The following is a 72089-nucleotide window of genomic DNA, read 5'->3' on the forward strand; positions in this document are numbered from 1 at the left end:
TCATCTGAAATCTTCCCCATTGCCAGGTACAGTCGAAGAGGTGAGAAGAGGAAAGGGAAAATGGGGAAGAAACATTGGATTAAAAAAAAATAGAAATAGGGGGCGGCTAGGTGGTGCAGTGAATAGAGCACCGGCCTTGGAGTCAGGAGGACCTAGGTTCAGATCTAGCCTCAAATACCTAACACATTCACACACACACACACACACACACACACACACACACACACACACACAAAAACTAGCCATGTGACCTTGGGCAAGTCACTTAACCCCAATTGCCTTACCCTCCCCCCTTCAAAAAGCAAAAAAAATGAAACAGAAAAAATAGAGAAATATTGGATTCATAAATAAAGAAAAAAAATACCTTACCTAAAAGAAAATTATATTCTGGGTTCCTTCTCCCTTGCCCCCCTATTTTTGACATTAAAACTCATTATCAATGAAAAGGAAGAAACATTCTACTATTATATCATTATTGCCTCCATGTCACCTCCCAGCTATTTGACCATCATCAGTCTTAACACTGAATAATTACAAAATAGAAGAAAAAGGTACATAATAGAAAATTTCCTGTAATAGATTTCCCTGTAATAGAGTAGCTGCTTAATAAAGACCTGCTGAATTGAATTCACTCTATTCCACTAACACACTCTGTTTTTCTAGCTTGAAAAAGAAAAAAAGGCTTACCTGGTTTATGATGAAGACATGCAATCTATAAGAGTCTGTGTGTATTAATTTGAGGGAAGCTGGTACTTACCATTCAGTTTGGGGTAGCCTTTTCTGTCAGGGAACCTTATTAGTGGAGTATGTGGCTTGACTACCTAAAAAAAAGAAAGAAGAAAATAATATGAGAAAGAAGAAAAAGATAAATACTACCTGTAAACTCAGAAGTCATTACAAAAGTATACCATGATTAAGGAATTACCTGTCAAACCTTGTAATTTGTTGCCTTGCCCATGATACACATTATTGTTTCTAACTGCTGAATTTGCACATGTCAAAGATCAACTAACCTTGAAGGCTATTTACTTTCCATTTAATTCTCTCATTACTCCATCCTGCCCTCCCCAAACCTCTAAAACAAAAGTAACAATGGTATGGACATATTTCCTTTGCAAGACCATTTACATTTCCATGATCACAGGATATGATTTACTTTCTCAACAGAAACAGTATTTGAAATATCAACATTTTAGAAATTTCAGGAATGATATATCACGTAACATACTTCTATAAAAAATACAAATTTCTATAATGTTATACTTTAAAAAAAAGCATTTTCACATCATTTGAACCTTATAAAATCCTTGTTAAACTGAATTCTATTATTTATATGCAAATAATTTTCTGAAGGAAAATGTGTCAGAGGAGCTAAATGGGTTGTCTAGATTCACTAAACTAGTTGATAAAGAGAATTATGATTAGTATTCAAGTCTCTTGAATTCTTGTCTGATGCTTTTCTCTACTATACTAGACTATACTTAGTTTAGTACGAAAAATTAAAAAAACTGGTAAAAGATTTGAAAAAATAAACATCTTTAGAGAACATTATTTCCTTTGGGCATAATGCTACAGCTGTTTACTTAGGGTGTGAAATCTTAGGAGTAGGCATCAATAAAATTCTAATTAATAAAAGTTTCATTTAAAAAAATTTAAAAAATTTTTTAAAACATCAAAATCATTATCTAGTGATCTCATTCACCATACAACACTCCCCAATAGCAACAAAAGTGGTTAAGAAAAGCCTCCCAATCAGCAAATTTGCAGCATTCGTCACCTGCAATTCATACTTTATTGAAAAGAAAAAAGTGTGTTACACTTATCTAAAACCAGTATTGGTCACTGCATTTGAGATGATTATGTGTGCCTCTAGTACTGTTTTCCGTCACATTATCATAATTACTGCATATGCTGTTCTGGGTCTTCTTTCTTCATGCTGTATCAGTTCATGCAAGTTTTCTCATAATACTAATTAATTTTTTTTTTTAAAGCAATCGGGGTTAAGTAACTTGCTCAAGGTTACACGGCCAGTTATTTCTGGGTGCGGTGCTGAGTATCTGAGCCCGGACTTGATCCAGGTCATCCCGACACTGGAGCCGGTGCTCTTACTCGCTGAGCCACCTGGCCGCCCCTAAGCAATTGGGGTTAAGTAACTTGCTCAAGGTTACACGGCCAGGTGTTTCTGGGTGGGTGCTAAGTGTCTGAGCCCGGGATTCGATCTCCAGGTGTTCTCAACACTGGAGCCGGTGCTCTTACTCGCTGTGCTACCTGGCCACCCCACTAATTTCTTATGAAACTAACATTCCATTACCTTCATACAAGTTCGTTTAGCCACCACCTAAAAGGGATGGGTATCTACTTTGTGCACTATGAAATGTGCACTACTATGAAAAATGTCTTCGTGACTCTTTTGGCATGTATGAAACTGTCACTGACATCTTTGGGTGATAAGCCCAGTAGTGGGTTCAAAGTATCGAAGAGCATGAAGTTTAATATTTCCCACATAATCCCAAATTGATTTCCTGAATGGTTTGACCATTCAGAAATCTGCCAACAGTGTATATATATGCCTGTGTTCTTGCAACTCTTTTAACCTTTTAATCTTTGCCAGTTTGATGGGCAATTCCTCAAAGTTGTTTTAATTTTGCATTTCTCTTAGTGTCTGGGGGAATTTTTTTCCCCTTATGGTTGTGGACAACTTTCATTTCTTATATTGAAAATTTTCTTCATATCTTTAAACCACTAACAAATCTATCGGGGAATGATGGCTATCATATATTTGAATGAACTCAATAGACATGTCAGATAAAATTTTATCTGTTTTGTCAGAAGGAAGGAATTTTTCCTAAGTTATAGCTTCTCCTATTCTATCTGCATTGACTAGATCCCTAAATCCATTTGGAGCTTCTTTTGGTATATAAGATACTAATCCAAACCTATTATCTGCCAAATAACTACCTGGTTTTCCCAGCAGGTCTTGTCACATAACAGGAAGTCTTACCAGTAGTTTGTGTTCTTGGTTATAACAAATACTGGGCTACCAGTGTTCCTTTGTTCTGGGTCTTGCTTATCTAATCTGTTTTTCTGACTTGCATTTTTGTTTTTTAATCAGTGCCAAATAATCGTGAGGATTAATACTTTGATACAGTTTGAAACCTGGAAAAACTAGGCATCCTTCATTCCTACTTTTCCTCATTATTTTCCTTGAAATTCTTGACATTTTATTCCTCAAAATAAATTTTATTAGTTTGGTAATATTATCAGTATTACACTAAATCTGTAAATTAGCAGTGTCATATTATATTGGCAGTCTTACTATGAACAGTAATTCCCTTTTCAAGATCTTTTAAATTCTATCCAGAAAGCTCTATTTTTTAAACTAAAGGAGTCAATATTTACTTATAACGTATTTCAATTGGCCAGTGATCTCATCAATGAAATCCTTTCAAGAGTGAAGATGGAAATGCACCCATACCTTTTTATTCTATGCCATTACTGTCCATGTCTTCTCATAAATCCTTCAAAGGGAGTCCACAAAAGGTACAGGACTTTCTCTAGATTTCTCAACATAATCTAGTACCAGGGTGGTCAGCAGGCTACATATTCACCATGTGACTGATCACCTCTTTATATGGTCACACATTTCTTTGACAGTCTTTTATGCTGCATCTTACAGAGACTGTTACTGGTAACATGATATTACTGTTTCTATTCACTATGCTCCATGGCCCTAAAAATGAACCACAAATTGATTCTTGTAGTACTGTAGTATTTTTTTTTTGGAGGGCAATTGGGGTTAAGTGACTTGTTCAAGGTCACATGGCTAGTTTTTATGTTAAGTGTGTGAGGCCAGATTTGAATTCAGGTTCTCCTGACTCCAGGGCCAGTGCTCTATTTACTGTACCACCTAGCTGCCTAGTACTGTAGTATTTTATAATCCACAGGAATTTGTTGCCAGAAGAATACTGGTGAAACAGGGGGTTTTATTTCTGCGAGAAACCTAAGTTTTTATTGAACATGTTGGGAAATAATGCATATGCAATCCACTCTGCTCACTTCTTTCATTCATTTTAATTCTGGACCCAGCTTCACTGTCCATCTGAGGATGAGGATGCTGTTTAAGAGATATACTGATGGAGCTCAATGAACTGTATCATAGTTTATAAGCAGATGTCAAACTCCTGGCCAGTGGGCCCAAGGCTCCTGAACCAGATTAAAATATAACTGGGAAATTTTTAACAAAATAAAAAAATACAACATAGACAATGTTGATTTGTGGTTTTCTAAGTCAATATGTGCCCAGCAAGGATTTCTTTTTATGAAAAATATTTTTATTTATTTTGTTAAACATTTCCCAATTACATGAAAAAAAAATTTTAATCATTTAAAAAAACTGAGTTCCAAATTCTTTCCCTCCCTTGCATTCCTCCCCCTCTCCTTGAGAAGACAAGCACTTTGATTGTGAGGTCATGCCATTTCCATATTAGCCATGCTGCAAAAGAAAACTATAAAAATAAAGTTTAAAAAATGCTTCAATCTGTTGAATTCATCAGTTCTGTCTTTGAAAAGGGTTGTTATGAGGATTAAGTGACATAAGAATTGTAAAGTGCTTGGTATATAACAAGTATTATCTAAATATTAGCTAATATTATTAAAACAAAATAGGTACCCATCCATTTTAGATGATGGCAAAACAAATGTGTATGACTTTAATGGAATGTTACAGTTCCTTAAGGAATGAAAAATATAATATGAGAAAACCTGTATGAACTCTTACAGCATGAAGAAAGAACTAAAAGAACAACATACACAATGACCAAGATAATGTGATTGAAGACAATACTATAGGGCAACATAATCAGTTCAGGACTATTTAGAAGAGTAGATTCAAAAAATGGTGTGGAATGGGACTCTGGTTTACATCTAGCAGAGGTGGGAAAGGGTTTAGTGTCCTGGAGGTATTACCTTCAATGTCCTAGACCAGTGGTGTCAAACTCAAAATAGAAACAAGGCCACTAATCAGTACAAAAAGATCCCTGCAGGCCCTTACTAAGTTTTAAAATGTTATCCTGGTCCAACCATTTCAGAAAGTAATTTGGAACTTGGCCCAAAGGGTTATAAAACTTTATATACCCTTTGATCCAATAATACCACTTACTAGGTTTGTATTCCAAAGAGATTTTTTTTTTAAGCAATTGGGGTTAAGTAACTTGCTCAGGGTTACACGGCCAGTTATTTCTGGATGTGGTGCTAAGTATCTGAGCCCAGATTTGATCCCCAGGTCATCCCGACACTGGGGTTGGTGCTCTTACTCGCTGAGCCACCTGGCCACCCCGAGATTTTTTTAAAAAGGGAAAAAGACCTATTTGTACAAAAATATTTATAGCAGTTCTTTTTGTGGTAGCAAAGAATTGAAAATTGAGGGGATTCCAGCAACTGTGGAATGGCTGAACAAGCTATGGTACATGAGGAATGGAATGGAATAGAATACTATTTTGCTATTAGAAGGGGGGGGGAGGGAGGAGGAACTGCTTTCAGAAAAACCCAGGAAGATTTATATGACCCAATGCAAAGTGAAGTATACAAAATCAGGAGTACACTGTACAAAGAACTAGCAATACTGTATGATGATCAACTATGAAAGATTTGCCTAGTCTTATTAATGATCCAAGATAATTCCAAGGACTTATGATGAAAAATGCTATCTACCTCAAAAGAGAGAATTAATGATGAATTCTGAGTGCAGATTGAAGCATACTTTTTTTTTTTTTGGCTAATATGGAAATTTGGTTTGTGATTTCACATGTATAACTGATATCACATTGCTTACCTTCTCTATAGGTGGGGGAGGGGCTAGGAGGGAGAGAATATGGAACTCAAAATTTCAAAAAATAAAATTTAAAAATAAACAAAAAGTGATTTCAAAATCTGAAAAATATAATGTTATATATGTTTTATTGTATCATTTATTTTGTTAACTATTCCCAGTAACATTTTAATCTGGTTGGACTTGGAAGTGTGGCACCCCTAGATCAGGGGTGGGGAACATTTGGCCTTGAGGCTACATGTGGTCTTCTAGGTCCTTGGGTGCAGCCTTTTGGCTGAATTCAAGTTTTACAGAACAAATCCTTCTATTAAGGGGATTTATTCTGTGAAATTTGGATTTAGTCAAAGGGCCACACTTGAGAACCTAGAGGGCCACATGTGGCCTCAAGGCTGCAGGCTCCCCAGACCTAACCTGTACTATCCATCCATTATCCCTAAGATTCTACTTTCTTCAAGGTTGTAGAAACTTAGAACAAATCCTATAATTGTAGTATTTATACCATCCCATCAATGGAAAACATTTAAAATAACACTAATTTCTTCACATCCCTCTCAGTCTGCTCACTCACACAATCCTTAAGGAGACTAGATTTTCCTTTACTCTTAGGTATTTAGGAAAGCTCCAAAGTAGTCATTTCGAGAAAAATGTGAGGAACAAAGGCAAAGAAATAGTCACTAATCACGCATCCCTAAATATCTAGCTATACTTTAAGGATCTATAGTTTCATCAGTGTAAATACTTTCTCTACCAACCCAGATTACAATCTTCCCCGCTCTGTTAAATATTCTTTGGGAGTTGCTGTGGCCACATAAAGACTAAAAAGGCTCCCACAATAAAATCATTTGTTCACTAATTTCCTTGCGATGACCCCTTCTCTGAATTCAACAAAGCTGGTCTGAAGTTAGCAAGTAATCATTTTAAAGGCTTTAGCCTCTACATATTGTTAGAACAAGAGCTCTTCTTCTGCCATTAGTCTCCGGGAACTCTGAGTAGCCATGTTAAGTTTCTTGAGAGCAGGGCCTATTTCATTTCTGTCTTTGTATTCCCAGTACCTGGGACACTGTTTAGAACATAAAAGGTGCTTAATAAGTAGATGGAAATAATTAATGCTAGAAGGGCTGTTGGAAAACAAGCATACCACTACACTAGTGGTGGAACTGTGTGTTGGTCTAACTGTTCTAGAAAACAATCTGGAAGTAAGCTAGAAAAGTAACTCAACTGTTCACACTCATTGACAAAGCGATATCACCACTGGACTAAGTCAAAGCTACAAGGAAACGTCCTGAATAAATAAAAATATTCATAGTAGTATTAATAATAAACTGGAATCAAGTTAGATGTCCAATGATTGGAAATGCTGAACAAATTGTGATACATATATATATATATGATATTGTTGCAATAAAAACTGAAAAATGTGAAGAATTTAAAGTAACTTTAGAGACTTAAGTGAACTGATACAGAGTGAAGCAAAATCAACATAATATATAAACTAATCACAATATAAAGGAAAACATGAAAAGACATTAAGACATGGATCAATGTATTCACCAGTCTTGACTCCAGAAAATTGATTATGAGGTATATCTGTCCTCCTCACTCTGTAGAAATGTGGTAGACTACATACTGGTAGACAACAAAGCATGTTATGAGATATAACCAACATGTTGGTTTGTTTTGCTTAACTGTATTTCTTGTTATGAGAGAGTTATATTGAGGGGTGTTACTGGGAAATCAATAAAACTTTTTTTAAAAAAAGAAAAATTATGGCAGAATAGAAATGCCAAAGAACTGAAAAGAGGCAAGTATCCTTTAAAAAAAAAAGGGCAGGGAGGGAAATAGACTATTCTAGAAATTATAGGGCTAATGAACTTCTTCAGTTCCTGGCAAAATTTTAGAATATGTCATTAATGAGAAGATTTGTGTTATTTTAAGATCACAGATTTAGAGTTGGAGACTTTAGAGATTATCTAGCACTCAATCCTTCATTTTACAGCTGAGGAAAGTAAGGCCCAGAAAGGTTATACCACTAAGGTTAAAAATGGAGGTGGCAGGGGGAGGCTAGGTGGCGCAGTGAGTAAAGCGCTGGCCCAGGAGTCAGAAGGACTGGAGTACAGTTCCGGCCTCAGACGCTCAACACTACACAAAAAAAACTAACCGTGTAATCTTGGGCAAGTTACTTAACCCCAATTGCCCTCCAAAAGCGGAAAAAAAAATGGAGGTGGCAGAATACAAGATAAACCCATGTCCTGATTCTAAGCCTGGAACATTCCTCAATATACAGCACTGCTTAATGTCAACCATGACAAATGGAGTGCCCTATGGATATGTATTCTTGGCCTTGTGATACTAAACATTTTTATCAGTGGCTTTGATCAAAATATGCATGGTTTACTTATCAAATTACCTAATGACAACAAGGCTCAGAGAGATAACCAGCAAGTCAGGTGAGAGATTCAGGGTCCAAAAAGGTCTTAAGAGGCTAAAAAGTACAGTCTTCAGGACCCTATCTGTGGTTTTCTTGGCAGAGATATCAAAGTGGTTTGCCATTTCCTTCTCCAGCTCATTTTGCAGATGATAGAACTGAGGCAAACAGGGGTGACCTGTCCAGTGTCACACAGCTAGCAAGCGTCTAAGGCCAGATTTGAAAGGTCTTCCTAACTCCAGACTCAAGGCTCTATTCCTTGTGCCATCTGGCTGCCCCAAAATATGCAATTCTATTTTGGGTTAATAAAAAAAGATGACTTCACAAGTATAGGATGGAAGAGATGTAGCTAGAAAACAGTTCTTGTGATCCAGACTGCAAGCTCAAAATGGGTTAACAGTGTGACCTGGCAGTCAAAAAAGCATTAGCTTCCAGAATGAACTCAGAAAAAAGGGGGGGAAAGAGCAACCCTGAGGCATTAAAAAAATGAAGACAAGAAACAGCGCAATTCTGAAAGTTACTTATCAAATTTATTATATACTTTAAAAAAAACAAAGCTCTACATAAAAGAGATTCAGTTAGATGTACAATCCTCTTCTATTATGTACATGGAGATGCTGATTTTATTTGGTGTTTTAAATCCAGAATATAAAAAAAAAAACCTGACACAATAGAAAGTTATTTCAAGTGACATAAAAGCAGGTACAGTATCCATAGTGAAGGAGGTGAGAGTCCTGTCCTACTCTCCCCTGGTAAGACAACAGCTGGAATATGTTTTGAACACATTTTAGGAAGGGCATTGACTAGCTGTAACACATTCTTCACAACATGACTGATGGGGAAATATGTTCACATAATTGCATGTGTACAACCTATGTCAGACTGCTTACAGTCTTGGAGAGGAAGGCTGCGAGGGAAGGAAGGAGAAAAAATTTGAAATTCAAAAATATTATGAAAAATGAATATTTAAAACTATCTTTATATGTAATTAGAAAAAAATAAAATGCTATTTACAAAAAAAAACCATGATAGCTATGTTCAGATATCTAAAGGTCTATTGTGTGAAAGAGATTAGATTTGTAACAAAAGATTTGTTTCAAATTAGTTAAGAGAATTAGGAGCAATAAATCAGAGTCTCATAGGATCAGATTTCAGCTTTATGTTTTAAAAAAAAAAACCTTTTTAATCATTACAGGTCAGATCATATATTTAGAGCTAAAAGAAATCTAATCAAAAGCTATCTAATTCAACCTCCTCATTTTGCAGATAAGAAAGTTGATAACCAAGGAGATTAAGTGATTGCAAAGTCATAGAGTAGTATAATAGTAGTAAAATAGTAAAGGGGTAAGTTAGGTGGTACAGTGGATAGACTGGGGTCAGGAAGACTCATCTTTCTAAGTTCAAGTCTGGACTCTTGTTACTTCCTAGCTATGTGACCCTGGGCAAGTCACTTAACCCTGTTTGCCTCAGTTTCCTCATCTGTAAAATGAGCTGGAGAATGAAATGGCAAACCACTACAGGATCTCTGTGAAAAAAAATACAACACAAGTGGAGTCACAAAGAGTCGGTTTGGGGCTATGAATGAATGGTCCGACCACACTGGAAAACTTATAGAAAATTATGAAAGAGGGGCAGCTAGGTGGTACAGTGAATAGAGCACTAGCCTTGGAGTCAGGAGGACCTGTATTCAAATCTGGACTCAGACACTTAACACTTACTAGCTGTGTGACCTTGGGCAAGTCACTTAACCCCAACTGCCCTGCCCTCTCTCCTCCAAAAAGCAAAACAAAAAACAAAAACCCGAAATTGTGAAAGAAAAAGTCACTATACTATTTATATCCCCTGGGCCAGAGATCCTACAGCTGAGCATATATCCCAAGGAGGTAAAAGACAGACGGGCAATACATAGACACATACATATTTATAAATGTATGTGTGCATGTATCTATATATGTATGTAGGTAGATAGATATAAACAAAATATTCATAGTGGGGCTTTCTATGGTAACAAAAACACTGGAAAAGAAGTGGGTGTCCACAGTTTGGGGAACAACTGAACTATGTGAACATAATGACATACTGTTATTACCCCAAGAAAGAATAGCTATTAAATTCTGAAAAACATGAGAATTGTATGAAATGATACAGAATAAAGTTAAGAAGGACCAGGAAAAATTTACACAATGACTGAAATCTCATAAAGAAAAACACTATAACAAAAGGCAACTGAACTCAATGACCAATCTTGGTTATAGTGGGAAATGTTAACACATATACTTTCCCCAAAGCAGTTGTATACAGTGCTAGATCCAGTCATTGTGGGAGAGCTTTATTTAACTATTTTTATTTACTTTCAGTGAAGCTATAAATTTCATTACGCCTCAGTGTCATCACCTAAAAAAATTCAGAAAATGCCTTTACTACCTACCTTAGAGGTAGGCACTATTATCAATGATCAAATAAGAGCATGAATCAAGAAATCAGCCTTTAAGATTAAATTTTAGAAAGCAAGTCCAAGAAAAATGTTACAGAAGTTATTTTATGATACAGCTGCTATAGGTGACATATACTTTTTATCAAAATTAAAGGCCAAAGAGCAAAAGGATGGATGAAAGAAGAACACAGAAATGTGGCTAACAAAATTTAGCAACTGATAAGTAGAAGGAAATACTAGTTACTGAATGAAACCCCCAAATCACAGGAAGTATACCATTCCTTCTTCCACAAATGCCCTTCCTTCTATATAGCTTAGCCAGATGAAATTCTAAGCTTTCAAGGCTCAGCTCCAACACTTACTTACCTTTTCCCTGACACTCTCTTCTCCTCCAAATGTTCATAGTATTTTTTCCTCCTTTATGTACTTTTCATGGTCTACTCAGTATTAGGTTTGAATGCATGTTCTCCTTTAGTAGATTATAAACTATTTGAGTAGTATCAATGAATCAGCAGCATTTTATTAAGTGCCTGATAGAAACCAGACACTGTATTAGGTGCTAGTAATACAAAGACAACACAATCACTGCTTTCAAGAAGCTTCCACTCTGTTGTGGGAAACAACATATATAAATATAAAAATAAAGTATATACAAAATAAATAATTGCAAGGTCGTTTCAAGGGGAAAACAAGAAACTAGGAGAGGTAGCCCAAAGAAGGTGACACTTGAGTTCAACTTTAAAGGGAGCTAGAGATTTTAAAAGGCAGAATGGAGGAGGAAGCACATTCCAAGCCTGAAGGACAGCCTGTGCAGTGTCATTAAAGTGAAGACCAAACATCATGTGTTAGGCATGGTAATCAGGGCACACTTGTTGATAAGAATACAGTGTGTGCAAAGAGCAATAATGTAAAAATCTAGACAGGCAGACTGGAGCCAGGTTGGGAAGATCTTTAAATGCTAAGTCAAAAAGTTTACATTTTGGCCAAGAGGCAATAACATAGGAAGCAAGTGGAGTTTCATGAGCAGAGAGTATCATGTTCAAACTTGTATTTTAAGAATAACTGTGTGCGTGGCGGCTAGGTGGCACAGTGAGTAGAGTACTGGCCCTGCAGTCGGGAGGACCTGAGTTCAAATCCAATCTCAGACATTTAACACTCACTAGGTGTCTGACCTTGGGCAAGTCCCTTAACCCCAATTGCCTTCCAAAAAAAAAAAAGCAAAAAAAAAAGAATAATTGTGGAGGATGAATTAGAGAGAGTAGAAACTTGAGGCAGGGAGAACAATTAGGAATTGGTTGCCAATAATCTGGATGAGAAGGCAGGGCCAACTGAACTATATAGTGGTGACTATACAAGTGGACTGAAGGGGATAGATTCAAGAGCTGTTGTAGAGGTAAGCTGATGAGATTTGGCAATAGAGTGTTATAAGGACTGAGGATGATTCTAAGATTGGGAATTTGAGTGACTGAAAGGATGATGGTATCATCTGTTCAGAAATAGGGAAGTTCAAAAGAGGGGGTGAGTTTAGGAGAAAAAAATAACAAGTTATGCTTTAGATATGTAAAGTCTGAAATGCATATGGGAAATCCAATAGGCAATGTCTAAGCATTAAATTAAGGATCTGATACAGAAGCTCAGGAGACTAGGGCTGGATATAGACTGGAAAATCATCTACATAGATGACTTTAATAATAGCTTTAAGGTCTGAAAAGTGCATTATATTATCTCACTTGATTCTGTGATGTGAATGCTATTATCATCCCCATTTTAGAGATCAAGGAACTGGCTTGACTGGATTCACACAGTTAATAAATGTCTGAAGCAAGATTAGAACTCGGGTCTTCCTGACTCCAAGTCCACCACAATATCCACTGCACCATCCAGCTGCCTTAATTATAACCTCATACAATCTATATGAGATAATTATTATTATCTCTAATATAATAGGGTAGTTAGGTGGCTTTATTATCTTATAGAATCTATAAGAGATAACAATTATTATCTCTAATATAATAGGGCTGCTAGATGGTACAGCAGATAACATAACTGAACCTTTAGGAAATGAGATCATCCCTTCCAAGAAAGGAAAAGAAGGGATCAAAAAGAGAACTTTCAGTTGGGGAGGAATTGAAGATCAGCAAAGGAGAATGAGGAGGTTCAAGACAGACAGGAAAAGAAACCAAGAGAAAGAACAGATATTAAGTGTTACAAACCCATAGGATACACAGCCACTTAAGGTTTACAAACCACTTTTTTCACAACCACTATGGGAGTATAAGAGGAAAATGAGACTGAGGTGCAAAATCCAGTCAATATTATAATAAAAGAAGTGTTTTAAAGGATTGTAAGCCAGTTTTCCTTTCTTCTTTTAGAAATATTATCAAGTTGCCTTGAGTTCAGGAACTGAATTCTCACTTCACCTTTGGATACTCTTCAGTACACAGCAAAGTTCACAACGAATCAAAAACTTCAGGGAACATCAGTGTCATACACAGCAATAATAATGGCATTTACATAGCACTTTACAAATATCTCATTTGATCCTCACATCTGCCCTATGAGGTAGACTCCACATTTCACAGATGAGGAAACTGAGGCAGAGGGAAGTTATATGACTTTCCTCAGGGCCACTTGGCTGGGGATGTGCAAGTGGGTCTATCTAAATGCAGGTTCCACCGTGCCACCTAGCTGCCTCGAGCACAGCTGACGAAGTCTGAGAGAGACATCAATCTCTCGTTCATCTTTCCCCCTCAGGTAAGGTTATCACATTTAGTCGTTTGCATGTTGTTTCCACCATCAAACTTCGAGCTCCTGGAGAACAGGAGCTGTCTTTCGCCCTTCTTTGTATCCTCAGAGCTTAGCAAGTGTCCGGCATATAGTAGGTACTTAATGTTTCCAGACTGACATTCGGTCCTAGGCCGGACATGTTGGTAGGGGGTCCCTCCAGGACGCTCACCAGGAGGCATTCCCGGAGTCCTTGACAGCCCGCACAGTGTCCTCCCGGATCGGCCCCTCGTTTCTTTCCCGCCCCTCCTTACTCTCTATTGGCTGTGAAGGGGCATCACCTGCACTGTGATTGGCTATGCGAGCATTGGGAAAGCGGCCTCTCCCCGCCAACACCCGGGGGTAAAGCTCCGAGCCACAGAGATGGAATAGTAATGGGAGGCCGGGTCGGGTGGGGCAGCGCTATCAAGCAAAGACCAACCAACCCACTGCCCCCTCCCACAGGGGCCACACGCCCGCACACTCCCCGTACCGCCGCAAGGGCAACCGGGCACAGGGTCCAACGTCCACATCCACATGCTCCCCGGCACGGCTTCCTCACCCCTTCAGGAGACGGTACCGGCGACGCCACCAGCCCCTTTCCCTCCCCGGAAGTGGCAGCCATTGACCAGAGTCTGTCCAGCCCCGCGTGGGGGCCAAGAAAAGCAACCCCGACCGTTTTACCTGCACGACCCGGGTGGCCGCCGCCATCTTGCTGCCCATGGCGACCCACAGGAAAGTACTGTTTCCGGGGCAGACCGAACGGGACCCCGCCGGGCAAGGTTTTCTGTGGCGTCACTGAGCATAAGGGGCGTGGTAAGGACACCCCGCCCACCTGGAAGGCTGTGCTCGCTTAGCCCCGCCCGCCACCCCCTCCTAGGGCTGCTTCGGTCTAGTGGCTGTGCCTTTGATTCTTCTGGCGGACACTTAGAGAAGTCTATTTTAAGCTTTACTTGTTTCGCTCTTTGCCCTTTGTGCACCAATTATGATCAGTCCCTTCCAAAGTACATTTTTCGAGGAAAAGACTCACATGTACAAAAATATACAAACTTTCTGTAGTGGCAGAGAACTGGAAGTAAAGGGGGTCATCACAAATTAGAGAATGGCTTTAAATTATGATACAAGGTTGATTTTTATTTTCCTCTTTTAAAAATACCATTTCTCGTACGGAACGGCTTTTTGGGAAGGGGAGGAGGAAGGATACATGGGATATGATCTTATCAGAAACAAAATAATAAACCTTAAAATTATGGCACATTGTTTTGAAATGGACAAATAAAATGGACATGACAGCCCGGCCAATTATAATTTGATAGCAGTGTTTATTAACCGCGGTGACTGCCTCCCCAATAGGGAAGACAGCACTGAGTCTTCTGTAAGATGCATTTTTATAGACCTAGGTGTTGCTAGCAAACAGAGTGTGGTTCCAAGGGGGGCGGGGGGCGGGTACCATTTCTAGTAAAGTCTTGGGTACCTAACAAGAACAGACTTCTATCTGGGGTATGTTTCTAGCAACACAGGTGAAACAGTTCCCTCACTATTATGGCCTATTAGGTGGTTTCCAGGGACCCTGGTAGGGGCCCCTTCTGGCAGGTTTTAGGGGGCTTTGGTGTATAATTTCTGATGGGCACTTCAGTTTTTAATGAAAAATTTATGTTTTCAAATTACAAATAAAAAGATTTTTAGCATTTGTTTTTTAAAATATTGAATTTCAAATTCTCTCCCCTATTTCTGATATGGCAAGCAATTAATTATAAGCTATATGCAGTCACGCAAAGCATTTCCTTATTAGCCATGTTGCAAAAGTAAACAGACAAAAAAAAGGAATTTAATAAAGCTTTGGGGTTTTTTTAAGTACTTTTTGATTTGCATTCAGAATCCATCAGTTCTTTCTCTGAAGGTGAATGACATTTTTTCTTCATATGTCCTTTAGAATTGTGCTTGGACCATTGTATAACTGAAAATAGTTGTCACAGTTGATCATCATATAATATTGCTATGTACAATGTTACTACTATGTACACTTTGCATCAGTTTATGTCCTAACAGATTTTTCTAAAAGCATCCTACCTGTCATTTCTTATAACAATAGGATTCCATCACAAGCCATCATGATACCACAACTTGTTAAGCCATTTCCCAATTGATGGGGATCCCCTCAATTTCCAATTCTTTGCTACCACAAAAAAAAAAAACTGCTGTAAATATTTTTGTATATATAGGGCCTTTTCCTTTTTTTAAAATCTCATTGGGATCCTGACTTGGTAGTGGTATTACTGGTTCAAATGATATGCAAGGTTATATAGCTCTTTGGGCATCGTTCCAAATTGCTCTCTAGAATGTTTAGATCACCAACTCCACTAACAGAGAATTATTAGCATCCCAATTTTCCCACATTCCCTCCCAACATTTGTCATTTTCCTTTTCTGTCTCATTAACCAATGTGAGAGGTGTAAGAGTTGTTTTAATTTTCATTTATCTAATCAATAGTGATTTAGAACATTTTTCTATATAATTATGGATAACTGATTTCTTCATCTGAAAATTGCCTGTTCATATCCTTTGCCCATTTATCAATTGGGAAATGACTCCTATTCTTATAAATTTGACTCAGTTTTCTATATATTTGAGAAATTAGGCCTTTATCAGAGATATTTGCTGTAAAAATCAACTCCCCCTTCTACATCCCCTCACCCCTGCTTTTGTCCTTTCCTTCTAATCTTGGCTACATTAGTTTTCTATTTGTGCAAAACCTTTTTAATTTAATGTAATCAAAACGATCCATTTTACATCTCTCTATCCATTTTACATGCATTCTGTCTCTTGTTTGGCCATAAATTTTTCCCTTATCCATAGAACTGACAGGTAAACTGTTTCATACTCCCATAGTTTGCTTATGATATCAATACATAATTGTTTAAAAAAAATACAGTTCAGGAATGTAATGGAATACTATTGTGCACCTAAGTAATGCAGTGCAGTAAGCAATGAGTGTAGAGTCAGGAAGACCTTGGTTTAAATTTAACCTCAGACATTCATTGGCCGTGTAACCCTGAGCAAATCATGTAACTTCCCTAAGCCTCAGTTTCCTCCACTGTAAAATGGGGATAATAATAGCACCTACTCCCCAGAGCTGTTGTGAGGATCAAATGAGACAATATTTATTTGTAAAGCATTTAGCACTTAGTAAGTTGATGCTTAATAAATGCTTGTTCTCTTCCATGTAAGAAATGATGGAAATGGTTTCAGAGAAATATGGGAAGACCTGTATGAACTGATGCCTCAGTTTACTCATGAGGTTCCCACCTATTCCTGAGTCTAGCTATGAGATGGAACAGATGCTGCATGAGATGGAATATCTGTAACTGTACCTGAATTTATACAGAGCCAAGGATGTTTTCTCCTGGCACATTTGGAATGTCACATGTCCCTGCTTTTTCCTTCTATAACAGGTCCCTATGCTCAGAGCAAGTAATCAGTAAAAGATATGAGCTCTTTCATGTTAGCTTATTGGAAAATCTAATATTATTTTTCATCTAGAATTAAAATATGTACAGAAAGTTATGCAAAATGCTTAAGATCATTTAAAAGTTTTCAATTAAATTCTTTCATAAAAGTTTAGTGATCATTGAAACTGTTTTGAAGAAGGAAAATATTTTTAGAAGAAGTTTTTAAAATTTCTAGTGTGATTCTAAGAGACCCACTAAAACCTCCATTTGCAAGACATGTTTCTTGCTGAATTGATGAAACAAATTGTAAAGCAGAAAAGAACTTGCTGTTTTAATCTGAATTTGTAGTTATTCCATCATCTAAGCAAGTGTTAATATTTGTAACTGAATGCTTATGTGTAAAAATTCATTCCCCTTTTTGAAATTCTGTTCGGCACCCCACCTTCTATTCTATTTTGGGTAACGAATGCTGTTATGTATGACTGTTAATGATTTACTTCTCAAGTCCCTCCAAGGTCTCTGAAACATCCAGGACACAGTCCGAGCGGTGTACCAGACCACTCAGCTGTTAAGGTGGCTGGAAGAAAAGCCTGGATCCACCCCTCACACATCAAGGTGACGGCTCCTCCCAACCCACCAGACCTGTGGGTAACAGAGCCAACGGGTGACTTACAACTGAAGGTTAAGAGACTGTCCTGACGCTCCTGTTCCTGGCATTCCTGCCTTTGGCTGGTTCCAACTCCTATGCTCCCACCTTGCACTTTTGGACTCTTACTAAGACAATTGATAGGAATCTAATTGCAAAAATGTGACTCATGGCCAACCTACCTTCTCCTTTGATCTCTGTGCCCTGCTCAGCCCCAGATTCATGTTGTTTCCCTATACAGGCATATATTCTGTGGGGGCCGATGGTGCTGCTTGTGGAGCAGAAAAGCAGCCTTTGGTTAACCCAGTCGTATGTCTGCCCTGAGGATGGGTCTCCCGATTGTGGGGGGACAGGGGAAATATCACTGTGCCAATTGGGATTGTGTAACCATTGCTGATTAGGTCACCACATTTCATTTCATTGTAATACCCTTAAGTCATGTAACCCAGTTGTCATCGGGGTTTTGGATTGGACCAAACGGGATTGGAAAACTGGGACACCTTGGGGAATCAGGTTTTATGTCACAGGAAGGGACCCCAGGGCCTTGTTCAGTATTCAATGCACTCTGGTGCCAAGGGATCTTACTCCCACCAGTCCCAACCCAGTTCTCAACCCACCTCCTGGTGGCAATAGAACCCCAGATGCCCCCCCCCCCCCGTTTAACCCATTACCATCACTCCTGCAGATTCGGGCAGCACTCTGGTAGACCCCAAGTTCCTCAGATCTGAGCTTAACTTCTGACTGCTTGTATGCAGGAATACCTTTTTGCTGGCAGCCCCCATTTTAGTCCCTATCCTAGTTGGCCTTGGTATGGCAGGATTGGCAAGAATGGGTACCACAATCCTAGTGCAAGAAAACAGTCCCCTGGACTCAGTTGAGTCCGAGTTTCAACTATGAACAAGAAAAGGGAGGAGTGAAGTGCCCATCAGAAATTATACACTAAAGCCCCCTAAACCTGCTAGAAGGGGACCCCTACCAGGGTTCCTGGAAACCACCTAATAGACCATAATAGTGAGGGAATGTTTCACCTGTGTTGCTAGAAATATACCCCAGATACAAGTCTGTTCTTGTTAGCCCAGATACAAGTCTGTTCTTGTTAGGTACCCAAGACTTTACTAGAAATGGTACCCCACCCCACCCCCTTGGAACCACATTTTGTTGATTAGCAACACCTAGCTCTATAAAAGTGTACCTTTCAGAAGACTCAGTGCTGTCTTCCCTATTGGGGAGGCAGTCACCAGCTGGTTAAATAAACACTCCTAAATTATAATTGGTTTTGCTGTCCTGTTATTTCTCGGATGTCCACTACAGTGTGTTCCTTCTTCCTAACATGAGCTGACATGGGATGCATGATCAGATAATGAGGCTCTAATTCTTTTCAGGGTGTTTCAGCTAATATGTATGTAATAGCAATGGAATTTAAAGATCCCCCTGTATTGGCTTGGTTTTCAGATTGAATGTGTTAAAACCCAGAGCTTGTGAATACCACTTATGGGATGGACTTGTTGACATGAAAAGAGAGGGTTGAACTGGGAGGAGCTGGTGCTATGGATTTAGAGAGACACAAGCAGAGGAAGAGAGGCAGAAGAATTTTTGGAAGCAAGAGAGAGAGAGAGAGGATTGCTGAGGGTCAGTTTTAGTTGCCCAGGACTTTTGAGAACTGCCACCTGGAGCTGCCAAGGACTGAGGAGACATGGCTGTGATGCCGGCACTTTGTATGTTTTGATGTTGTTTTGCCAGATTCGTCCGCCGGTGAAGGACAGTGCTGTTGTTGCAGAGGTTCTTGAACCTTGATGTTGGTTCAGAAATCCTGAAGAAGGATTTTCTTGTTGTATGTTTACAGAAATCCTGGAAGAGGGTCTTGCTAATGTTTTCAGGGGTCATAGGACTGTTCTGTAGACAGAATGAATTAATGAGGACACTGGCAATGTATCTTGTGGCCTTGTTAAACTTTGTCTCCCCAGGAACAGAGATTGCTGAGAACTTGCCTCAGGTCAAGATGAAGAAAAGACCTCTCTTTGGGTATTAAATGCTGTGATATCTTAACCTTGTTGTAACTCAGGGGTAGATGGCCTTTGTGCTCTCTACTGCTCCTTTTTATAAGGTACTTGGTGTTAACTGATGATAATTGTAATTCAGTTGTGATGCAGGGGTGGGAAACTTTTGACTTTTTTTGTGCTCTGTGACTGACCAAATGAATGTACTTTGTTTATGATTGGAAACAATCTCCATTTGAGAAGAGGGACTTTGTGATTGACTAAATGAATACTTTCCAGGTGTGGAGTAGTACTTGGAAATTATTGAATTACACTTGGTGAATGCTGTATTTCGATTTTCTCTGTTCTTAATTTGTCACTGAATAAAATGAAGGGCTGCTATGCTGGTATTTTGAACCTTGGAAGTTGCCTTTTCTTGGCATTACAATGTATGAGGCTAGTTAAGCATGCCTGTTAATGAAAAGTTGGTGACCATCCTTTGCCCCTACCTGGTTTGAGCCAGCTTAGCCCAGGCCTCTTCCAAGGGGAAACTTACAGATTTCTTCCAGCTATCAGGTTGGATAGGGTCGCTCTGCTCTTCCTCCCCTCATCCTGATTTACACCTTCCTGCACGTCCTGTGTAACATCTGTTTTTGGAACATCCATTATTCTTATAGAATCTGTGGAAACCAGACTGCTAGCATTTTTCACAATAAGTATATATAAGATAAATTGATGGGAGTAGTTACTAGCAGCTGAGGAAAGGCCTCATAATAGGAGAGGCACTTGAGCTAAGCTTTTAAGGAAGGTAGGATTTTAAGAGGCAGAGGTGTGGAGGGGGCCTATTCCTAGCTTGGGGAACAACTACAATGTAAAGGTTCTTCTGAAAAGCAAGAAGGCCTATATGGTTAAGCATGGTGGGAGAGGAAATAATGCATAGTAGATCTGGAACAAACAATTTAAGCCATTTTGTGAAGAGTTTTAAATGCTCAGAGAGTTTGCATTTTATCATTGAAGCAAAGGGGAACTACTGGAGCATTTTGAAGAATTGAAAACTGTTGATGATCATATGAAAGAATACTCTAAATCATAAGTAAGAATGCAAATCAAGGGGCAGCTAGGAGACACAGTGAATAGAGCATCAGCCCTGCAGTCAGGAGGACCTAAGTTCAAATCCAGCCTCAGACACTTGACACTTAACTAGCTGTGTGACTTTGGGCAAGTCACAACCCCAATTGCCCTGTCTTCCCCCAACTCCAAAAAGCAAAAAAAAAAAAAAAAAGAATGCAAATCAAAACAATCCCTAGGGCTTCCATTTTACACCTAGCAAAATTGACAAAGAATACAAAAGATGAGAAGTCAGTGTTGGAGAGGATGTGAAAAGAGCTGAATCAGTCCAACTATTGTGGAAAACAACAATAATAATAATCTCTTATTCTGGAAAACTCTAATAAAATACATGTTGAAATTAGATGAGATTAAGGTTGCTAAAAAGAGGATGGGAACAGAGGCAGGACCAAGATGGTGGAGTAGAAACAGGACTTCCATACAGCTCCTGCTTCCACCTCCTCCAATACATGTAAAAAATGACTCTAAACAAACTTTAGGGCTACAGAACCCACAGAGTGACAGAAAGAAAATAACCTCCTGCTGAAGACAGCCCAGCAGGCCAGCAGGAAGGGGCAAGAACAGAGCTCTGAGAGCCAAGCCCAGGACCACTTGAGCTGAGGTTTTAGCCTCAAGGAGGCCACCACTAGCCCCGGCTGGAGCGACGTCAGGAGAGTGAATCACCAGCAGCTGTGGCAGTTGCCAGAATTATCAACCCATAAATGCCAAAGACAAAGTAAGAGGTCAGTGGACTTTGGGAATAGGGGGTCCAGGAGTGCAGTCCAGCCTCTGCCCCCAGAGCGAGAAGCGGCTGAGGCGCCAGCCCTGCAGCCACCACCATGTGGCTGCTTCAGAGCTCCTGGCCTGCAGATTGTAGGGGGACCAAGCCACCAGTCTGAGGGGTAATTGCGCTTGCTTTAACCTGCTTGGATCTGGATTGCTGTCTAGGGTGGAGGTCCTGGAGTATGTGACCAAGTGCCAGAGCCTGTGGAGGCTTCAGAGAGGGCAGCCAACTAATAGCTCTGGCAGCTGAGAAAACCCCAGTGATATGGGACAAAGTTCTCCTCTCTGGAAGCAGAGTTCTACTGTGACAAGGAGCTCAAAAGTCAAGTAATTGAGTGGCAACATGAGCAAGCAAAGAAAGCAAAGCAGTCAAACCTTAGATTCCTTTTGCGGGGACAAAAAGGATCAAGGCACGAATGGCAGGAAGACAATAAAGTGAGAACTCCTGCATGAAAAGCTTCCAAGAAAAATATGAGCTGGTTACAGGCCATAGAGGAGCTTAAGAAGGATTTTGAAAACCAAATAAGATAAGTAGAGGAAAAATTGGGAACAGAAATGAGAATGATGCAAGAAAATCATGAAAAGAGAGTCAACAACCTGACTGAAGAAAATAATACCTTAAAAAATGGACTAACTCAGGTGGCTAGGTGGCACAGTGAGTAAAGCACCGGTTCCAGAGTCAGGAGGACCCGAGTTCAGTTCTGGCCTCAGACACTTAACACCCACGTAAAATAACTAGCCGTGTAACCTTGGGCAAGTTACTTAACCCCAAATGCCCTCCAAAAAGCAAAAAAAAAAAAATAGGCTAACTTAAATGGGAAAAGAGGCTCAAAAAGCCAATGAGGAGAAAAATGCCTTAAAAAGCCAAACTTACCAGATGGAAAAAGAATCTCAAAAGCTCACTGAAAAGAATCATTGCTTTGGAATTAGATTGGAGAAAATGGAAGCTAGTGACTTTATGAGAAATCAAAATACTATTAAATAGATCCAAACAAATGAAAAAATGGAAGGCAATGTGAAATATCTTATTGGAAAAACCACTGACCTGGAAAATAGATCCAGGAGAGACAATTTAAATTATTGGACTACCTGAAAACCATGATCAAAATAAGAACCTAGAAATCATCCTTCAAGAAATTCTCAAGAAAAATTGCCCTGATGTTTTAGAACCAGAAGGCAAAATAGAGGTTGAAAGAATCTACCAATCACCTCTTGAAAAAGATCCCAAAAAGAAAACTCCTAGGAATATTATAGCCAGGTTCTGGAATTCCTAGATCAAGAAGAAAATATTGCAAGTAGCCAGGAAGAAACAATTTGAATACGGTGGAAACACAATAAGGATAACTCAGGATCTGGCAGCTTCTACACTGAGGGATTGAAGGGCTTGGAATATGATATTCCGGAGGCCAAAGGAGCTGGGATTAAAACCAAGAATCACCTACCCAGCAAAACTGAGTATCATATTTCAGGAGAAAATATGGTCATTCAATGGAATAGAGGACTTTCAAGCATTCTTGAAGAAAAAACCAGATCTGAATAGAAAATTTGACATTCAGATACAAGAAGCAAGAGAAGCATGAGAAGGTAAACAGGGAAAAGAAATCATAAGAAACTTATCAAAGTTGAACTATTTATATTCCTACATGGAAAAACAATAATTTTAACTGATGAAACTTTTCTCAGTATGAGAATAGTTGAAGGGAATAGAAATGTGTGTGTGTATGTCTATATAGGAGGGTATATGGGTGTATGAATACGTATGTGTGTATATATGTGTACAGCTATACATAGATAGAGGGCACAGGACCAGTTGAATAGGAAGGGATGATAATTAAAAGGTGTAATTGAAAGGTGAGAGAGGAATATAACAAGAGGAGATGGGGTGAGACAGAATGGGGTAAATTATCTCATATAGAAGAGGCAAGGGAAAATTGTTACAATGGAGGGGAAGAACAGGAAGGCAAAAGGGAATGAGAACCTTACTCTCATTGAATTTGGCTTAGGGAGGGAATGACATTATACACACTAAATAGGGTATGTCACCCTACAGGAGAGTAGGGGGGAAGGAGATGAGAGGGGGGATGATGGAGGGGAGAGCAGGTGGTGAGGGAGGGAAGTTGGAAGCACGCACTTTTAAAAAGGGACAGGGTTGAAGTAGAGAATAGAACAAGTGGGGGTCGGGACAGGACCGAGGGAAATATAGTCAGTCTTTCACAATATATCCACTATGGAAATGTTTTACATAGCTACACATGTACAACCTATATCGAATTGCTTATCTTCCCAGTAAGGGTGGGTGATGACGGAGGAAGGGCATCTGGAATCCAAAATTTTAAAATCAAATGTTTAAAATATTACTTTTTTTTAAACCTGCAACTGGGAAATAAGATATACAGGCACTGAGGCATAGAGATCCATCTTGCCCTACTGGAAAGTCAGAGGGTGGAAGGGGTATGGGGGAGGATATAGGAGAGAGTAGTTTGGTGGAGTTGGTATACCTTGGGATCGCTGTTTTGGGGTGGTGGCTGGGGGAGAGACAGGGAGAAAATTTGTAATTCAAAATCTTGTGGAAATGAATGATGTGAATTAAAAATAAACATAAAATTTAATTTAAAAAAGAGGATGGGAACAGGAGTGAAGATGAGGAAGGTAGTAATTGAGCTTCAGTCTTACTCTATTACCATCTCTTCCCTAGGCTGGAGGGTGGGTGAGTTTTTATCAAGGAAATTGAGAGGCTGCAGAAAATTTAAAGACATCGCAGTTAGTCACTGGAACATTGGTGGCTGTGAGGGTGGGGCAACAGAACCGATACAGAATTCCTTGAGGCTGCAGAGTTCCATCAGCTTGCAGCTTACAAACTTGCTTTTGTAAAGTCAGTTAAATCAGTGGGAGGCACTGAATAGGGACCATCTTTTGTCCCTTTTTGGCGACTAAAATGACAACTTTTGCATACCTGACTCCATGCACATGAATTTCACCCATAGATGGTTTCTTGATGGCAAGTAGCAAGAGAAAGGGTAAAATTCTTAATACCGTGTTTCCCCGATAATAAGACACTGTCTTATTAATTTTTTTGGACAGAAAAACACTAGAGGGCTTATTTTCAGGGGAGGGCTTATTTTAATGAACATTGACAGCGATTTTAATAAACAGGTAAATGTGAACAAAAAAATGTACCTTTATTCAATAATGAATTCAATAAAGAACAGGATGACGCGCTCACTGCTGCAGCTCTGATTGGATGCAGCTCGGAGCGCGGCGTGCGTTTCACCCGGGGGGGGGGGAATGGTGCATACAGAGGGTACCGTAATGTAGCGTGTAGTACAGGGGATCATCTTCACTACAGTAGCAATCTCAATAGGGCTTATTTTCGGGGGAGGGCTTATTTTAGAGGAATCTTACACAGTAAGGGGAGGGCTTATTTTCGGGATAGGTCTTATTATCGGGGAAATACGGGTAGTAGTGGGGTTTGGTAGACTGACTCTATCCTACTCTCCCCTCTCCTATGACCAGTTGGCATTGAGGCAATAGACTCCACTTTCTGGATAGAGCCTTGAGTAATGTCCCAGGCTTTAGCTATCAGCTATAAGCCTCCCCTCCCCATTTCCTCACTCCCACCACCCTAGGTAGGGGGGAGCAACCCAATTTGTAAAATATAAGCAGATCAGACCAGCCACAGTGGCTCGTCAGGCAAATTCAAGCATTCTGGGTTGGTGAAAAAAGGCACAGCACTGTATACCTAATAGGTGGTCAGAGGGAAGCAGATATCATAAAGATTTCTGGGTTATACCTGAACCTGAAATATAAGGTTGCTTGAACTGATGGTTGTGATGTCAGTTTTGGTGGAGATGGAACCTCTTAAGAATGCCACAGCAAGGGGGTGCAGCTAGGTGGCACAGTGATTAAAGTGCTGGCCCCAGAGTCAGGAGGACTCGAGTTTGGTTCCAGCCATAGACACAACACTCACACACAAAAAACCTAGCCGTGTAACCTTGGGCAAGTTACTTAACCCCAACTTCCCTCCAAAAAAGGCAAAAAAAAAAAAAAGAATGCCACAGCTACTTCTGTTCAACAGTGTTCTTCATCGAAGTTGCGGTGACCATCTGTGAAAGACTAGTACAGTATCTCCAAAGAACAGCTTTCCATTATGCCTGATTACCAGATCAGAGTGTCAAACACATCTTATAAACCGTATCTTCAATAAATAACACCACCCTAGGAAGGCGAACTCTCCAATCCACTTTTTGGGTTTAACCTCCAGGATGACTTACCTTATAATAGACTGCTTTTAGATATAGTTTTATTTGACTCTATTGTACCCTTCTTTTATTCCATCTCCTTGGAGTTGCCTGGGTCTCAAGGTTTTTGTTCCAACTAGAGGCTCCATACATGCTACAGAAATTAACATTGGCAGTCTTCTTTTCCCCCATGAAAGTCTGGACTTCCTAGAAATAGCTTGGGAAATTATGGAGGCGAAATTGTTAGAAGGTACCTTGCCCCCTAGTGACATCTGGAAGTTCTGAGTATCTATCGTAATGTCTTTACCTGGAAAGGTAACTCTACTGACTGGGACAATCCTAAATAGATGAAGGTGAAGGAGAATCCTTGCCCAGTCTCCAAGGAGGGGAGACCCTTAGCAGAGAATTTTATAAGGGGTAAAGATTTAATGACACCTCATAGGTCTTACAAGGAACAGCATGGTTGGTGGGCCTTGGAACACTCAGCAGGTGTTGGTCCAAGGCAAGTCTTGTATCAATGCTGGCATCAGCAGAGACTGCATAGAAGAGAGTGATGGCCTCTTTGCAACTTTAGTAAAGATGATAGATAATTGTTTGGCAATCTGCACTGTGGCCCTGGCACGGCTCCTGATCGCTATCACTGCTATACTTCAAGAGTATATGGGAGGGGAGGCCAGGTAGCACAGCGAGTAAGAGCACCGGCTCCAGTGTTGAGAAGACCTGGAGATCGAATCCCAGGCTCAGACACTCAGCACCCACCCAGAAACACCTGGTCGTGTAACCTTGAGCAAGTTACTGGGGCGGCCAGGTGGCTCAGCGAGTAAGAGCACCGGCTCCAGTGTCGGGATGACCTGGATCAAATCCTGGCCTCGGATACTCAGCACCACACCCAGAAATGACTGGCCGTGTAACCTTGAGCAGGTTACTTAACCCCGATTGCTTTAAAAAAAAAAAAAGAGTATATCGGACCTCCATCACACACAATGTGAAAGATTTGGTCTTCCATTTATCTGAAGAGGGTGGTGATAGTAAAGCTTGATATTTATGGTCTTTGTCCTGTTCCATATTTACTTACTATATTCCTTCAGGTTATCATCATCCTATAATTTATCTTTGAAAAAAAAACCTTCACCTGTATTAAGCTCCTCTAAGGTTTCTGACATCCAAGAGTTTAAGGTTGTTCAGTAATAGTCTTAAGGCCATTTAAGACCTTCTTACCTAGGGATGGGGTGTGGAGAAGCAGTATTTACTAGGGTTCCTGCCATGTGGACTAGCTTTTCTCTAAAAGCAAGTAAAGTAACCCCAAGACTTATTTAGTCCTGGACCTAGGACTCAAGCTGTTGACATGGCTTCCTGGTTATCTAGAGCATAAAAAAGGTCAGGCCACAAGGAGTTAGTGCCCCTTAGATTTGATGTATGCTCTACTGCCATGAGTCACCACATCCATTGGACCCAACCCATGTTGCTGATCAGACACATTTCCCTATTTAGTGATGTGGGTGGAGAAAGGAAGTCATGTCTACTTAACTAGAACATCTGTGAAAGACTATCTGAATATCCTTGCTGAATATCCTTTTGTTGTTCGTTTGTTCAGTCAAGTCTGACTCTTTCTGACCCATGGACCACAGCATACCAGGCCCTTCTATCCTCCACTATTTCCTGAAGTCTGTCCAAGCTCATGTTCGTTGTTTCCATGAAACTATCTATCCATCTCATACTCTGCTGTCTCCTTTTCTTTTTATCTTCAATCTTTTCCAAAATCAGGCTCTTTTCCAATGAATCCTGTCTTCTCATCGTGTGGTCAAAGCATTTAATTTTCAGCTTCAGTATTTGATCTTATAGTGAATATTCTGCATTAATTTCTTTAAGTATTGACTCATTTGCTGTCTTTGCTGTCCAAGGGACTCTCAAAAGTCTTCTCCAGCATCACAATTCAAAAGCATTCATTCTGCAGGGTTCAACTTTCCTTATATTCCAAATCTCACAGCCATATATTGCTACTGGAAAAACCATAGCTTTGACTATATGTATCTTTGTCAACAAGGTGATGACTGCTTCTTAGTATGCTGTCTAGATTTTTCATAGCTTTCCTTCCAAGGAGTATCTTTTAATTTCATGGCTACAGTCACCATCTACAGTAATCTTTGAGACCGAGAAAATAAAATTTGACACAAATTCCACTTCTTCTCCCTCTATTTGCCAGGAAGTGATGGGACCAGTTGACATGATCTTAGTTTTTTTTTTTTATGTTAAGCTTCAAAACACCTTTTACACTTTCCTCTTTCACCCTCATCAAGGGGCTCCTTAATTACTCTTCACTTTCTGTCATCAGAGTGATATCATTTACATATCTAAGACTGTTGATATTTTTCTCAGCAACCTTAATTCCAGTTTTTGATTAACCCAACCTGACATTTCACATGATATATTCTGCATATAAGTTAAATAAGTAAGGTGACAATATACAGCCTTGTTGTACTCTTTTTTTTTTTTAAGCAATTAGGGTTAAGTAACTTGCTCAAGTTACACGGCCAGTTATTTCTGGGTGTGGTGCTGAGTGTCTGAGCCTGGGATTCGATCTCCAGGTCATCCCGACACTGGAGCCGGTGCTCTTACTCGCTGAGCCACCTGGCTGTCCCTGTCGTACTCTTTTTCTAATGTTAAACCAATCACTTATTCCATGTTCAATTCTAACTGTTGTTTCTTGGCCCACATACAGGTTCTTCAGGAAACAATTAAGATGATATGGTATTCCTATCTCTTTGAGGACTTAGCACTTTTTGTTGGGATCCACACAGGCAAAGGCTTTAGTGCAGTCAATGAAGCAGAAGTTTGTTTTTCTCAAACTCCTTTGCTTTCTCCATAATCCGGTGAATGTTGGCAATTTGATTTCTATTGCCTCTTTGAATACCAGCCTGCTCTTCTGATAATTCTGCTGAAGCCTAGCTTGCAGAATCTTAAGCATAATATTGCTGATCTGTTAAATGAGTGCAGTTGTTCAGTGATTTGAACATTCCTTAACATTGCCCTTTAGGATTGAGATGTAAGCCAATCTTTTTCCAATCCAGTGACTACTGACTTTTTCCAAATTTGCTGGCATATTGAGCGTTCTTTATTTTTTTCTAATATTATTTATTTGTTTTTAGTTGTCAACATTCACTTCCATAAGACTTTGAGTTCTAAATTTTCTCCCCTTTCCTCTACTCCCTCCTCCACAAGACGGCATGCAATCTGATATAGGCTACACATGTACAATCATATTAAACATATTTCCACATTAGTCATGTTGTAAAGAATTAGAACCAAAGGGAAAAAACCATCAAAAAGAAGAAAAAAACAACAACAAAGAAATAGTATGTTTCAATCTTCATTCAGACTCCATAGTTCTTTCTCTGGATTTGGATAGCATTTTCTATTATGAGTCCTGTAGAATTGTCTTAGATCCTTGTATTGCTGAGAAAAGTTAAGTCTATCAAAGTTGGTCATTGCACAATGTTGCTGTTACTGTGTACAATGCTCTCCTGGTTCTGCTCAATTCACTCAGAATCAATTCATCTAAGTCTTTCCAGGTTTTTCTGAAGTCCACCTGCTCATAATTTCTTATGAAACAATAGTATTCCATTATATTCTTATACCACAATTTGTTCAGCCATTTCCCAGTTGATGGACATTCCCTCAATTTTCAATTTTTGACCACCACAAAAAAAGCTACTATAAATATTTTTGTACCTGTGGGTCCTTTTCCCATTTTTATGATCTCTATTGGATACAAATCTAGAAGTGGTATTGCTGAGTCAAAGGATACGTGCAGTTTCATAGCCCTTTAGGTATAAATCCAAATTACTCCAGAATGGTTGAATCAGTTCACAATTGCACCAACAATGCATTAGTGTTCCAATTTCCCCCCATCTTCTCCAACATTTAGCATTTTCCTGTTTTTGTCATGTTAGCCAATCTGATAGGTGTGATGTGGTACCTCAGAGTTGTTTTAATTTGCATTTCTCTAATCAATAGTGATTTAGAACATTTTTTTATATGTTTGAGTACACTTTAAAAATATCATATTTTAGGGTTTTAAATAGCTCAGCTAGAATTCCATTACCTCCAAGAGCCTTATTGTTAGCAATGCTTTCTAGGGCTCACTTGACTTCAAATTCTAGGATGTCCCGCTCTAGGTCAGTAATCGGACCATAGTTATCAGCAATGTTCAGATCTTTCCTGTATAATTCTTTTGTGTATTCTTGCTACCTCTTCTTAATCTCATTTGCTTCTGTTAAATTCCTACTACAAGATTAACTAATTCACATTAAAAAATTGCCAAAGGTAAGACTAAGACAAACTACTTTCAAAAACTTAAGAATTTTTCCCTATTATTTTATGGACATTTTAATTTAAATTGATGTTTGATTTTATCTTTTAAAAGTTACTTATTTAATATTTCATTTTTCCTTAATTACATGTAAAAACAATTTTTAACATGGGTTTTTCATTTTTCAAATGCTTTATTAACTTGTGATTTACATCATTCATTTCCACCAGATTTTGAGTTACAAATTTTCTCCCCATTTTTCCCCTACCCACCGCCTCAAAATAGCAGTCCCACAGGACATCACCTCCTCCAATCTGATCTCTCCCATATCTTCTCCCATACCCCTTCGACTTTTCCAGTAGGGCATGGTGGATCTCTATGTCCCAGTGACTGTATATCTTATTTCCCAATTACATGTAAAATAGTATTAATAATAGTATATATATATTATATACATATTTTAAACATTTTATTTTAAAACTTTGAATTCCAGATTCATTCCCTTCCTCCCTTGTCACCTACCCTTACTGGGAAGATAAGCAGTTCAGTATAGGTTGTACATGTGTAGCTAATGCAAAACATTAACATAGTGGATATAATGTAAAAGACTGACTATATTTCCCTTCCTCCTATCCCACCTCCCACTTGTTCTATTCTCTACATTGATCCCATCCCTTTTCAAAAGTAGGTGCTTCCAACTTCCCTCCGCCCCAGCCTGCCCTTCCTTCCACCATCCCCCCGCCATTCCCTTCCCCCCTACTGTCCTGTAGGGTAAGATACCCTATTTAGCGTGTATTTCATTCCCTCCCCAAGCCAAATACAATGAGAATAAGGTTGACCCATTCCCTTTTGCCTTCCTATTCTTCCCCTCCATTGTAACTATTTTCCCTTGCCTCTTCTATATGAGATAGTTTACCCATGCGGTAAACTGTCTATCTCTCCCTATCTCCTCTAGTTATGTTCCTCTCTCACCTCTTAATTTCACCTTTTAAGTATCATCCCTTCCTATTCAACTGGTTCTGTGCCCTCTATCTATGTATGCCTGTATACACATATACACACATTCACATATGTATTCATATGCCTGTATACCCTCTGATATAGACATATATGTGTGTGTATGTGTGCATATATATATATATGTGTGTGTGTGTGTGTGTGTATATATATATATATATATATTTCTATTCCCTTCAACTATTTTCATACTGAGAAAAGTTTCATCAGTTACAATTATCATTTTTCCATATAGGAATGTTAATAGTTCAACTTTGGTAAGTTCCTTATGATTTCTTTTCCCTGTTTACCTTCTCATGCTTCTCTTGCTTCTTGTATCTGAATGTCAAATTTTCTATTCAACTCTGTTTTTTTCATCAAGAATGCTTGAAAGTCCTCTATTCCACTGAATGACCATATTTTCCCCTGAAACATGATACTCAGTTTTGCTGGGCAGGTGATTCTTGGTTTTAATCCCAACTCCTTTGACCTCCGGAATATCATATTCCAAGCCCTTCGATCCCTCAGTGTAGAAGCTGCCAGATCCTGAGTTATCCTGATTGTGTTTCTACAATATTCAAATTGTTTCTTCCTGGCTGAATGTAATATTCTCTCCTTGATCTGGGAATTTCAGAACCTGGCTATAATATTCCTAGGAGTTTTCTTTTTGGGATCTTTTTCAGGAGGTGATTGGTGGATTCTTTCAACCTCTGTTTTGCCATCTGGTTCTAAAACATCAGGACAGTTTTCCTTGAGAATTTCTTGAAGGATGATTTCTAGGTTCTTTCTTCGATCATGGCTTTCAGGTAGTCCAATAATTTTAAAATTATCTCTCCTGGATCTATTTTCCAGGTCAGTGGTTTTTCCAATGAGATATTTCACATTGCCTTCTATTCTTTCATTTGTTTGGATCTGTTTAACAGCATCTTGATTTCTCATAGTCATTAGCTTCCATTTGCTCCAATCTAATTCTGAAGGAATGATTCTCCTCAGTGAGCTTTTGAGATTCTTTTTCCATCTGGCAAATTTGGCTTTTTAAGGCATTCTTCTCCTCATTGCCTTTTTGACCCTCTTTTGCCATTTGAGTTAGTCTATTTTTTAAGGTATTATTTTCCTCAGTCAGGCTGTTGACTCTCATTTTGTAATTTTCTTGCATCAGTCTCATTTCTCTTCCCAATTTTTCCTTCACTTCTCTTATCTGCTTCTTAGGGTCCTCTTTGGCTTGTAACCAGCTCGTATTTTCCTTTGAAGCTTTTGGTGCAGGAGTTTTGACTTCACTGTCTTCCTCCTGTTCCATGTTTTGATCCTTTTTGTCCCCAAAATAGGAGTGTAACGTTGGAATCTTCTGTCTGCTTTGTTTCCTTTGCCTGCTCATTTTGCCACTCAATTACTTGACTTTTGGGCTTTTTGCCACAGTAGGACTCTGCCACCAGACAGGGGAGCTTTCATCCCAAATGCTGGGGTTTTCTCAGCTGCTGGAGGTATTAGATGGGCGCCCTCTCTGAGGTCTTCACATGCCCTGGCAAGCTGGACACACACACACCCCAGGACCTCCACCCTAGACTGCAATCCAGATTCAAGCAGGTTAAAGCAAGAGCGATTACCCCTCAGACTGGTCGCTTGGTCCCCCTACACTCCGCAGGCCAGGAGCTGAAGCTGCCACGTGGAGGCGTGGGGGTGGCTGCACTGCAGCCCTTAGCAGCTTCTCGCCCCAGAGGAAGAGGCTGATGTGCTCCCAACTACTGGGTCCCAAAGTCCACACTGCATTGACCTCTCACTTTGTCCTTAGCATCTATGTGTTGATAATTCTGGATCGCCACAGCTGCTGGTGATCTGGAGTCCCTCCAGCCAGTGGCTGGTCAGGCCTACCCTGGTGCTAAAACCTTGGTGTGGTGCTGGGCTTGGCTCCCAGAGCGCTGCACTGGCCAATTCCTGCCAGCCTGCTGGGCTGTCCTCAGTGGGAAGTTAACTTCTCTGTGTCATTTTGTGGGTTCTATAGCTCTAAAATTTGTTCAGAGTCCCCTTTTACATGGATTGGAGGTGGTGCAAGCTGGAGCTGGGAGGAGGTCCTGTTTCTACTCCAACATCTTGACTCTGCTCCACCTCCACTCTATATTAACATGGGTTTTAAAAAAGAAATCAAGTTCCAAATTCTCTCCCTTTCTTCCCTTTCCCTTCATTGAGAAGGCAAGTAGTTTGATATAGATTATCATGTGTAGTCATGTAAAACATTTTTTATTAGTCTTGTGAAATAAAACTGACCAAAAATAAAAACCCAAGAAAAGGAAGGAACATTTAAAAAAATAGTATGCTGCAATCTGCATTCAGACTCCATCAGTTCTTTCTTTGGGGATAAATAGTATTTTTATCATAAGTCCTTCAGAATTGTCTTGACCATTGTATTACTGAGAATAGGTAGGTCATTTACAGTTGATCATTGTACAATATTGCTATTACTATGTACAATTTTCTCTTTTCTCATTTCACTTAGCATCAGTTTATGTAAGTCTTTTCAAGTTTTTCTGAGACCATTATGCTTATAATTTCTTATAACACAATAGGATTCCATTACAATATATCACAACTTGTTCAGCCATTCCCCAACTGATGGGCATTCCCTTAATTTCCAATTCTTTTATACATATAGGTCCTTTCCCCTATTTCTTTTCATCTCTTTGGGATATGGATCTAGTAGCAGTATTGTTGGGTCAAAAGGTACACATAACTGTATAGCCCTTTTGGCATAATTCCAATTTGCTCTCCAGAATGGTTAGATCAGTTCACAACTCCACCAACAATGCATTAATGTCTCAATTTTCCCACATACCCTCTAATATTTGTCATTTTCCTTTTCTGTCATATTAGCCAATCAATAGGCATGAGGCAGTACCTCAGAATTGATTAATTTTCATTTCTCTAATCAATAATGTTTTGGAACATTTTTTCACATGGCTATAGATAGCTTTGATTTCTTCTTCTGAAAACTGCCTATTCATAGCCTTTCACCATTTATCAACTGAATTGGTAATTTTTGCAAATTTGACTTAATTCTCTATATTTTTGAGAAATGAGGCCTTTAAGAGAGAAACTTGCTGTAAAAATTTTTTCAGTTATGATTACTAAATGTATTTTCCTTCATCCTGTTTTCCTCATTGTCCTATTAAGGAGGTTCAGGATTTGCATGAATGGAACATTCAACACTTAAAAAGATCCAGTATAGTTTATTTAGAATATAGGCAAATGGGAAGGAAACTGGAGATAACAAAGTAAAAGGCTTAGGAATAGTAAGATAAGAGCAATTATGATATATATATATACACACATACTTGCAATCATCACCGATTCGGGGAAGCACCAACACCTAACCACATAAGCTGGGGAATCCTGGGTACAGTCGGTCCCACTCAGGAGGATGCCCTCCATGGGTGAGATTCCAATTTGGGGTCTGAATCTTACTGTTTAAGTAGTGCTGAGAACAAAGAAGGCATACTTCCAGGTGTTTTTAGCAAGCATCATATCTTGTGTGAGGCCTGGGACAGAGGCTAATCCCTCCAACTTCCCCCCCCCCCCCCTAGAAAGATGTTTCCTTGGAATGCCTAGTTTCAGGAATTGGGCAGTTATCATATCTATTCTCAAGGATGTGGCCAGGGTCCCAGGAGAGGAGCAGCCCTCACATTCTCAGGATCCTCTATTCCCAAACAGCTTAGGGTTATACAAAGGTCATATTGAGTTGGGGCCTTGGTTTGTATGATCTTATTCCTCACAGAGGGGCTTACCTTGTCCCTTCACTCATTTATTCTAATCTTTCACCCTAAACATCCTCAAGTGGTTTTCTTCTACTTCCTTCTCCAATCCACCTTTCCTTCTATCAGTGCCTCCATTCTGCCCACACACACCTTCTATCTCCTTCCTCCCTACTTTCCTATAGGGTAAGATAGGTTTCTTTACCCAACTCACTGTGTATATTATTCCTTCTTTGAGCCAATTCTGATGAGAATAAGGTTCAATCATTCCATTTCCTACTCACTCCCATCTTCATCTCCACTGTAAAAACTCTTTCATCCCTTTTTAATGTGAAATAATTTACCCCATTCTACTTTTCCCTTACCCTTATCCCAGTGCATTCCTCTTTCTTACCCCCCTTTTTTTAGATATCATCCCCTCATATCCAACTCACACCTGTGGCCTCTATGAATATTTCTTCTAACTGCCCTAATAATGAGAAAGTTCTTACCAGTTACAAGTATCAGCTTCCCATGTAGGAATGTAAACAGTTTAACCTTATTAAGTCTATTGTGATTTCACTTTCCTGTTTACCTTTTTATGCTTCTCTTAAGTCTTATGTTTTGGAAGTCAAATTTTCTACTTAGCTCTGATCTTTTCAACAGGAATATTTGAAAATTCTCTATTTAACTGAATGTCATTTTTTCCCTCTGAAGGATTATACATGGTTTTGCTGGGTAAGTTGGATTCTTAGTTCTTTAGCTCTTCAGAATATCACATCCCAAGTCCTCTGATTCTTTAATGTGGGAGCCTTCAAATCTTGTGTTATTCTGACTGTGACTCCACTACATTTTTATTCTTTCTGGCTTCTGGGAGCTCTGGCATTTGGCTATATTGCTCCTGGGAGTTTTCATTTTGGGAGTTTTCATCCTGGAGATGATCAGTGGATTCTTTCATTTTCTATTTTATCTTCCAGTTCTAGGAAATCAAGGCAATTTTCCTTGACAATTTCTTGAAAGATGATCTCTAGGCCTTTTTTTTTAAACATTTACTTTCAGGTAGTATAATAATTCTTAAATTATTTCTCGTGGATCTATTTTCCAGGTCAGTTGCTTTTCTATTTCACATTTTCTTCTATTTTTTCATTCTTTTGATTTTGTTTTATTACTTCATGATATTTCATGGAGTCATTAGCTTCCACTTGACCAATTCTAATTTTTAAAGAATTTTCTTCATTTTTAAAAATGCTTTTAATTTTTAAATTTTGTTCTATTTCCTTTTTTTAATTAATTTATTCTTAGTTTTCAACATTCACTTCCACAAGATTGAGTTCCAAATTTTCTCATCTCTCCCCTCCCCCACTCCAAGATGGCATGCATTCCAATTACTCATTTTTCCAATCTGTCCTCCCTTCTATAATCTATAATCCCCCCCCCCTTCTCTTATCCTCTTGCCCTTTTATTTTCCTGTGGGTAAGATAGATTTCTATGCCCCATTGCTTATATATCTTGTTTCCCAGTTGCATACATCGAGTTTTTGTACCTCCTTTCCCATTTGGCCAATCCTATTGAAGGAGTTTTCTTCTTCATTGAATTTTTGTACATCTTTTCCTCCAGTTAGCCAATTCTGCTTTTTAAGGCATTCTTCTCTTCAGTAGATTTTTGTGCCTCTTTTACCATTTGACCTATTCTTTTTTAAAGTATTCTTTCCTTCAGTATCTTTTTTTGTTTCTCCTTTACCATGATACTTTTTCATGATTTTCTTACATCATTCTCATTTCTTTTCCTAATTTTTACCACTATCTATTTGATTTTTTTTTTTGAGGGCAATTGGGGTTAAGTGACTTGCCCAAGGACACATGGCTAGTTTTTTTGTGTTGTGTCTGAGGCCGAATTTGAATTCAGGTCCTCCTGACTCCAGGGCTGGTGCTCTATTCATTGTGCCACCTAACTGCCCCTTATTTGATTTTTAAAATATTTTGAAGAACTTTTTTTGAGAACAATTCACATTTTTCTTTGAGGCTTTGGATGTAATAGTTTTTACTTTATCTTCAGAGTTTGTTTTGATGTTCTCTGTCACTATTTTAACTTCCTATGATAAGGATCTTTTTTTGTTTGCTCATTTTTCCAGTCCAATTTTTGGCTTTTAACTTTAATATAAAGTTGGCTCTGCTCCCAGGGTCAAGGGGGCACTGTCCCAAACTTTTTTTTTTTTGGTGCAGCTGTTTTCAGAGCTAGATCTGAGGGTCTGAAAGTCTTTAGTTCTTTCAAACTTAGATTTTATCTAAGGAGAGGTAGGTTTACTCCTCTCCTGGTCTGTGAGAAACCACAAGCACTCTTTTCTGCCCTGGAACTGTGACCAGGCCCCACTCTCCTGCAGCCACATGCTCTGGTGCTCCTCCTTGCCCCTGGGACTGCCACCTAGATTCAAGTATAAGCAATACAACAGAGTCCTATGACCAGTGCCAGCACAGGGTCCCTTGTAATCTCCTCCTGCCAGTTGTCAGAACCCCCTTACCCTCTTGAGCTCACTGCTGCTGATTCAGTTGCCTCACTCTCCCCTCTCCCAAAAACCTGCTCTTGTTTTGCTGGGATGCTGCCTGCATTTGGTATAGCCATCTCTCCACTCTTATCCCTGACACTATAGACTTTTCCCACCAATTTTCTAAGTTGTGTTAGCATGGAAAATTGTTTCATACATCTGGGTTCTGCTGCTCCAGAATTTGTTTTGAGGAATTAAAAGTTGCTTGGAGGAGAATTTGGGAGAGCTCAGGCAAGTTCCTGCCTTTTCTCCACCATCTCAGCTCTGTCCCACATCAAAAACTTAAGAATTTTCCTCAATGCTATTGACCATGATTCCAGGTGACCCAATCATAATGCAGCAGCTAGGTGGTGCAAGGGATAGAGCACTGGGCCTAAATTCAGCTTCAGACACTCATTAGGTGTGTAAACCCATGGTAAGTCACTTCTTGGACAGCTTCAGTTTTCTTACCTGTCAAGCTGAGATAATAACAGCACCAGGTTTGTGAGGATCAAATGAGATATTTGTGTATAGTGCCTGGTACACAGTAAGCACTATATAAATTAGCTATTATCATTGTTGTTACTCTCCTGACAGAAGAATGGAATTAAAATGCAAAAGGAGATTTATTTTTGGATATGGCCAAAATGGGATTTTATTTTGCTTGATATTTGTTACAGGGCTTTTTTAATGAAGGGGTAGGGGAAGAGAATATATTTTCATTAAATGAAAAATAAACTTTAAACTTTTTTTTAATTCAAAGAGAATTTTTTTTCTAAAGGGGAAAACAATGACGCTAAAAATAACAACCCCCTCCCCTTATCTAAATTAAAAGAAAAAGGGACTGAACTAAATTTATAAATCATTAGCTAATTTATTTATAAGATATACCTTTTTGAAATTAGTTTTTAAAACTTTAATGCAATTAATAATTAAAATAACAATTATAACAATCTATAAATTTATTAAAGTTTTTAATACCATAAAAAGATCCGTATTTTAGAAAATACAGTGCTTTTAAAGTTGGATGTAACCACTATTTTCTAGAATACTAACTAATAAACACTCTATAAAGGAGTAACAGAGCTATTCAGATATGGAGTAGATTGTCTAATGAGGTAGTAAATGCTTAGTCACTGGAAGGGTTCAAACAATGACCAGATGACCATCTGCTGCAGCTATCACAGAGAGGGTTCCCATATTAGGTGAGAAGTTGGACTTGACTTTTAGCGACACTTCTTACTTAAAGATTCCAAATTCCGTGACACAATGTCATTTTAATAATTGACACAGAATGACTCTGAAGTTAGTATTACTGAAACAAATGTTTTGAAGAGTCTGAATTAATTAAATACAGCCCAAAATACAGTTTTTATGAAATTTACTATTTAGTTGCATGTAAACAAGCAGAACTGTTCAAATGAAACTTAAATTTTTCTCAAGCTGTAAAATAAGGTCCTTCAAGGCTGGATCTGCTGCCCAATCGATTTTTGCTGCCATAATGAGGTGCTGTAATGAAAATAAAATATAGGTATGTTAAATATTCTTGGAATGCTGAAGTTGACATTTTAATATAAGGGTGCTTTCTATTATTATCAAAATTACACTGCATATTTTCTCTGTGCTTATTTTGATTATGGGGCCTGAATTTATTTACAAAGGATAAAGTCATGGATCTTATGTGGGAAGTTTAGATGTCTACAAATTAATATTTGTTCCTATGAATAGGCATTTTCTGATTTTAAATATTTATGAAAAAGGAAACAGTTGGGATTAGATGTTTGTGTTTTTTAAACACTAATGAGGAAGAATCTTAGAGATAAGCAGAGTAATGAGTAGAGTACTAACACGGAGCAAGGAAGACTCGAGTTCAAATCCTACCACAGATACAAGCTATGTGACCCTAAACAAATCATGTAACTCTTTCTGAGCCTCAGTTTCCTCATTTGTAAAGTGCGAATAATCATGAGAATTAATGAGATAACATACACGAAGTGATTTACAAACCTTAAAGTTCTATGTAAATGCTAATTATTACTACGAATCAGGGCCAGCTTTACACCTACTGTGAAGTTCCAACATTTGCCAAATTAAGTAAAAACCTATTTCCTTGTGGCAGCTAGGTGGCTCCGTGAATACAGCACCAGCTCTGGAGTCAGGAGGACCTGAGTTCAAATCCGACTCTGACACTTAACACTTACTAACTGCGTGACCTTGAGCAAGTCACTTAACCCCAATTTCCCTGTCTTCCCCCCTCCAAAATGACCAAAAACAAACCAAAAAAACCTATTTCTTATTTATAATTTTAATACTGACTAATGGACCTTCATTGTCAATTGTTGATGGGCAAACAAAAAACTAATTCAACCAGAGCTGACAAAGGTCTATGTAGCGAAAAGATTAACAGAATGAAAAAGCTCTGTTAGTAATTATTTTTTTGCAGATATACATATATCTTTGTAGCAATAAAATAATCATAATTATTATAAGACTCCTTCTAAAAGTTAAGTTCCTCTTAGTCTTAGTGGATAAAGTCCCCTTTTCTTAAACTCCCTGAAGGTCTTCTTTTTAGTAACTGATTAATAAATTATACTAGTTAATCTACATGTTCCTTAAAAGTAACACTTTTAATTGCAAAGGCTACAACTGTAGGACAAGACTTCTAAAGGAAATCTCAGTTCGACAGACAGGTTAATAGACACAGGCCTAATCTAAGAAAATGTCAGACTGAGTAACTGTCACACCCTATAAAGTCCTCCTTAGGTCCGGAGGAGCCTAATTCAAATGTTGGCAATATCTGCTAGCTGCATCTGTAAAGCCCCAAGAAACCCTAGTCAAATGACCTGCCTTGTCCAATTGGAATTATTTTCAAAACAGGTCTCAAGATTTCCTTTTCTTCTATTATAAAAGTAAGCTCTGTAAATCATTCCTTTGTCTCTGACTACTAAGGAGTCAGTGGACCTGATTTGTTGGCAACTGCTAGCCTTGTAAATAAATTATTACACTCAGAAGCTTTGAGCTTCACATTTTTCTATTTCAGATATTAAACCAAGCGCAGGAAACTAATGAAACTCAAGGGACATAATTCTCTGCTACAGACTTTTGAAGCTATTTCACTGTGCAATATATCCTTAGTGAAAATCCAATGAGCCTATGACAGTTCTCCATTTTATCTAAAGTCTCAAGGTAGCATAAAAAGACGTGTAACTTAAGTGGTCTGGTTTTTTAAAAATAGCAGCAAATTCAAGTATACAAGGTCTTTAGATATAGAGAGAAAAGTTATTTTTTTTTAAAGCAATTGGGGTTAAGTAACTTGCTCAAGATTACACGGCCAGGTGTTTCTGGGTGGGTGCTAAGTGTCTGAGCCCGGGATTCGATCTCCAGGTCTTCTCAACACTGGAGCCGGTGCTCTTACTCGCTGTGCTACCTGGCCGCCCCGAGAGAAAAGTTCTTAACCTTTTTTTGTTGTTATGGACCCTTTTGGGAACCTGGTGAAGCCCATGAACCCCTTTCTTTGGAAGGGTTTGTTGTCTATGTTCACAATTGAAGGAAATGCTTAATTTCAATTAGAAGTGAGTGAAAATAAAGAAGTCATTTTCCACCCATCCAACTGTACAGAGTCTACTGTAATCCATGCCCTAACCTCTTTGGGGTTTATAGACTACAGTTACAAACCCACAGTATATAGATGAAGGAATAAAAAAGAGGAGACAAAGGAAAGAAAATAAGATTTTTTAAAAATTGATAAAATTCACATTATATATGTATTTTAAAGTAGAATGGGCTGCCTCAGTAGATAGTAGGTTTCCTCTTGCTTGAGAGCTTCAAGAAAAAAACAAATGACTTCTTTTTTTTTTTTTTTAAGCAATCGGGGTTAAGTAACTTGCTCAAGGTTACACAGCCAGTTATTTCTGGGTGTGGTGATGAGTATCTGAGCCTGGATTTGATCCCCAGGTCATCCCAACACTGGAGCCGGTGTTCTTACTCGCTGAGCCACCTGGCCGCCCCTAACAAATGACTTCTTGTCAGGTCTTTTACAATGGAGAAGCATTATTTTTTAGATTCAAGTTGGACTGTAAAGGCCCCTTCTAAGTCTTAAATTCCGTGATTCTATTAAAGGCTTAATTTATATATAAAGTCAAAGAATCTTAGCACTGAAGTAGTTTTAGGGACCTTCCCTCTAACTTAACAAATGAAGAAACTATAGGAAAAAGATGTTAAGTGAGTAACCCAAGGTTAGAAAGCAAATCACGAGCTGAGATAGGACTTGAATTCAGGTTCCCACCCTCTCAGGCCCATGAGCCTTCTACTGTACCAATCATATTGTCTCTCATGAACAACTGATTAAGATACAGATGTTCCTACCCCAACAAATTTTGCCCTCCAAATTCACATATATGTTACCTGAAAAACATTTTGAATAATGGTAGTCGTATCGATCTCCTTTTGTAGACTTTTCTTCATTTTAGTTAAGGCACTATTTTTCATGAGGTTTAATTCATCTTTTTTCTTTTTATTTTCAGCCTGTATTTCTAGTAGTTTTTCTTCTCCAGCTTTTTTATACACTGTTAAATTTAAAATAACAGAGAAAATATTACAACAATAAAATATAACAAATCAGAATCTACAAGTATGAAAAGGTACATTTACAGTATTGAAATCTGAGGCACATTTCAGTCAAGAGAAAAGAAATTTTTTTTTTTAAAGCAATCGGGGTTAAGTAACTTGCTCAAGGTTACACGGCCAGTTATTTCTGGGTGTGGTGCTGAGTGTCTGAGCCCGGGATTCTATCTCCAGGTCATCCCGACACTGGAGCCGGCGCTCTTACTCGCTGTGCTACCTGGCCGCCCCAAAAGAAATTTTTAACAGTAATAAAAGTCATTCTCAAGGTGCTTTCATCCATAAATTACTTTCTCAATGGCGTTGATCACCTATCAATTCACCATCTAAAACTGACTTGTATCCAGGTTCATATTGCTTTTTAATTTTTCTTCCATAGAAGCATTACAACTCCCAGAATATTAGTCTACACATCTATGTAGTGCTAAAAATCCATTTAATCTCTCACTTTTAACAGACACCTCCAGTCTCTAAATAGGCAGATGAATATGGTGTGAGGACTGCTATTTATCAGTTGTTGTAATAATATAGAATTGTGTCCATCAAGATGTGATGAAGAATGTCTAGAGTTAAGAATTCCACATGAACAACACAGGACCACGGGCTGGTTGCATGGAGAGAAGAAAAGCTCAAGGATAGGCAACTGGCATCCCTGTAACATCAAAAGAACATGAGGTAACTGTGAATTTGGCTATTCTAAGATTTGGAGCCCAACCTTTCAACTTGTAGCATTCCTTTCAGGTTTTGCATTTGGAGTTGTCAAATGTACTATTCAGCATTATCTTTAAAATTCTAACCTGGTGGGACAAGCTGGATAATGCTAGGGACACAGCTGTTTTCAAGGGCAGAAATATCGAAACTACAAAGCTTTCAACAGAAGGGGAAGGAAGTGTTTATTAAGTACCTACTATGTGCCAAGCACTGTGTTAAGTGTTTTATAAATGTTATCTCATTTGATCCAGAAAAAAAGAAACTATCCTTTGGCTCATCCTAGCTGCCCAGTAAACCTAGCCCAAAATGCTTTCAGACCTTTAGAAATGTCAGTATTAACATGTTATGAGACTTAGTCTTCGCCCATTGGTTTTCCAAGGACCAATGATGAGGTATACGCCCACCTCCTGCCAGAGAGGTGATGGGTTTAATCTGAAGTCATCTATTTTTTGCATATGACCAATTCAAGAACTTGCTTTGTCTACACTGTAGTATCTGGTCACAAGGGTTTTATTTTTCTTTTTGAAAAGGGGTGCATGGTTTGAGGGAGGTGAGAATAAAAGAAATGTTTTTTTCCTGCTGAAATAAATTAAAAGAACTTGTATCCTCTTCCACATGGTGACATTTTATCATTAATATAGGGATATCTGGCAGCCATAGACACTAGCACACAGAGGCACCAAGTATAATACAGCTAAATGGTTGTGCATTTGGACATTTATAATTTGGTATGATTTGTAAAGATATGTGTAGTAAGCCAAAATATTTGATTCCTGGGGTCAGTTCCGATGCAGATGTCCCTGATGATGCGGCTTTAAAATCTGCTCTCAGAGCATCCTGTGTTATGTGAATGCAAAAGGTAGGAGTTAACTGACCTTTCCTAAGACTTTTTGGTGCATAGATAACATGGCCTTATCCAATTTTGAGTTATCTCCAGGATATGACAGACTAAAATAATGATAAAAATACTCCAGGATAATATAGTATGGCAGAAACTGGGCACAGACCATTATCTAACACCATATACCAAAATCAAGTCTAAATGGGTGCATGATCTAGGTATAAAGGCTGATACTGTAAGCAATCTGGGAAAACAAAGAATAGTTTACCTGTCAGATCTGTGGAGAGGGGAAGACTTTATGACCAAATAAGAATTAGAGGACATTATAAAATGCAAAATGGATAATTTTTATTACATTATATTGAAAAGCTTCTGTACAAACAAAGCCAATGCAACCAGGATTAGGAGGGAAGTAGAAAATTGGGAATTTTTACAACCTATGTCTCTGATAAAGGACCCATTTCTAAAATATACAGAGAATTGAGTCAAATCTATAAGAATACAAGTCATTCCCCAATTGATAAATGGTCAAAGGATATGAACAGGCAGTTTTCAGAGGAAGAAATTAAAGATATTTATAAGCATATGAAAAAATGCTTTAAATCACTATTGATTAGAGAAATGCACATCAAAACAACTCTGAGGTACCACATCTCACCAGTTAGATTGGCTAAGATGACAAAACAGGAAAATGACAAATGCTGGAGAGGATGTGGAAAAACTGGAACACTAATGCATTGCTGGTGGAATTGTGAACTGATCCAACCTTTCTGGAGAGCAATCTGGAATCATGCCCAAAGGGCTAGAAATAATTCCATACCCTTTGACCCAGCAATACCACTTCTAGGGTTATATCCCAAAGAGATCACAGAAGTGGGAAAAAGACCCTTATGTACAAGAATATTTATAGCAGCTCTTTTTGTGGTAGCAAAGAATTGGAAATTAAGGGAGTACCCATCAACTGGGGAATGGCCGAACAAGTTGTGGTATATGCATGTTATGGAATACTATTGTGCAATAAGAAACGAGGAGTAGATGGACTTCATATTTACCTGGAGATTTATACGAACTGATGTTGAGTGAGAAGAGCAGAGCCAGGAGGAATTTGTACACAATTATAGACACAACGTATGTGTGACAACCAACTTTGATAAACTGGAATCTTGTCAGCTATCCAGATTCATAAGTCAACCCCAAAAGACTCATTTTTTTTTTAAGCAATCGGGGTTAAGTAACTTGCTCAAGGTTACACGGCCAGTTATTTCTGGGTGTGGTGCTGAGTATCTGAGCCCAGATTTGATCCAGGTCATCCCGACACTGGAGCCGGTGCTCTTACTCGCTGAGCCACCTGGCTGCCCCCCCCCAAAAGACTCATGATGGAGAGAGATGGTTACATCCAGAGAAAGAACTGAGTTTGAACCCAGAATGAAGCAAAATGAAGCAAACTACCTGCTTTTTTTTTTCGTTTGGTTTTGTTTCCTCTTTCCCATTGTTCATTCCATCTGATACAATCCTTCTTTATAACCTGACTAACGTCTAATGTGAAAGTATTTGCAGATACTATGCCTGATTGTATGCCGCCACAGGGAGGAGGGAGGGAGAGGAAATTTGAAACTCAAGGAATTGTGGTAATGAATCTTGTAAACTAAAAGCAAACAAATTAATAAAAACATACTCACATCTCTGAATCATACTTAGTGCTGGACACTGAGTAGACCACAAGCAGATATGAAAACAGATATCAACTTTATTTTTATGAAGTGTAAAGTGTAGAAAAAATATTTATTTTTTTAGCACTGAAATTTAAAAAAGCATTTTTCTGAGAGAGACAGATAGATGGATGGAGGGAGGGAAGGAAAAAAGAAGGGAGGAAGGTAGGTCCCTTGGAGATTTCCTGTGGCAAAATTAGGAAAACACAAAAACAATCCCACAGGATGGACAGGCCTGGAGGAATTGCTCTCTGTATCACTGGAGGGAATAATTAATCACACCAATAAAATTCATCCATTCATTTCAATACACAGAAAGTAACAGTGTAAATTATAGGAATTTTACATACTTAATCTCTTCTTCTTAACTTCAAGTATTTTTTCCTCCAGGTCCCGAGTTTTCTGTTATTCAAATTTTAAAACAGAAAATAAGCATTGTGCTCACAAACAACAGTCACATTAGCACTGAGTAAATGCCTACTATGTGCCAGGTACCATGTTAAATGCTGGGAATACAAAGAAAGCTCAAAGACAGTCCCTGATCTTGAGGGACTAATAGTCAAATGGGGGAGACAACATGCAAAAAACCATGTACAAACAAGATATAAACAGGATAAAGTGGAAAAATCAACAGGAATTTAGAATTAAGAAGGCTCAAGTACTAATATCCAGAAAATTTCAAGTCACCATTAGGTCAGCTATTTCATCTCACCTACCCTGATGGCAACAGCTCATGCCCCAGAAACTCAAGAGTCTTGGAACAGACACAAGATCTCAAGATCACCAATCTTACTTCTAGGTGGGGATATGCTGAAGAAGGGAACCACACCCATCATCCTGGGATGCAACCCCAATGAAGATTAGGCCTGGTGATTGTTTCTGCAGGTTTTGTAGTCATAGCTATCTTAGACTCAAAAAAGAAAGTTCTTGCCACCCAAGTCCTTGGCACTGCCAAATGATTCAATCGGTAACTGATTATTTATGAGTGGAATTTAAAGAAGATGCAATATTATCTATTTTGCTGTGGTACTGTAAGGACCATGGGACTTAAGACTTATAGCTAAAACCTCCTATATCCTGTTTTCCCCATTAGAAATGTGAGTTCCTTGGGAGAATACTAACATTTCAATTTGTATTTCTAGCATCCAGCATGGTGTTTTACATAGTAAACTTTTAGTAACTATTTTTTCAATCATTATGGCATATGCCTACCACTTTCCCTTCACTTTATCAACTCAAAAGGTAGAGTATTAAGTATTATAAATAGCTAATTGAGTACACATGCAATAGAGTACTGCATAGAAAATGCAATCAAGCGGGGCATCCAGGTAACACAGTAGATAGAGTATTGGCCCTGGAGTTAGAACCCAAGTTCAAATCTAACCTCAGACACTTACTAGCTGTGTGATGCTGGGCAAGTCATTTAACCCCATTTGCCTACCCTTCCCTATCCTCACCCCCTCAGAAAAAAGAAAGGAAATGAAATTAAGAAGACTGAATTTGTCTTGTTCGATACGTGTTTAACACCTTAATTGTAAGTCCTAGGCAATGGTCATTTAAAAAGCCCCAGAAATTCAGAAGTATATATTCAACCCCTACTGCCTATACTGTCTTTCCAATGGAACTAGTCCTGACTAAAGATCAAACTAAGAATTAAGCTTATTAATAAACCTCTTAATAAAGGAGAATCAATATTATTTGGAATTTTAAAAAACAAATGAGATTTTTAAAGAATATATGTTAAGGGGCGGTTAGGTGGCGCAGTGAATAGAGCGCCAGCCCTGGAGTCAGGAGGACCTAAGTTCAAATCTGGCCTCAGACACTTCACACACACACAAAACTATCTGCGTGACCTTGGACAAGTCACTAAACCCCAATTGCCCTACCTTCCCCCTCCAAAAAGGGAAAAAAAAAGTTAAAAGGATGTTATTTCTTAGGAAATGATTTAGTGGTGCCACCAATAACAAAGATGGATTTCAACTCCCTACCTATTTTTAAGAAACATAGGCAGGGAAAAATGAAAACGCTAAATTTGGTTGAATACAAATAGAGCAAACACAATTAAAATATAGGTTCTTAGAGACAAAGATTTCAAAGGAGGCCCTACTTAGTCTAACCCAATACTTTACTCATCTCAGAATAGCTCAAATTGCCAACCACTCAACCAACCAAACCAAAACTAACACAAAAAGGAACATATTTAGATCTATAGATGATATTTGCCCCCTCAACTGGGTTTCAAAGTATTTGATAATTAGCAAGTAGACTACAAGAAAAGCCTAACCACTGGTTCTAGTTAAGGCTGTAAGAATTGGGAATGCGGTACCTACCCATATTTTTAAAAAATGTTTTTATTGATGTGTCTTTATATCCTGTTCCTTTCTGAAATACATCCCTCTGAACCTAAACCATTCACCATCTCTATAAATTAAATAAAATTCAGTGCCCATTGCCAACTTTTTCTCCACTATTTTCTGAGCACAAGTTTGGTTACTTGCAATCACACATCAACCAATCAAGTCTGTGAATATTATACCATTATAGTCATCTTATATATTGTTTTTTTTCTGGCTCTAGTTACTTCACTGGCATCAGTTCATATCTATCCATACATGGAAACATTCATTTTAACCAGCTTCTATTATAATAAAGCAATCTAAGCATTCCAAGGAATTCCATGTAATGGAAATTTGCTTGTATTATGAATTAATACATTTTCACTCAATCATGAGGAAAATTTGTGGTTGGGACTCCAACTCTGCAGTAAGTTCACACCACACTAAGACATTCGAGCACATTTGAGACATAAAATATGGTCAGGTGACAAGCTTCAGTGAATTTCTTTCCCTTAAGCAAGTATCTCACTGAATTTCATCTTCACAATTTTTTTTCTGATTAAAAAAAATGCATTGAATGCTATATGCTTATTGTGTGCAGAGCATGGGGACAGGTTTAGATGAGCATGGCCATGCCTTCAGAGAGGGAAAAGATGCTTAATATTTATGGATTTAAATTGAAGAAAGAATTCATAAAAAAGAAAAATAAGTAGGATAAGGGATGAATGAGACAAGGGTTTTTAAAAATGAAGCCATGATGGCTGGGAAAATTATGTCATTAATGATAGAAGTGTAAAAATTGGGAAGGGGTGAGCCTAGCTTAGGAAAGACAATGATGAATTAAGCTTAGTGCTTAGGTCAGGACTAGAGATAAAGCAGAATCATTAACAAAGAGTTTGATACTGGAAATCATGAGTAGATAAGTTATATAATATGGAACATACTTACCTGCTGAGCTTTCAGTATTGAACTATTAAGAGCTAAAATGTTTTTCAAAATTGCCAAGATTGATCTAAACAAGGAACAACAAAAAATGTCAATTACAATAAATTTATTTCTCATTAACAAAAGAACCAACTGGGAAATAGGAACATATAAGATGTTCATCAAATCAGCTATTTATTATGATAGAAATCCTTCACTTAAGAGAAGAATTATGTGCCATAAAAATTTAATGAAAAAATCAAATTGCTACTAAATGACATTTGACTTTTATCTTAAAATCTCAGATGTGTTTCACTGGAAAGAATGCTGGTCACTGAAATAATAATGAAAGTCTTACAATGTAGTAAGTTTTCTAAAATGTCTTAAGAGGAAAATAAATTCCTGATACAATAAATCTTGAATGACAATCTGGATTTTAAAAAACAAAAACAGGCATCACATCTGCCTTATTTCCACTGTAAAGAATCAGAGAACATAACAAATTTGACTTTGGCCATACAGTTTGTGGGACAAGGTATGCACAGCACAAGAACACAACCATATTACCTATTAATCTATATATTTTCCTAATATTCATTCATACAAAGTTGCTGATTGTTTGGGACTAAATTCATCTCCCATCAAATGAATGCAGCCCAAAAATATCTATTCTTGTTCCCATCTTTCCCAGTTCTTCTCTACAAGCTGCCTGCCTTTCAGTCCTTTCAGAAGCGCCTCCAGATTTAGCTTAGAACTCACGACTTGCCAGGGGTGGCCAGGTGGCTCATCGAGTAAGAGCACCAGCTCCAGTGTCACGATGACCTGGGGATCGAATCCGGGCTCAGATACTTAGCACCACACCCAGAAATAACTGGCCGTGTAACCTTGATCAAGTTACTTAACCCCGATTGCTTTAAAAAAAAAAAAAAGAACTCACTACTTGCCACTTCAGTACAACTCCCTAATCTTACAGATAAGGAAATTAAAGCTCAGGGAAATCAAACTGTCAAATGTCTTTCCTCATCTTTCTAGTGATGCTCAAAGGGGCAACCGGGGAGTCCTGCCCCTTTAGATAAAGGATCCTCTCACACCCTCTGCTAATGCTACACATGAAATGGCTCCATATACCTGGGTTAATCAGGTTTATGCTAATGTTTGTTGTATACAAACTCCTAGGAGACTTTCTCATTTACTAGTCATACACTTAAAAAAACCCCAAAAATCCAAGCCCACAAAAATGGTGTTTTTTAGTTCAATGCCTAAAGTGTGTCTCTGTCATCCACTTAAAGTTCCCCTACCCATCGATCATGAAAGAAAGGCATTTAATTCTAATAACCTGTGAAACCAAAGTACTGTACTTGGGCAGATTTCACTTATGTTTATTTCTATCCTCATCAAGTCAAGGAAAAAATAAAATCTTACTTAGATTCACTGTCCTCTTTTTCCAGTTTTTTCTGAAGGGCATGTGCAACCTGGACCCTGGAATAGTGTAAAATGTTCTTATTACACGATAAGGAAAAACATTCAGGACAAACCAACTAGAGAAAACAGCCACATGAATTTTCCCTTGAATGTACAATATACCTTTCTGTTGTTTTTAAATTAAAGCACGTGGCAAATGCTTTGATACTATACCAATCACCTTGTTTCCAAAACCATCACTCTACTACGACAAGGACAAACTGTACATTCGATGTACTTTCTTTCCTTCTAGTTCTGCTTTGGTTTAGTAGGTCTTTAGTAGGAAGTTGCTATGGCAGAATAAGTTCATCACCTCATAGCCTACACCCTGATGAGTCTCTCCAAATTCACCTAGGCTAGTCCTCACATGAAAGGCACAGTTCCTAATTAGGGCTGTACTTCCTTGGAAGCCTGCCCAGCTTGGAAGAATCTGCCCCAGCTTGTGTTCTGTTGACAACATCACCTCCACATCATAATACGGTACCACGAAACCAATCATTTTCTCTAATTCCATAAACTAACCCATAAGAGTTTTGACTGGGCTGTTGCATTGCATTTACAATTAGTTCTGTATGATGAGACAACACTACAGAGCAGGACCAATAACTCAATATGACAAAATTCCAATAACATAAAACAGTTTCTACTCATTAGTAATGGGATTTGGTCTGTATACTTAAAAAAATGTTGCCTCGATATGAATTTCCAATGCTTTTTCATTATTTGAGAATGACTTGTCATTTGCAGTTATTAGACTAGTAGCTAGGATTTATAAAGTGCTTTAAGGTTTACAGAGCACCTTATAAATACTATTTCATTTGATCCTCACAACAACCCTGAGTGGTAGGTGCTATCATTATCCCAATTTTATATATGAGGAACCTGACAGAGGCTAAGTGGTCTGCCCAGGGTCACACAGCTAGAATGTCTGAGGCCAGATGTAAAAAACTCAAGTCTTCTTCTTTTTTTATTTTTTTGGAGGGGCAATTGGGGGTAAGTGACTTGCCCAAGGTCACAGGGGTAGTAAGTGTTAAGTGTCTGAGGCCGGATTTGAACTTAGGTCCTCATGACTCCAGGGCTAGTGCTCTATTCACTGCACCACCCAGCCACCCCAATTCATGTCTTCTTAACCCAAATTCTGTACTCTATCCACTATACCACCCAGATGTTACTTCAAATGAACATATTCATTTTCATGTTTGTTAAATAACTTTAAAATTCCAAATTACCTTTTTAAAGCTAGAGTTTTCATTTCTAACTCAATCTTCACCCCTTCCATTTTCCTTTCAAGATCGTCAATCCTATTAACAACAATAAAAAAATTAACAGAAGTATAGTTAAGAACTTTAGGAAATTGTTTCATATTTTTGTAAAGTCTCAAATGCACAATTACTAGAAGATTTCATTCTGTGAATGAGAAAAAAAGGCACCATCTCATGCTGTAATAAATGCAGAAGGGAATGAAATATTTCCAGTTAACTATATTTTAAACAGATATTTATGAGTGTGATAGCCAAATTTCCACATCTTAGCCTTTCTTTAGGGCTGAACTTAAGTCCTGTATGAAGTCTCTTCTGACCAATCTAGCTCTTAGCAATCACCCTCATTTTACAATTACTTTACTTCTCATACAATTTAGCACTAATTGCATTCACACCTAGTGTTCACTATTATTTAGTTCATAGTCATCTTCTCTCCGAATGAACCATAAGCTTCAGTATTAAATGACCATGTCTCTTATTTCTATATCCCTCACAGTACCTAGGACAGTGCCAAACATAGAAAGCACTCCATAAAAATAACCAATCACCAATTCACATTCAAATAATGGCCAGCATTTATACAACATCTTAAAGTTTGCAGAATCTATTATGAATGTCATCATCTCATGAGAGCTTCACAAGCACCCTATGAGGTAGATGATTTTACAGAAGAGGAAAGACGCCCAAAGAGATTTGCCAATAGTCATATAGGTAATGTCAGAATAAGAATTCGAACCTGGGTCTTCTGACTCCAAGTCCCAAAAAGTTTTCACTGGTTGTATAATAGGATTTCAGGAAAGCAAGTGGGTAACAAGGATCATATTTCCATGGAAAAATAAGACCTAAACTGGTCTTGAACAATGGAAATTTCACTATGTAGAAGGGAAGAGAGGGTATTCCAAGTATGGGGAATGTGATTATCCATTCATCTACCAGGAAACCTGGGCCCACTCAGGCATCTTTCCAGCTTTTCTGGCTCCTGCCCCCTTCTTCTCAATAAGATGCTCTGCAGACCAGAACCTCCAGACAACAGACATGATGGATGTGGTAATAAGGTATTCAGCTTTGGACATGAGTTGTCCTGATTAATAACTTCAAACTCAAGTGACCCAATTATATCCAGGTCCAGATTTGGACACCTTGCTATCTACTATCTTCCCTGCTTCCACATGTGTACCATCTGTTCCTTTTCCACTCTTTGCTCTGGGAACTATCATCAAAACATCATTACACTTTGTTCTGCAAAATTTGTGACAATCCAATGTTTTCTGGCTTGCTCACAATCCCGAAGGTAGCACCTTTCTCTTTTATATATATATATTTTTTTGCTTTTTGGAGGGAGGAAGGTAGGGCAATTGGGGCTAAGTGACTTGTCCAAGGTCACACGGCTAGTTTTTGTGTTAAGTGTCTGAGGTCAGATTTGAACTCAGGTCCTCCTGACTCCAGGGTTGGTTCTCTGTTCACTGTGCCACCTAGCCACACCCTCTTTTATATCTGTATCTGTAGTACTTAGCAAAGTGAATGGAACACAGAATAGGCATTCAGTAAAATTCAAAGTCTTTTGGATGAGACTAAATCTCAAGATAATGTGAATGGAACACGTTGTCTTAAGGGGAAAAGGGAATAAGCATTCATTAAGTGCCTACTATGGACGAGATTCTGAGCTGGGAGCTTCACTGGTATTACCCCATCTGACCCTTACAATAACTCTGTGAGGGTGGTGAAGGGAAACTTAACTAAATCCAAGTAAAGTCCCATAAAAGGAAACTGAGAAGACATACCTCTGAAGTAAGCCATCTTCTGTGAGTTCTTCTATAGGACTCTCTTTACCTACAAAACAAGCAACATTCTTTAAAGTTACTAACAGCTTCTTACTGAGGAATGTACGTACAAAACAAAAAAGTCTTTTCACAAACATCAGTCCTCACCAGAGGCTGAGTACAACCTGGTCTAGGTGTTCTAAGTGAAAAAGGCAGAAAAGGAAAAACACACAAGGAACATACTAATGTAGCTTTCTCTTGAAAAGAATAGGGAGACAATCATTATTGTGACAGGCTAACTCACCAGGCCTCCTAAATACTTATTCTTAGGATAACATTTGACATATTGGTTTCTAAGCAAGTTTGATGGAGGGGTATAAGTTGTTCAATTTTTAATCATGAAAATCTGCCAAATTAGCAAGAGCAAGAGGTAAACAAGAAGAAAAAAGAATAAAGGAATCATGTGTAAATAGTTGATATCAAAGACTCACAGAGACATTCAAATACTTTATATCCTAGCCTTAAGTTTGTCTTTAGTTAAATTATGTTTTGTGATGCATAAATCTTTTAAAAATGTAAAGACAGTGTTGTGAAAAAGTACATCAATACAGATTACACCTAGATTCTTAATAGAAAAGGTGGCCAAAATCCTTGCAATAACAAACTTCCAGCAGGAAAATGTCCTATAATCAATCAAAAGTCAATGTGATAAATCAATCAAAAATCAATCAAATCAAAAAAAAGTCCTATAATCAATCAGCAAACAAGCATTTAGTTATGTATCAGGTACTGTTGCTAGGTGCTAGAGATCAAAGGCCACAAATAAAGCAATCCTTACATTCTATGGAAACGAGCATATATAAAACCACATATAAAAGAAATCCAAAGGGATTGTGTCTAGCAGAGAGCAACCTATAATGCTCATTCCCAGCTATTAGGCCCCTCTTTATCACCTCTTGATGAGAACTGCCTTATATAAATGTCTGGAAAGGAACATCAAAGGCTACTTTTATTAATGAGGCATTGGTAATAAGTTTGAGATGAGTGAAAAGGGGATCTGCAGAATGTAGTCTTCTTCTTCAGTTGTTTCAGCGAGCCCATTTGGGGTTTTCTTGGCAAAGATACTGGAATGGTTTGCCATTTCCTTCTCCAGCTCATTTTATAGATGAGGAAACTAAGCCAAACAGGGTTAAGTGACTTACCCAGGGCCACATAGCTAGTAAGGCCAGATTTGAACTCAAGAGGATGAGTTTCTATCCATGGTGCCACCTAGTTGTCCCAACAGCCAAATTCAAGCACAGCATTCAATTGAAGGGGTAGAGGTACGTAAAAGGTGATAAGGATTTACTGTAATTCTTGGCTTCAACCTAACATTTTATTCTATTCTTTACATCTTTTGTGAATTACAAAGGAAGCAATATTCCTAGAAATCCTTGTCTTAGGGATTTAAGGGGCAGCTAGGTGGCACAGTGAATAGAGCACTGGCCCTAGAGTCAGGAGGACCTGAGTTCAAATCCAGCCTCAGACACTTAACACAAAAACTAGCCATGTGACCTTGAGCAAATCACTTAACTCCAATTGCCTTCCAAAAAGAAACCAAAAAATGGAGCCCTCCACTTCAGACAGAACAATTTTTCCCACTGTTTCTGCTATTTTTCAACTCTGAGCTGTGAATTCCCTTCCTCCACCCTCTGCTTATACAAATCTTACAGAGCTTTCATGTCTTAAAAAAAACTTTACCTTTTGCAGCCCATTCTCCCTGACATCACAAAATGATTAGTCTATAACACTCATTTTAACCCTCAATCCTTCGGATGGTGCCTTGTAGCTTGAGACATCTCAACATGAAATATAAAACAACTGCATTATTTTATGTGTATATCTTAGTTGTATGACTAGATTAATAAGGCTTATTAGATACGGCTTTAAAGGTGTTGCTAAACTTGATCCAAGACTCTCATTTTACAGCTGAGGAAAGTGAAGTCCAGAGGTCACACAAAAAAATCAATGTCAACTAAGATTCAAAACACAGGTCTGACTGGAATCTAGTACCTTTTCTACTATAATACACTTTCTAAAAGTTCTTAAAGGCCAAGGACCAAGTATAAATTTTATTTTGTAGTGCTGTTAGGCACAGAAAAGATACACACAAAGTAGGCAATGAATATTTGGAAAGCACAATTTTCTGTGAAGCAGATTTCCTTTCCCCTAAACGATTTATTGGCAGCTAGGTGTGTCACAGTGCAGTGTATAAAAGTGCCAGATCTGTAGTCAGGAAGACTCATCTTGCTGAGTTCAAATCTGGCCTCAGACACTCCCTAGCTGTGACCCTGGACAAGTCACTTAAGCCTGTTTGCCTCAGTTTCCTCATCTGTAAAATGAGTTGGAGATAGAAATGGCAAATCATTCCAATATCTTTGCCAAGAAAACCCCAAATGGGGTCAAAAAGAGTCAGACAAGACTGAACAACAACAAAAACAATTTATCAGTTTTCTATTATTCTCTCTACAATCAAAGCTGATGATAACAAAAGCTAAATAAAAACTTACTTGCTTCAACCTCTACCTTATATTCCAGTAGTTGCTGTTTAATCTGATCCTTCAGTCTATAAAGGAAAGCTCAGAGTTAGAACAAGGTAGTGATTTCCACAGGAATACTATAGTATTATATGCTATATATGATATTATCATATATTTCCATAGGAATGCTGTTTATTCAAAGAGTCTATACGGTTTCTGACAACTAAAATTTTCCAAATTTTTCACAGATTAAGAGAAAAGAACAAAAATGCAATAGGGGAAAACATACAAGGAACTAAGCTTTTTGGTTTATCCAACAAAAAACTGGTCAATGGCTACTTCAGGTCAAGAACTGAGAATGTTTTTAAAGGAAGGATCATGACCTGCTGACCTTTGTCTCAGGAAATAGGTCACAGTTGGGGGCAGCAATTGAAACATCGAACAACCAAGACAATGTTAAATCTCCTTCTTTACATATATTTAGAAGTATAATCGACACACAAGGTTATTGTTTCAATGCTTCTAATTCAAAGAACATCAGGAAAAACAGGAATCATGCAAATAATGGTAAATAATCAGCAAGCAGTTTTATGAAGCATTCAAAGAAGCATGGTACCAATTTTAAGCCTTTGGCAGGCTATCATTCCTTTGCTTAACCACTAAAAGTCCTAGAGATAAGTAGTTTGGGGTAACGTTCCAGATTTTTAAAAATGCTACTTGAAGAAATTTGATGATTAACCCAATGTCACTCGGTGAATTGGGGATGGGGCTTTCAAAATAAAGGGGCCCTTTTTGAGGATTTGAAAGATAAAAGGTAAATTTAGAGAGGGAAAACAACCAAATATTCTCTCAAGTAGTGTATGAAACTGCTATATAATTTCAATCCTTCCAAAAGCAGGGATTTAATGTCTATAGCATTCTTTTGGTTCCCAATAAATTGCTTTAAAAGGTAGAGTGACCTCTCCAGTAGTCAAATACAGTTTACCTAAGAAAAACCTATTTGCCTAAAAACAGCTTACTAATTTTAAAAAATCGGTAGCACAGGCAAAAAGCATGGAACATTAAGATTTGTAAAAGGAACTCCATCTCCAAAAGAGTCCACCCTATTAATTCTGAATTTCGGCCACTAAGTTATCTCAAATGAACAAGAAATACTTTTCTTGTCCAGATTAGAAAATAAAACGGTACACTGGTGGAAAAATGATGTTTTAAAGAACAGGTAACTCCTCACTTTGGGAGGGCATGGCTGGAAAGCCTGTGAGCCCAAGTTGGTCTATTTCTTGGCTGCGTGACAGTCGCTCCCCACATATCACTACCGTAGCTCTTTGGGGCCTCAGTTTCCTAGTCTGTTAAGGGGAGGCTTGGATTCTCTAACAGACTCGCTACCAACTGATTCGTTCCTGGAGCTGGGGGTGGCGCTAAACCAGAAGGGGTAAGAACCTGAGCAGCTGCCGCAACATATTACAATCTTCATCCTCCTCCCTCCCCTCTTCTTCTCCACTCTCTTTCCTATAGGAGGCAGCTGGAGGAGTCTCTCCTCTGCCACTGATACTGGGCACGGCCCCCTGGTCGCTGGTGTCCAGCGCATAGTTCCCAGAGTCCTCGCTGCGGACAGGTGCTGGCCGCGGCGACCTGCGCACCGGCTCCTTCTCGCCTACGCAGCCAGACGGGCCGACCGGAATTTTGTCTCCAGCCGGAGTCTTTGGTGCGTGGCGCATCCTCGTCCTCCCCTGGTCCCGGCCCAGGGACCTGGTGCCCCACACCTCCTCCTCTTCCTCCCTGGTGTACTTCCTTGAGCTCGGTTTGGCGCCTGGGGTATAGGTCATCCGGGCCTCCGCCTCGTCCTCCCCGGGGGCGTTCTGGACCAGCATATCCTCCTGGCCCAGCGGCGCATTGTGGCCGGGGCTGCGCTCGGGCCGCCCAGGCCTGGAGCCCCGCACTTCCCCGTCCTCTCCTCTCCTGTTCCTGCGGCCAGTGCTCCGGGAACGCCGGGACAGGGTGCTCAGCGATTCCTGCTTCTCCCCCCGGGAGTGCCGGCCGGACCTGCGCGGGGCGCTTTGCACCGCAGCCGCCCTCTCCTCAAACTCCTCGCCTTTCCGGTCCCGAGCGTTCACGCCCTTGTTTCGCAGGGAACGTCTGGGCCTCGGGCTGGAGCTAGGCGTGGCGCTTTGCACCTCCTCTTCCTCCGGTGCATTCCGGCGGGGGCTGCTTCTGGCTTGCCGCGGCCGGGCGACCCGCACTGCCTCCTCTTCCTCACGCGCTTCACCGACTCCAGCCCTTTTGGAGCGGCGCGTGGTCTGCCGGGTCCTGGCGCCCAGCGTTTCCATCCCAGGACCGTGGACCCTCAGGAGAAAGCAACGAAGTTTCCCGCGTTCTGGGGCGTTTGGAATTTGTGCGGTCACGTGTCACAGGAGGCGGAGACAGAGGCGGGGCTGGCAGGCTGGGGCGGACCTCGAATAGGGCCGAGATGCTTGGCTCGGCTTCTCTGAGCACGGTTGCTGTTCCTTCTCTTTACCTAGCAAGCTTTTCCCCTTCCTTCCCCTTCGTCGGCCCTCGCTTTCCTCTATTTGTGATGTAAAAAGAGCCCTAGGATTAGTGTCATAAATTCAGATCTGGAAGAGACCCTGGAGACCGCTCCGAAGGGATCTTTCCAAGGTTACACGGGCAGTACCTAACAGGTTTTGTTAGGTACTCCATCTCTCAGCTCTGGGCATTTTCACTGGCTGTCCTCCAGATCTAAAATGCTTTCCTTCCTCATGTTCTTTTCTTAGCTACCTTGAATGCCTTCAAATCTCAGTTAAAGTCCCACCTTCTGTGGGAAGCCTTTGCTCATCCCCCTGAATTCTAATACCTTTCCTTTGTTTATCATCTATTTTTATGTTTATGTATTTTATATGTTTTCTATATTTTATATTTATTCTGTGTGAAGCAGGTTTGTACATACTTGTCTCCCCTATTTGATTGTGAGCCACTCCAAGATAGAAACAGCCTTTTGACTTTCCTTGTGTTCCCAGCACTTAACCCATGCCTGGCATACAGTAAATGCTTAATTGATGCAAAATCCCTGACCAACTCCTTGTGGAATTGCACAGCCTATCCTTGTCTGCAAATGCAGACATGTCAGCTGATCCAAGGATCCTGCTAGGACGCCAATGGGAAGTTAAACAACCTCTAGACCTTTTAAAGAGCACAAAGTCTTCTTCCAGACAAAGAAGAGAGCTGAGGAGGATAGGAAGGAGACCCAAGGCTAAAGCTGGGGCTTTTTTCCCCACAGTTTTACTGGAGTGTTATGCTTGTTCCAACTTGTAGATTGACCCCAGTTATAATTAAATTAAACCCCAGCAGCTGCCATTAATGTGGGATAGTTGAAAAACACTGAACCATTACCTGGAAGAACTGACTTCTAAACTGAGCTTTCTCAGTAATTAGTTGTGCCCCATTGGACAAACTAAGCTTTCTGTGCCTCTGTCTCTTTATCAGTCAAGGCATTTGGGTGTGGAAACACAATACTTCGTTAACAGGGCTGCTGTGAAGGCCAAAGATGTGAAGATCAACATGAAATAATATGAGGTTAATCATTAAAAATTATAATGTATTTGAATCCCATCGGTTTTGCTTAAAGGCCTGTTAGGCAACAGCAAAAAATATGTTGAGATCTATCCAGGGGCAAGTGGAAAGATGAAAGAAAGGGCTGGACTCATAGCTTTAGACTAGTCTAGTATCCATTTCACAGTATGGAAAAGGAGTTCTGCACCTTTCATAGATGATTACATATTGATACTCTACTTCTATTTGAGTACCTGTAAGAAATGGCCTTATTTTGTTAACTTAGCTGGAAATACAATCTCATTTGTTGTGCAGGTTCCTTCTGCCAGTGCAACTTGGAACCCTGCCTTCACCTGCCCCTCTTGCACTGTTCTTGTCCATATCTTTTGACCTCCTATGCCAGGGGACAGTGAGCCTCTTGAGAGCAGGGAAGTGTGACAGCTTTTTGTATCCCCAACTCTTCACACACTGCTGGCACATGATAGATGCTTAGTAAATTCTTGCTGTTTTGACTGGATGATGCAGATTCTTTAAATACTTTATGGATGCCTATGTTACCCATGACTCAAAGTACTCAGGCTCAGAGCACTAAGTAATCGCTAGCAATGAGAAGAGTCCCATAAAAGTGGGCTTTGAGCCATGGATTACATCTATAAGACCTTGCTTTTGTTGTGGCTTATTTGTTTCAGTCATGTCTAACTCTTCATGACCCCTTTTGGGGTTTTCTTGGCAGAGATATACTAGAGTGGCTTGCCATTCTCCAGCTTATTTTATATATGAGGAAACTGAGACAAACAGGGTTTAGTGACAAGCTTCTGAAACCAGATTTGAACCTACATATATGAATCTTCCTGACTCCAGACCTGGCACTCTGACCACTGTACTACCTAGATGCCCTTTTTATATATGACACATAAATATATATATATATATATATATATATATATATCATATTTTTATTTTTAAAACCCTGCTATAATCTATTTCTCCTCACTGTATGACAGACCTTCCCCTTTTTGTATTCTTTGATGATTCCTTGCTTTTTTGTTTGTTTTTGCCGCTATTGGTTCGTAAGTCATTGTTAGATCGATGTTGTAGCCTACTTGTACTCATCATGCATCTTTCCATTCTTTTTGGGTTACCTGAAATTTTGATTCTTCAGAAATCATAGTGTTTCATGATCTGTAGCCATCTGGAATCAGTGGTAGAATGCTGGTATTAAAGAGATAGGCTTTTATAGCATTACGTAGCTTAGGATAACTAAGAGCATTGCATGATTTCCCAAATGTGACCCAGACTAATCTCTTCCATTCTGGACTTGGTTCATTTTCCTTGTTCAATTTCTGTCCCAATATAAATAATGTATATTGACTGATTGAGTTGTTTATCCAGCTACATATTACAACATAAGCAATATTTTTCTTCATCTGTTTTGTTTTTCCGGTGTGGTTACTTAAGCCCATCTCTTTGAAATAATTATCACTTTTACTAAGAAGACTTTGTCATGTTAGCACACGTTACCTAGGGTTTGGTGCAGTTAATACAATGTCATGTGCAAACAGGAGATCTTAGAGAAGAACTCTTCTATCCATAGGGAATCCTTCCGTTTGGATTCTGTGACACCAGTAGCCTAGGTAAGCACATTTCTCTATTTCATACTTCATTTAGTATTACTATTCAGCTGATCATTGAATAGTTGTTCTTATAGTTTAATCTATCATAGAGCCTTGTGTGAGTTTTATATAGTCACAGGGGATACCTTGTTTAAAGAGGCCCTTTACAACCAAATTTTGTAATGACATTTTAAAAATCAAGAAACAATAGAACAGAATCTCTTATTCTTTTCATTTTTTAGTCAGTTGAGTGACTATAAAGATGTGGTCAGTTAGAGGAAACTAATCAGCAAAAATGAGTCCTGTTCCCTCCCACCATTTTCATCAAAAAATGTGTATATACACTGAGCATTCTTTAAAATTGAATAGAACTGAGAGCAGGTATCTGGGTGGGTAGTCACTAATGTCTTTTGAGTTATGTATTTATCTAAAGAACCATTTGTGAGCTTTTCTATCCTTTTAGAATCTTCTCAGGAGATCTTGAAAACTGATCTCTCCCTGAGTGAGAGATCTTGAAAATTGAATCCATGAGTGGAAGATCTTTAAAAATGATCCTTGAGTGCTTTTAAAATTACCTTGCTTTCAGTGGGACTCTACATTATCCCTTTGGGAATGAAAGACACTAGTTTGATTTAATAACAGCTGTTGTAATTGCAAGTAGATCCACATGTAAATAGTGTTCATTTTTTGAAGTTCCTAAAAGGAAGTATTACCATGAGCCCCTATATAAGTAGATAGCCAAGATTCCCCAAAGTCACTCCACATGAAGATTAACCAGGTACAGTTATCTAAATTAGGACTAGATTCTATAAATCATGGTTTATCTTTATAATATTATACTATTTGGGGGTACCATGCATTAGTCTAGGAGGTAAAATTATGGTATATCTCTCTTCCTTATGAGAAATCCAATGTTTATTCCTCCCCATTTGTCTCAAATTGTGGTAGGAGAAGGAATAATATCTCCTGTCTCTATAAAGGATCAGAACCTCTTCCCAAATTTAGATCTGAACTAGCACTAATCACACAAGCAAGGATTTAAGTGACTACTTGATTTTGCATTTATCAGACACAAGGACATAAAATGAAGAAAGACAAAGGTAAGAAGCAAACAATGTAGGTAAACCCTACCTGCTTTGAGCTAGTACAAGACAGGGACAGATCCCTAACTCACCTCCTGTCTCTTTCTTTTTAACTGAACAGGAAGCAGGAAAGAACTGTTAGTAAAGATCCCTCTGTTCATTGAGGATTTAGGGGCTTTCAAGTTAGCCTCCCTTTAACAGGCATTGAGAAAAAGCACAACCCCCAAGAGCCGAAGTCCTTCCTGGCAACTTTTTTTCCTTATTAAATGTTTTGGTTTGATCACTTAGAGACACACACATACACATACATTGAGGGAGAGAGACAGAGAGAAAGAAAGGGAGACAGAGACAGAAAGAAAGGAAAGGGGTGGGGAGAGATACAGAGACAGACAGACAGAGACAGACAGAGAGAGAAGGGGAGAAATGTTTAATGAGACACAAATATAGGCAAGGACCATGATGTGAAAGGCTTTAAAAGCCAAACAGAAGATTCTGTTTGATCCTAGAGGAAACAGAGCCTTTGGAGCTTGAATAAGGGAATTATTGTCGTTATTTCTGCTCTAAATTGCATAGGCAGTTGTGTGAATAGATTGTAGTAGGATGAGACTCAAGGTAAGAAGAACACTTAGGAAATCAAGGGAATAGTCTACATGAGAGATGATGAGAGCCTGAACTAAGATTCAATATCAATAAGAATGGTTGTGATTACTAAGAAGAGGTCAGATGTGACAGATGTCGTGAATGTAGAAATGACAAGATTTAGCTCTTGATTAAATATTTGGTATGAGGGAGAACGAAGAGTTAATGGTAAAATCAAGGTTGGAAACTTGGGAGACTGGAATAACATGAGTGCCTTAGATAGAAATAGGGAAGTTCAGAGCAGGTATGAATTTAGGAAGGAAAGATATTGAGTTCTGTTGTGGAGGCTTTGAGTTTGGGATGCCTATGATAGATCCAGTTTGAAATGTTCAGTAAGCAACTGGTGATGAGGAATTGGAGCTCAAGAAAGAAACTCAGGATATGTGTTTATGTATAAACACATGTATACTTATATACACATACATATATCTATATACACATATACGTGTGTACATGTGCATATACACACACATATATATACATTGCATTGTCTGGAAGTCACTGACCTTTCCTTGACCAAAAGAGAAAGGAAAGTTCCCTACTACTAGGACTCAAAGTCCTATCTTAGCCCTGGCCAGTGGTTCATGGGCCTAAGGGAAAGTTTCTGTTGCTGAGGTACACAGTTCAGGCTCTGGCCCTTGCCCTTTTCAGTGAGAACAGGTAATCCTGCCTTCCAAGGTACAGTTGCCAGGGGCCCTGGTTGCAACCTTGGTCAGCACTCATAGAACCAAGCAAATAAAGGAATAGAAAAAAGGAAGCCTTCCCATTGAAACAAAGTTCCCCAGCCAATGAAAGACTGTGCATGAAAGTCTGAATCATTGCACCATGCTCATCAGGATGTCAGAGTTCCTGCCTGCCTGAGTGACCCCTGTTCTAGACAATGATGGTTCATGAACTACATGGGAATATGTTGGTTTCAGGAGTCCTTAGTGCTGGAGCACAGGGTCAGAGACCTAACTCTTGTTCTCCTCAGGGAGAAGGTGGCAGTGAGGCCACCTAAGAAACTGAGTCACTGCTTTGCTCAGAACACTTATGAACTGATGGGAGGTACTTGTGGTTCTGGCTTGAATTTGAACCATCTGATCAGTCCAGTTAGATTCCATCCAGAGGAGAAGGCTTTATTGGCAGTTCATTAACCAATGCGCTTACCAACACGGACCAGCAGTGGGTAACATTCAGTGGTTCCACAGGCAGATGGCAAGACAACAACGAAATCTAACTGCAGACAGAAGGGAGAGGTGCAGAGCCCAAGAAAGTCCCATATGAGGGGTTGTGTGATCCCTGAGGGACAAAGTAGGAGATTTCTTGGCATTAGCCAAGAGTAGGAAACATTCAAGCTATCCAAAAACTATCAGTGACTGCTGCAGTCACTAGGGATTTGAGTGGGGGTTTTCCGGTTTGTCTGTTTTTTAAGGCATACCTTCTGGCATCTGCCTGGGATTCCCTCCTGAACATCTGAGTGAAGAGCCGCCCAAAGTTCTAACTTCAGGTCACTCTTACAATGATGGCTTTGTGCCAATGTGAGTGGTAGCCTGTCAAAGTACATGATCAGGGGACACCAAGGCATGGGGGTTTCAGCAAGACAGCAGGTTTCCACATCAATTTAAAAATATATCACAAGTCAAAGTTGCAAGATGGGCCCCTAGTGATAAAATAGAGTTTAGAAAACACCAAGGGATCATATAGGAAAACACATTTCTCCTACTTATTTATTATTTGAAGTCAGAAAGCTTTCTTCATTAAGGGCACTGCAGCATTAATAAAGAACCCAGTGAAAGAAATTGCTATTGGTTTTGATGGTCCTGTTTTACTGCAATAAAAAGGATTACAATGTAGATGCTCAAAGTGTTAATAGTGCCCAGTAAACAAAGGAAATAAAGTATGAAACCCCAGAACTGATGCAGTACTTTCTGAGAATGGACGGTGTTTATTGCCCCAACACAAAGGAAAATACAGGCTCAGGCACAGAGGCGGCTTTTAAGGCCCAAACAGAAAACTTCATAGTCAGTTTATATCTGACCTTTTGTTAGGGCACCCTCTTATGAAATCTAAGAACCTCTGTCATGTATGTGTATATAGGATATATGTCTACATATATGTGTGATATATGCATGTATATACACATGTGTGCATGTATAACAGAAAATGACATACTACATGTAAATGTTTTAATTAATTCTTTATTAAGCTTTCCATTGCTTCCCACTAATTGTAGCAGCTTCTTAGCTTGTCTTTCTTAATTTGATATGTGTGTATGTATACATACACATACATATGCATATACATATGCACATGCATATACATATCCTGACTTCCCACTAGTTATAGACTAGTATATAGACTAGTCTCAAATGAGTTTTTTTGTTTATTATAGGAGTAAAGCCACAAAAGATTGTTCCCCTTTAGATGAGAAAGGATGTTTTCCAAGAGTTCAAGATTATCTTTCTAATATTGTTATTAATGTATAAAGTACCCTTCTGATGCTACCCATTTCACTTTACATCAGTTAATATCAGTTTTAAAAATTAGTTAAAATTCATTTTTAAAAGTCTTCCTAGATCTTTCTGAAACTATGCCCTACATAATTTCTTATAGTACAATAGTATACCACAACATTCACATACCACAACTTGTTCAGCAAATCCCCACCTTATGGGCATCCCCGCCAGCTTCTAATTCTTTGCCACCACAAAAAGAGTTGCTATAAATACTTTTGCACACATTAGTCCTTTTCTTCTTTCTTTAACCTCTGGGTTATAGACTTAGTAGTGGTATCACTCTTTTTTCTATGTTTAACATGATTGTATATGTATAATCTATATCAGATTGCATGCTATCTTGGGGAAGGGGTAGGGTATGGAGAAAATCCTTGTGTATGGCCTTTTGACTGAATCCAAGTTTTATAGAATAAGGAAAGAATATTTATAGAATAAGAAAAATTTTGAACTCAAAATTTTGCAAAAATGAATGTTGGAAACTATCTTTACATGTAATTAAAAAAAATAGTATTAAGGAAAAGAAAAATAGTGGTATCCCTACTGGGTCAAAGTGTATGCACAGTTCAATAACTTTTGGGGACCTACTTCCAAACTGTTCTCCAGAATGGTTGGACCAGTTCACAGTTCAACCAACAGTGTAAATCAGGTGTGACAAAATCAAAAGGAAACAGGGATGCCATGTCCCTGCAGGCCTCATATTACCTTAGTTTTAAAATGCAATGTTACTTGTGTTTTATTGTATTTTTATTTATTTTGTTAAATATTTCCCAATTATACTTTAATCTGGAAGGGACTATACTTGGGAACCATGTGGATATAGCCACCTGTCTACCTGATGTTTCTGTATTAAAGTATCAGTTTTTAGCACAGCCACAGAGTCTTGTTATTTAGAAGAGAATGAATATCCCCAACAGTAACCCTAAAAACTTATATCTAAAACAGGGGTAGGGGACCTGTGGCCTTGAGGCCACGTGTAACCCTCTGGGTCCTCAAGTATGGGTCTTTGACTGAATTCAAACTTCACAGAACAAATCCCTTTTATAGGAGGATTTGTTCTCTAAGACTTGGACTCAGTCAAAAAGCCACACCCCAGGACCTAGAAGGCCACATGTGGCCCCGAGACCACAGGTTCCCCACCTTTGATAAATTGTCACTTATTGGGGTCAGGTGTGCAGAAAAGTAGACGAATTTTTGGATAAAATCATCCAAATGTAAACATTCTAAGTGAATCCCATTTTCTGATTATAGAATGGTATTTTCTGATTTAGAGTTACAGGACTTGAGAGGGTCACAGGAGCACAAATTTTAGACCTGGAAGAAAACATGGAGGTCAATTAGTCAACCTCATCATTTTACACATAAGGAAACTGAGGCCCAACAAAGTTAGATGACTTGTCCAAGGTAATAAGTGACAGGGGTAAGATCTTAACTCAGATTCTCTGCTTCAAAAATCTATTCTCCTTCCAGTGTATTGTACTGCCTTCTGTTACTGTCGGGTTTCCAAATGTGCTTCAGTTTTCAGAAAATGCCTTAAATTAGGCCTAAAAGGGTATAATAGATCACCCAGGAAAAAGACTGAGATGTTATGGGCTCATCATACTCTTTTTTTCACATGTAACCAGATATGGCACTGTATCTGAAGCCTATTGTGAGATGAGTAACAGATGCTTAAGAAACCCCTGAGATGAAAAAGTAAGACATGGCATTGGAGTGCTCCTAATTTTGTTTATGCTGTTTGATCTTAGATATATACTTTTTATATCATTACTTAATAATGGACTGAGAAGGGAAGCTGAAGAATACTCTCAAACTCCTCTCATTTTCGTTTGCTTTGCTGCCTCTCCCAGTGTATCATCATCTTCCCTTCCAGTTATTCCTAGAACACCAATTCCTACCACCCCACTAACAGTGCTAAATATGGAGCTTTGTAACAAAGCCCAAACAATGGCATTGGAATAAATGTCATCTACCTATCTTTCGGATATGCCGACCTTCACCAGAACAAAAGCTAAAACTTCCAGGTTCATATGAATGTACTGTGCATGCTGACAATAGCCAGAGGGTTAAAAAAAACAAACAAATATAATAATACTATATTCTGGTCACTGATAGCTTCTATACAATGCTCTCAAGGTGTTTGCAAATGTTAGCCATTCTATCTACTTTCTACCCTAAACATGTGACTAAGCAAACTCCAAGGAGAATTTGACTTATGAAACTGAAAAAATTAAGCCTATGAAAAGCTAGAACTCAGTTTTACTCAGTTAACAAGTCAGTTAATTACTTTGGGGATTAGTTTCTTGCCACCTCCCCCACTTCACAGATCTCTAAACCAGAGGGTATCTCTTTAAATGAATCTTTAGCAGACCTGGGAACAGTTCCTATTTACTATCACATGCTATCCTCTACCAAAAAGCATCCCACTTTGTGTTGCCAATCCCTCAGCAATGGCCTTTTAACTGAGAACCTTGGGCTCTCCCAAAATAATGTCTTAGGGGATGTAGACAGCTACTCATATCAAATATCGAACAAAGAGCGGACATTTTTCATTGATAACTTCTTACATATCCAGTAGCCTTCCTGAAGGCCTCAGGAAAAAGAAACCCCGGAAAGAGTAATTTTTAAAAGTCATCCCAACCATCCAGCCTCCAAAGAGCAAAACTTCTCTTCTCTGCTCAATTATTAATGATGTTGGCCAAGAGGATGCAGTTCAGATACCAGAAATAGCAAGGATAAAACCTTACAGAGACGCACCAAAGTAGGGACACTTTGAGATGTTGGAAGCAGATAACGTCATCCATCTTCGCTGAAAACTAAGGACAAGCCACAGAACAACAAAGCACAGCTCAGTCAGCGCATTAACTAGCTTTAGGCCTGCTTGGGCACCAGGCTGCTCTGAGGGGCCTCGCTTAAAGGCAGCAACACAACATGTGAGAGTTGCTGGTATAAGGTATGATATGATACAATGCACTCCAACAGCAGGACAGGCAGGCCTGAAATCACAGCATAGTTTCCCCAGGTCTGAATGCTTTTTATTCCATTCTTCCTTTGCTTTTATTATTCATTTGAATAAGTAGGTCAATATATTAGACCCAGGGTTATTTACTGACCTGATATGTGTGTGTGTGTGTGTCTTCATCATTAACCTTTAGTCCTAATATTTGTCTAAAACTGCAGGCTGTTTTGATTCAGTAAATTGAATACTGTGACTCTTAGAAAGAACACAGATGGGTCAATACCAACATTTTTCCTTCTGCAAAATCAAGCAATAAAGCTAACAATTATCTTTAGTTTAAACGCTGAATATTAAAATAATGGTGCCAAACCTGTAAGTGGAAGCCTAAAGATGCCTTGCTAAGCTTGCCACTATGTGCTCATTACACTTAAACCATGTTACAGAGAAAATCCTTCACATACAGAGCGTTTTAAAAATCAGTGCAGTTTTAGGCTATTAAACCTTGTAACTGCACTAACATGACAAAAACTATTTTATAGACACACAGTTGTGGTTCATCATCTCCCTCCAACCCCCACATTCTGTTCTCATATTATTAGACAAGTAATGTGCCAGCAATAGGGCATTTACTTAGAATTGTTTTTCTGGTAGTGGTCTGAACTATCCAGGATCCCTTAACCCAGGCCAGCACAACCTGCACAAAAGATGCTTTCCTCTACATTTTTCACCAGCCACCTGAAATCGTTTGGCAGGCCACAGATTGTGTAGGCCTGCCTTAACCAGAACTTTGCACAGCCAATAACATACTCAGGGGAAAAGGCAAGGGTTGGGCCAGTTAGGAAGCACAATCTGTTTCAGTTTGAAGAATTGAATCCATAATTTTGGCTTTGTCAGCACTGACTAATTTAACCAATCCAGACCCTTAAAGCTCAGGTCTGACTATGTCATCCGTTTATGCAGTTAACTCCAGCCCTTCCCTATTTCCTCCAGGATCAAATATAAAATCTCCCCATTTGACTTTTAAATTCTTTCATAACCTGTTCCCCTTCTACCATGTCAATCTTCTTATACTTCTTTCCAAGTATTCTTCAGATGAGTGATACTGCTTTTATTGCTATTCCACATAAAAGGTATTCTGTCTTCCAGCTCTATGCATTTTCACTGACTGTCTCCCATATCTGGAATTCTCTTTTCCCCTTTATTCAGCTTCCTAAATTCCTTAGCTTCCTTCAAGTCTCAATTAAAATCCCAACTTTTTACAAAAGCCTTTCCTAGTTCTCTTTCATGATTGTGCTTTTCCTCCAAAATGACCTTCAATTTACTCTCTCTCTTTCTCTCTCTCTCTCTCCCTCTCTCTCCCAGCTCCATCCCACATCTATGTTATACAAGCATACCTCATTTTATTGCACTTTATTACACTTCTCAGATATTAAGGTTTTTTTTTTTTTTTACAAATTTAAAATTTGTGACAACCCTGTGCCAAGAAAATCTATTGGCACCATTTTTTCCAACAGCATTTGCTCACATTGTGTCTCTGTATCACATTTTTGGTAATTCTTGCAACATTTCAAACTTTTTCATTATTCTATTGGTTATTTTGTAATTGTTTTGGGGTACCACAAAGTGTGCCCAAAGTGTCACCCACAAAGTAGTAAATGTAATTGATAAATGTTGTTAATGTTCCAACTGATACACTAACTACTCCATCTCTCCCTCTCCTCAGACCTCCCTATCCATGAGATGCAACAATATTGAAATCAGGCCAACTAATAACCCTGCAATGGCCAGTAAGTGTTCAAGGAAAAGGAATAGTCAATTTATGAGGCAAACTACTATTTTCTTATTTTAAGAAATCACCACAGCCACCCTAACTTTCAGCAACCACCACCCAGATCGGTCAGCTGCCATTAATATTGAGGCAAGATTCTTTACCAGGAAAAAGATTACAACTTGCTGAGGGTTCAGATGATAATTATCATTTTTTAAAACAATAAAATGTTTTTTAATTTAAGTATATACATTTTAAAGACATTATAATCACACACTTTATAAACTACAGTATAGTATGAACATAACTTTTATGTGCACTGGGAAACCAAAAAATTTGCCTGACTTCATTTATTGCAATATTTGCTTTGTTGTGGTAGTCTGGAACCAAACCCACAATATCTCCAAGGTACAGTTGTACATATCTAAGGTATAGATTTCTGTGCCGTAGATACTTTGGCCTTTTCTTCATCTACCTCCTTCTTGACCTCTTTGCAGCTTTCTATACTATTGATCTCCCTTTTCTTATACTCTTTCTTCTCCAGGTTTTTTGTAACATTTATTTCTCCTGCTTCTCTTCCTACCTTTCTCATTGCTCTTTCTCAGTCTCCTTTTCCGGATATTCATTAAGGTGACACCCACTAATTATGGATATCCCCTAAGGTCCCTCTTCTCTTCCTAGCTACACTACAGGGAAGACAGCACTGAGTCTTCTGTAAGATACACTTATATAGAGTTAGGTGTTGCTAATCAACAAAATGTGGTTCCAAGGGGGGTGTAATGCCTTTAATGCCATTTCTAGTGAAGCCTTGATTACCTAGCAAAGCCTTGGATACAAACATAAACCGACCTGAATCTGGGACATGTTTTTAGCAACACAGGTGAAACGTTCCCTCACTATTATGGCCTATTAAGTGGTTTCCAGAGACCCTGGTAGGAGTCCCCTTCTAGCAGGTTGCAACTGGGAGGGGGCTTTGGTGTATAATTTCTGATGGGCACTTCAATAAGCAGGTGTGAAGCATTAATCAACATTCCCAAGACTTTCCCTCTAATCCATTTGTTTTCCTGCATTCTGAAGCAAATAAGAGACTTTCTGGTATGTTATGTGTTTTCTGTGGAAACAAAAGTTCAATTCATCCCTTACAAGTTCAATATACCTAATAGGCAGTTGTGTTGAGGTTTAGGGTGCTGGGATCCTGAAATAGCAACATGTGGGTCCTGCTGGAATGGATTCGACCCAAGCCTTTCAGTCAGAGAAAAACAAGGTTTATTAAAGATCTACCATATTGGCTAGACTTTTAAGGAATCTGAGCATTTGTATCTCTAATGCAAGCGAGTCAGATTGAATCTGAGCCCTTTCATGGAAACAAGATGGACTTTATGTACAGAAAGACATGGGAGGGATCTAGAGGTGGTTAAGTAGTCTGGGGTAACTGGGGAAGGGGTCTATGGAGGATCTTGATGAGAGTGGCCAGTAGTCTGGAGTAACTAAAGGTTGGAGGCCAGGAACCAAGAGAATGGGGTTTAAAGTAGGAGCAAGGGTGGAAAGTAGCTGGAGATAATCCAGAGATAACAGACCAGGAAGACCTGGGCTAGGTAAAAGGTAACAGAGAATTTGGCATTGGAATAATGAAAGGCCAGTTGAGGGGATTATAGCCTCAGGCCAATGTCAGATCAAGTGGGAAGATTCAAGGAGAGTTCAAGGAGTTTTCCAGAGCCTGTACTCAGTAAGTTGGAGATACAAGACTGAAAGTCAAGGGAGAGGTTGGGGATAAACAAATAGACCTGAAAATCATCTGCATAGAGGTGATAGTTGAATCTATAGTAGTTAATGAGATTACCAGGTGAAATAGTATAGACTGAAAAGAGAAGAGGGCCTAGGATGGAGCCTTAGGGGGCATCCATGATTAGCAGGTATGACCTGAATGATGGTCCAGCAAAGGAGACTGTTTGATATTATTAATAGGTACACTTGACACACCTGATTTAGTCTATGTAGATTCATCTGCATACGGAAATACATCTTATTGCCCCTATGTTCCAGCTGCTGTTCTTTGGCAAGGACAAAAATTGATCACCTAAATCACCTCAGGCCAGTGTTGTTCCAGTTTCTAGGAATAATCAAATGATGATGTCTGTATTTCCAGATGTCATCACTGAAAATAATAGTGCACATTTGCTATAAAGGGAGCTATTGATGGAGTCCTCATATATACCAGAATAGAAGAAAGCATCCATTTGAAGCTGCAGATTCTTATTTGGAGTAATCATATTTTTGCTTTGTGTTCTCCTTGATCACTGGTTCTCAAAATGTGGTCCTTTGACAGCGGATACATTAGCTTTAGTGTAGGTCTGCCAGCCAGTGGTACCAACTGAGGCATAAACAACTTCATAAACACTGGTCAAATCCTGAGGGGTTAAGGATTATAGGTAGGGCAATAGTAAAAACACTAATAATTGTTAATCATCTTCTTTGTTTTATTTCACTAATGATTATAACTAACATTTACATAGTGCTTTGAGGTTTGCAGTGTGTTTTACAAATATTATTTCATTTGGTCCTCACAACAATCCTGGGAAATAGGTACTATTATTATTCCATGAGGAAACTGAGTAGGCAGAAGGTTTCTTAGAAGAAGACTTACCTAG

The 72089-nt window shown here is 38.9% G+C and overlaps 2 protein-coding genes across 3 annotated transcripts in view; both read right to left on the bottom strand.

Annotated features, from left to right (window-relative positions):
• The window catches only part of KGD4 (alpha-ketoglutarate dehydrogenase subunit 4), an 18758-nt gene extending 4473 nt beyond the window's left edge, over nucleotides 1–14285 (bottom strand). Inside the window, exons 1-2 of the mRNA XM_069096346.1 lie at nucleotides 14134–14285; nucleotides 758–821 (exon numbers count right to left, since the gene is read on the bottom strand). Of these exons, the coding sequence (XP_068952447.1) occupies nucleotides 758–821; nucleotides 14134–14172 (103 nt within the window). The 5' untranslated portion in view covers nucleotides 14173–14285. The remainder of the gene's footprint in view (nucleotides 1–757; nucleotides 822–14133) is intronic.
• Nucleotides 14286–38050: 23765 nt separating this feature from the next.
• On the bottom strand, nucleotides 38051–57761 carry CENPH (centromere protein H). 2 transcript variants are annotated; one of them, XM_069096348.1, is made up of 9 exons: nucleotides 56780–57761; nucleotides 55370–55425; nucleotides 52842–52890; nucleotides 51028–51099; nucleotides 49760–49816; nucleotides 48362–48425; nucleotides 45428–45479; nucleotides 41601–41761; nucleotides 38051–38705 (listed from the first exon to the last, which is right to left on the bottom strand). In XM_069096348.1, the coding sequence occupies exons 1-9, from the start codon at nucleotides 57664–57666 to the stop codon at nucleotides 38613–38615; spliced, it is 1491 nt and encodes a 496-aa protein (XP_068952449.1). In that variant the 5' UTR covers nucleotides 57667–57761; the 3' UTR covers nucleotides 38051–38612. The 2 variants fall into 2 exon arrangements, with proteins under 2 accessions (XP_068952449.1, XP_068952450.1); XM_069096349.1 differs by having other exon boundaries at nucleotides 57131–57760.
• Between the last annotated feature and the right edge of the window lie 14328 nt (nucleotides 57762–72089).

Source organism: Petaurus breviceps, unplaced genomic scaffold (assembly GCF_028583685.1).
Source record: "Petaurus breviceps papuanus isolate PSGF00001 unplaced genomic scaffold, PetGlider_PUasm1.0 229, whole genome shotgun sequence".
Lineage (NCBI taxonomy): Eukaryota > Metazoa > Chordata > Mammalia > Diprotodontia > Petauridae > Petaurus > Petaurus breviceps.

What these genes read in the sequence shown, in the direction of transcription:
- CENPH (XM_069096348.1), bottom strand. Translation starts at nt 57,666, where the DNA reads ATGGAAACGCTGGGCGCCAGGACCCGGCAGACCACGCGCCGCTCCAAA. An exon ending in AAAGAGGACAGTGAATCTAA is followed by an intron (nt 48,426 to 49,759) that starts GTAAGATTTTAT and finishes TTCCTTGTTTAG; the next exon opens with ATCAATCTTGGCAATTTTGA. An exon ending in CAATACTGAAAGCTCAGCAG is followed by an intron (nt 45,480 to 48,361) that starts GTAAGTATGTTC and finishes TTTGAATAACAG; the next exon opens with AAAACTCGGGACCTGGAGGA.